This window comes from Brachypodium distachyon, chromosome 3 (assembly GCF_000005505.3).
Source record: "Brachypodium distachyon strain Bd21 chromosome 3, Brachypodium_distachyon_v3.0, whole genome shotgun sequence".
Taxonomy (NCBI): domain Eukaryota; kingdom Viridiplantae; phylum Streptophyta; class Magnoliopsida; order Poales; family Poaceae; genus Brachypodium; species Brachypodium distachyon.
Genome location: NC_016133.3, coordinates 46,904,024 through 46,974,414, shown reverse-complemented (window position 1 = coordinate 46,974,414; position 70,391 = coordinate 46,904,024). Strand labels below are relative to the sequence as shown.

Below are 70,391 nucleotides of genomic sequence, written 5' to 3'. Positions count from 1 at the left end.
CTGAACAAGCCTTGTCTGGTAATTGGACTTCGTGTGAAAAAAAGATGTTTACTGTCAAAAAATGACACCATACAAGCGACAACCATTCCGTTTGTGAATGCACGACCTCCTTGAAAGTGTGGGGTAAAAAATATCAAAATTTAAGAAAACATATGCAAAAATGTATACTAGCATAGAATTTTTATGAAAAATACCTTTGTGATTACGATACCCTTAACGGACCGATAAGCTCGTTAGCTAGCCCTAGATATGGTGGTGTTTGCATCGTTTTCTTCATGGAGGCATGACCTTGAAGTCCGGGTTTTAATTGATGGAACGAAGGACGGCGAGGATTTGTGCTGTTGCGAGCAGTAGCAAACCTACACTACACAGTAGCTATGATGCCAAGCGACAACACATGACTTGGCAAAGTAAAGGGCCTAGCTAGCTATGTATTCCCCCCGTTTTCTAAAATAAGAATTCATATCTTTGTCCTAAATCTAACTTCTTCAAGTCTGGTAAAGTTTATAGAAAAACTTGCTAAGACCTACAATATATCAAAATGAGTATACTATAAAGATATATATTATGATAGATTTAATAAAACTAATTTGGAGTTCTAAATGTTAGTAGATTTTTTATGTACTTTTCTTAAGGAAAGCTTTAGATCGTAAGACCAATAGCATCTTTATTAATGGTTATAAAAGTATTTTTTTAAAAATGATTTTTTAATAAATTTGGTCGAATTTGACAAAGTTTGACTTATGACAAAACCAAAGTTCTCACAGGGAGTACTATTTAAAAACAGAATGAATACATAATAGGTTTGCATGCTTTGACCTCACAACGAGAACGTGGCTTCAGAATGTGATGTCGGGATGGTATTATGGAGCGGAATCATTGTGCGTTGGAGGTAGCGAGTTCGTCAGCCGGTCCACGCAACATGTTTTGATTGGCTTTCGACCTATTTTCCTTATAAATCAGATCTTTTGATTAATGAAATTTTTTTCACGACAAATAAAAACAATGGCGCCTAGTTTCTAGTGCATCGATCGAGGATGTACATATAGTTTCTACTTCCAGCTGTATGATTCGAGACTTTTACTTTGAATATTTTTTAATAATATATGATGACTTTCGGTCGATGAGGCCTGAGGGCTGTGACTCCTTTTTGAAAAAGAAAGAAATATATGTTTCTGGGGATTTTCTCTTTTTCAAAAAAGAAAACATATATGCTCTATTCCTGTTTGACACATCCAGCTGATATTTTGTTGTTCGGTGGGAGAGTGTGTGTGTTTGTGTTGCTTTTTGACTTTGAACGAGACATGTGTTGCCACACCTTGTTTCAGTTCGCTTCGACGTGTTAATTCAGTCGGTTTCCTTCATCCCACCATTCGGCACCATCATTTGTCTAAAATGAAACAAAAACGGCACCGGATGTCAAGACCTGGGATTAAATTAAACATTTAAACCTGGGTTTCCGGCGTGCCCACGCGAAGCCTTCACCAAATTAACCGACAAGAACGAACGGGTGGTTCCCATTATCGTCAATCTTAGCTCTATGTTTCTAGGCTTTTAGCAATGTTATTGACTTTTGTAGTACCGAACTAATTGGCAAATGCTGCTTTTGCAACCAACAATCGATTCGACATTTGTTCTTTACACTAGTAGCAGGTCATTTCGTGGTTTCCGTGGCACACAGGTTACATGAGGTTACATGTGAGCACAGAGGGGACCGGAAGACTTCAAAAGAGCAAGCTGCTCCACGTAAGCATTTCAACAAACACTTGTGTGCATAAAGTAAATCTGAACCGATATATCCAATCTGCAAGCACCGAGTTCTCAAACCTGCACACAAGATTAACAGCTGCAAGGATAGCTTACCGGAACATTAATACCCTAATAGAATCATCCATATATTAAAGTACACAAGTATGTCTTGCCTCAAGTGTCAACTCAACCAAATAGCAACAAACTTGAGCAATAGATGTCAATAGCAAGTAGAGATGATAAACAACAACACATAATAGTAAGAGTAAGTTTCACAAAACCACTACTCGAGGGGCTAGGGTTTCACGGAGCCATCACTTCAGAGGCTTGCATCACTTTGCCACTACTCTAGAGGCAATTATTATCAGTTTGCCCAAATCTCGCAGGTTAGTACATTTGATAGTAGAACTGACTGGATGGGGCCACCTGTAAGGTGCCAGGTCAGCTTCTACCGGGTTTCCGCCCGACCCGACCTGTTAAGGACCCCATTTAGTCTTTTTTTTCTTATCTTCCCCAGTTCGCCATCATTTCCCCTGTCCCTGGAACCCTAACTCCCGAGCAAATCGGCGGCGGCTCCGGTGGCGCGGCTGAGGATGATGAGGGCGAGTTCCAGCGAGGTGCAGGATTCCCGCCTGCTTGGCGAAGGGCCGGTAAGTCGCTGTCTTGTTCTCCATCGTGGAAGTTTCGGGGATTTGGTGGATTTGGTGGATTTGGGGGATTTCGATGCAGTGGACTAAGAAGCCGTGTTGTGGTCGATTGGGACAAGGTGGGCGCAGGATAGGAACCAAGCTGCCACTCTACACCGATGATTTGCCAACTGTCCAAGCAGATGGTAACTTGGGAATACGTTGCAGGCACGGGCTTCTTCCTATGAGCCGTGTGTCTTTGGAAGGGAAATCAACCGGCTGACGCTTTTTTGGGTATCCATTTGAGGTTAGATTATTGCATATGTGGGAATTGTTGGTGTCGATTTGCCTAAATTCATCATGTAGTGTTAATCTGTTGTTTTGTTGAGTTTGGTGCAGGAAATGGATGATTGTGGCTTTGTTTACTGGATTGATCCGAAGTGGCCTGCATACATGGAGAATGCTTTGTCAGAGTTATGGGGCAGAGTTGAATCCACTCCTTATTTTAGCGCGCAGGATGTGATGTTCATGGTCCAAGATCTAAAGGAACTGAGAGCCGAGAAGAGTAAAGATATCGATGAGAAGATGAAGGTGGAGCTCAAGATTTTGTAGACATGGTGCATGAGATGGAACAGGTTGCAAAGCAGAAAAGGAGGTCATTTCATTGCCGGCTGCAGGAATATGAGAATTGGTTCATGATAGCAGTGACAGTTGCAGTTACCTTAGCTAGTGTTCTAGTTGTAACTCTTGCTGTGAAGTAATGAATTTGCATGTATGTATGTGTACTGAATATTTGTTCTAGCACCTGTTGTAGCACCATTGAAGTAATGATTTGCATATGTACTGAATCCTGGTGTGTCCAATGAATTTGTACTCTTAACTGTGTGCATGGAATCCTTGTGTGTGCATGTATGTATGTGTGCAAGTACTTAAAGAATTGTACATTTGAGAACAAGATTATAACTTGTACATTCCAGATTCCAGCATTCAAAATGAGGTATACCTGGGCATGGGTGGCCCAGCCCGAAGCCCGACGTCCCGGGCCGAGCTTGGGCCTCAGTTTTCAGTCCCAAGCCCGGCCCGAAAGCCCGAAAAAAGCCCGAAATGAACAAAAACGGGTATATTTTAGAAAAAATCGGTATAAATAATCATTTATTTATTCCGAACATAATTATTTTAATGCTTAAATGGCCTGTTTTCGGGGTTTCGGGCCGGGCTCGGGCTTCAGATTTGACCGTCGGGCTTTTATGAAGCTCGGCCCGGCCCGAGGTTTGCCCAGGTATAAAATGAGGTGAGGTAACCTCCCAAATTCCAGATTCCAGTAGAACATACAAAATGACAGAACAACAGTGCAATAACAGAAGTACATTACACAGCACATACAAAACTAACAGTTGCTGTTCCACAAAATAACAGGTAGCTTAAGGATTACATCATAACAGTTTAGGGTTAGGGTTCCATCATAACAGCAGTACATCATAACAGTTTTATAGTTCCATCATTGGAGCTCCATCATAGGAGTTTAAGGATTACAGTTCCACAAAATACAAGTTCCATCATAGGACTTACATCAAAGTTTCAAATAGTACATGCATAAAAAGATCCTCCACCTCTGTATCTCCTTCACAGTGATCACCTTCCTCTTTTGTGGGCACTCTTCTTCTTCACTGTCATCTGATTCATCTGCTTCTACTTCACAACAGCTTTCCCTTTCCCCTTATCTGGTTCTGGCTGCATTGTTGCTTTCCCTTTCCCCCTTTTCTGGTTGTGGCTTCTTTGCTGCTTTCCGTATTGTCTTCTGCCTCTTGGGAGGTAACTCATTGTAGAACTCAGCAAACGTCTTAGAAGGAGAATAAGTCACATCTGCAATGCGTTTACACAGCACATACAAAACTAACACCCTGTCCTGGCTAAACTTGTTCAATATATCACCCATCTGCTCTTGGCTACTAAGCATACACCTACCTGTAATTCCAACCCCTGGTTCCTTCGCATAGTACAGGTAATCATCAAAAGCAAACCCAGTTGCAACCATGAGATCAACCAAATTCTGATATGTCAAATAAGATCTCCCAACTGTCCGCTGTACCCTCTGTTTCCCTTCTGAATGCAGGCTAACCACCCAAAGCTGGTCCTCCAAACTAAAAGTGCATTGCAATTAAATCAGCACCCTTCGAAATGCCAAAATGTTCTACATTTTACCACATCCCATAGTCGACGCAAAAAAACCCAAATTTCGCGAACCCTAGTCTATTCGGTAGAAATCTGACAGCTCGAGTACAAAATAACACTACTTCTTCGCGACCTTACCCAAAATCCGACCAAAATCCATCAAGAAACTACGTCGATCATCACAAATTTCAAAGGGGCAAAAACCTAGGGTTCCAGGACGGGGGGAAGTGAGCGGGGAAAAAGCTAGGGTTTTTACAAAATATTTGAGGAGCAGATGGTCGCGGAGACTTACTCGAGTCCGGCCAACGAGTCTGTCCAATCCATCCTCGGCGAGATCAGAGCGCTGTCGCCGGAATCGCCTCCGCCTCGCCCCTTCTCCTCCCCATCCATCGAACTAGCTAGAAAAATGCTGACTCTTGCCCCATTCAGACAAGACCCGGGACTAAAGGGGGTCCTTAGCGGGTTGGGTCGGGCGGAAACCCGGTAAAAACTGACATGGCACCTTACAGGTGGCCCCATCCAGTCAGTTCTACTGTCAAATGCACTAACCCACGAGATTTGTGCAGACTGATAGTAATTGCTCCTAGAGTAGTGGCAAAGTGATGCAAGCCTCTGAAGTGGTGGCTCCGTGAAACCCTAGCCCCTGGAGTAGTGGTTTTGTGAAATTTACTCTAATAGTAAGGAAAACACCAAATCAAAAGGCGACACACGTATTTACGTGGAAACCCCTTGCGGGGAAAAACCACGGACGGCTAGCACGGAGCTTCACTATGGAGATGAAGAGTACAAGATGGAAGCCAACAAGAATGGGGAGGCTCCAAATATCCTCAACTATCTCTGATAAATTTAGGTGGATTTGGTAGATCAAGTGCCTCTCTTCTCACCCTAACCCTAGAGCTCTCAAGAACAACAACTCACTGTCTATTTTCAAGCAAGGGGATGCGGCTATAAGTGAAGCTTTGCATTCAGCCACCTCATCTTCCTAACATGTGCAAACAACTCCTACTTCAGCCTACCACATGTATAAGCATCGTTTTACATGATTAACAAGCCAAAATGGCTCTCAAATGGTGAAATAAGGAACTGCACGTCACATTACACTTTTCCTCGCAAGAAGTATTTCTAATATGCTTAAGAAACAACTTTGGAAAACCTAGCTAAATCTCCGGTCTTTTTCTTTTCAGCTTCCAGGACAGGTTTCTGCGAGTGTTGTCTCAGCTTTCTGGAGAATCCATCCTAAATTTTTTGCTAGGCAGGTTTCACATGTGGCTTCTCCAGAAAGCTGTGGAGAGCAGTTTCTCAAACAAACCGGTCCTAAAAGCCGGAAAGATGGGGTCATATGTATGCCACGCTAATCAATATCAATTGCCATTTTCATAAAAAATTGTTGTAGAAGCTTATTTTTCCTTGAAAATTAAGATCTCTGTATATGATATTTCTGTCTTGGGGTTATCCTCACTAAGGATAACCTATCCAGACTTAAGTGAAAGAGAAGTAAATTGTGTTGCTTTGGTAATCGGCACAAATATATTTGGAAAGTGGCTTAGGGCTTGTTTTTTTCAGCTTCAGCTTCTCAACAAACTGCTTAACCTTGTCGATGCACATAAACCGTGACGGGGGGATTCCTGAGAAACTACACCCACTCGTTCTTTTCGTTTTTCGTCATTTAAGCTTATTGTGTCTAGGTTTTCTTATGAAAAGTCTATACTGTCCCTAGAATGAAACATGTATCCTAACTTCTTTATTCGAGCTAAGTATTGTTCATTTTAATGTGGGCTTGTGCTATTTGCCGGTCTATTCGAAACCATCGAAATGATCTTGTCTTTTATAAGAAAAAAAAGCTTCCGACTTTTTGCATGTCATCCTTTTGGCGTCGCACGGAATTCAGACTTGGTCGGTCCTTACCGCGAGGCATTGAGACATAAACTTCTATGGAATTTGAGCGCAAAGACGGTCACATGATATTTCTTCAGCCAATTTCATTGGCATGCTAGTCGTATACTCGAGGAGGCTCAGTTTGGCCCTATCGCGGCTTGTAAATTGTGTCTTTGCTGAGTGATTGCTTTTGTTACTTAAGTAGTACTCAGTAATAATTTAATGGTTGTATGCATCCATGAACAGAGGCCGGATCCCTACTTTTAAAAAAGAAGAAGATATAACTAGCTTTTGGGAGTAGACATGAGAGGGTGTATTTTATGTCAGTCCATATGAAATTGCCATAATAATTTGTTCTAAACAAAAAGGCAGTTATTTAAAAAAAATTACAGCCTTACATGTCATTTATATCAGGATAAACCGGATTCGTATTTGATGCTTACTAGGATGTCGAGGCTTAGGATACTATGATTTCTGGCTGCTATCACTTGGAGTTGGAGACGTTTGATAAGGTTTGTTTTCAATATTTTTTTATCTTTCATTAGAAAAAACATAAGGAAGTATAAACGTACACTTCCTAGACCCAATGCAACTCTCCCCGAGCCGATTAAATTGCCCCTTGGTACCAAACTTTAATCGTTACTGTACACTAGCTAAATGTACGTGCTTTACCACGAGATTAAAAATCTGTGACTATTAATTTTTTTCTGATAAACAAGAATTATCTCAAAATACTGATTTTTTTTATTTTAAAAGTCATCAAAACCAATCAAGAATAGTCAAAAGATCATGATACATATAAAATAAGTGTCAATTAGATGAGTCCATATCCATTAAGGGGTAGTCTTGTTGAAGTAAACTCACGATCACCAACTCGGATCTTTATAAGTGTAAAGATAATAGTGACGGGCCAAGCTTTTCTTTTTTTGAGAAAACACCCTACTCTTATGAGTACCTCTGAGAGACTGGTCCGGCACATTATCTTGAGATTGACGAAGTCACCACCGGTGCCTCGTTGTTGACGGGTACGTCACTCCCACTAAAAGCACAACGCCGGTTAGTTCCTGAAATAAATCCAATGAAATGCGATCACCCACGTCAAGTCGAGACTTGAACCTGGGTGGGCTGATTCTACCACAAGGAACCAACCACCCGAGCTAGGCCAAACTTTTCAACATTGCTTGAACCAAACATTGTAACTATTATTTTAATATTGGGTGGGGCAGATATCTGCGATTCTATTTTTCCTAAAAAAAATTCTATTTCTACTAATAAAAGAGAAAGTTTAAAATTATTGGTGGGCACGCCCCACAGAATCACCAGTTGGGTCCACCCCTGGTAAATAATAGTGCCACTTTGTATCAAAATACAATGACGAGTTCTGGAATGCAGATAACTAAATGAATTGTAAAACCTGATCGTGTTAAGAACTTGCATTTTTTTAAAGGATGTAAATGACTTGCTAACCAGCATATTGAACTTTATCAACGACCTCACATGCTAAGTACTCCGTACTTGATTGCTTCTCTGCATCAACTAACTCAAATACGTAGAATTTTAAACAAGAAACTCTACCAGTAACCTAGTTTACTTCCTTTGTCTTGACATTCCAGCATCGATAATATTCTATCCCTTTCCCGGCAAATCATGTCTCTAAAATCTCGACACCGTCAGAACAACAAAGAGTAGACTATAGCCACAAGTTCTTCTGATGTACCTGAGGCTTGCTTCTCTTTAGACACAGAACGAAAAAGGGAGGATGCAGCGACAGACAAAAGACAAAGATGCCGTGTTTCTTTAAACTCGTGCCACTTCCGTTTGTCACTCCGCTTCGGACTAGGGTTTAGGCGTGTCCCCTCAAACTACAGACATCGTTTTCTAGTTGACGCTTTCGATCCTTTAGGCTCGGGGAGACAAACTAATGGATAAGTTTGGCGGGATGTTGGATGTTTTGTAAACAAACCAACGAGAGTTTCCGCAAACGGAGTTTAAAATTACTCTCTCCGATCCATTGTAAATGTCAGGCATTTAGTACAATGTTAGTACAACTTTGTACTAAATCTTCGATACTTAATTATTATGAAACGGAGGGAGTATTATTTTACACTTCGCCGATGCGTCAGAGCCCCGAACGTGAGGTGCTAGATTGTCTGCCACAGGAAATACAGGACTACTGATAGGTTGCAACGGCGAGGCCTAGACCATTCAGAACAATGCCGTCTTTGTGATGAAGTTCCGGAAAACATCTCTATTTTATTCTTGAGCTGTGTGGTGGCAACGGAGGTGATCTGGTTTTAGGTGCTATGTCATTGGAACAAGCTGAGCTGGATGCCTGAGCTTGAGGCCAACCATGCGGATTTGTGGTCCTCGGTACCGGTCATCCACAAGGAGAGAAGACAATTTTTCAACCTCTACATTGATCTTTTGGACAATTTGGAGTCGGTAGTTGCTAGAGACATCCTGCAGGCTATTGGTTGTGAGACCAATATTTGGGACCAAGCAGAATTGTTGAGTGGGATGGGTTTTAGGAGTTTACCGGGCCGTGGAGAGACACTGGCTAAGTTGCAACTTTAACACCTTGAAAGCTTGTTTTTTTATATAAAATATGATACACTTGTTTGAGTGTATTCTAGAATTTTTTTTCTGCTAACCTAATTGAGCTACGACACTTGAGACGTGTAAATCCACAAGGATAACATTCTTCAACAAGTCCAGCCAAAAATAATCTAAGGGTAAATTTTAACCAAATGCGATTCATTTGGTCGACATGCTTTATGGTGCTGGACACAACTAGGTTAGTTAACTACATGTTGCTTGGTTTGAAAAAATGTTAGCAATTTCACAAGAAATCGGCATTTTTCATACAAGTACTTCAATATGCTGTATCTTAGTTGTCTAATGAAAAAAAGAGAGAGATTACATGTTTACTCTCTCATCTCACCTTATCTCACCTTGTTGTTTGTGCAACATTGCTGTCTCTCTCTCTATTTAATACTGCCACATCATAAAAAATACTACATGCCAAGTTTGTTAACAACTGTATTTTAGAACTATTGGAGACGTCATAAGGCATCTCCCAACGCTTCGTCTTGCGCTGTCTTTTAGTCATCACAGAGGTAAAAATCCAACATGACACGTAACTTAAAAAATCAAGAGACTATCGTTATATCTCTTGTCATCAGGCCTAGGTAAAATATGATCGATGCGACACCAGTGAAGCATTAAAATAATACTACAAGTCATTCCTATAAAATATATCAATTAAATGAGAATAATTAAGTTTAAGTTATACTATCGCTTAAGATATCATGCGGTGTGAAGATTATATGTTAACATTTATGGTACACTAATAGACAACAAAGAGATAATAATACAAGATATAATAACGCATCTAGGAGAGACCTAATATCTGGTCAGATGTTACGTGTGGAATATCTCCTATTGTGGCCGGATGTACTACGTCAAAAGGGAGAATAGCATTGACCCGAGGCAGGCCGAGACAGAGAGTGATGCAATACATATACGGAGTACCAGGGAGAACAGTAATGCACGAGGCAAATAGATCCAAAACGTCCATCTGTCAGCAGCGGTAAACACCTCGACGAAACCAGCGGCGGGGTCAGCAGTTGCCCACGGAACACAAATAAAACCAGCTTCGGTGAGTGAGCCGGGGAGAAGAGGAGATCAGCCTACCCCATCACTCGTCAGAAGAAGGGGGAGAGAGAGAGAGAGAGTGTGGCTGGCGAGAGTGTTGGAGTTCACCGTGGAAGAAGCCATCGTGGGTTTGTGGTAGCCAAAATACCCGGCAACTGCCCACTTAGGTAGCAGCGCCAAGAAAACGAAGCAGAATCCTTGAGCTGCGGTTGGTTTCTTGGCCTCCGAACTTTGCCTCCCTCCCACCGACTCTGGCTGGGTCGGGTACCGGGACGGCTGCGCGGGTACAGACCAACGAGTAAGTTCTGCGGAGGGATGTCGATTTTGGGCTGCGTTTCTTGTTGTTTTTGGATATGTTTGCTTGCCTTGATTCATAGAGAGTGCGTAGCGAATGATTGATTTGCCTTTCCTTCGTTCGGGGACGTTTAATTCGTGTCTGCGCATCGATTTGAATGGAACAGTAGCACGAGCAGTCTTCGGTGATTTTAATTCCAGTTTGCCCTTCCCGTGGCTAATTAGGCATCGAATTAAGTTTTATTTTTACTTTCATCGACCCTGCTACTATTGATCCCCCCTGATCAAATCCAATATGGATCGATTAGTTGATCGGAAATTATTACAGTATCAATGCTTTTGCACTGCATTTTTTGACTTCTGCTGACCCCGTCGGCCTCAACCCTCGTTGGTCAACCAGTAACGTTAACATGCATGAACACTGAACTACAAATTCTGCTTTCTTTGGTGGAGTGGAACGACATGCTAGGCTCATAAAAACAAAGCTTAATTTTTTGGGTTTTCCTCCTATCTGTGGTTCCATTTCGTAGGTTTTTTTTTTTTACAAATAGAGGGCATTCACTTCGGTTTCATTAAAAAAAACCATGTGACTGTTAATACAACTTAAATAATTTGCATCAAAATGAATACCCCAGCCTCATTCACTCTCTAAACCTAAGGTGGCAGCAACAGCTACCGGCCACCTCTCTACTACACACACTCACACCTGGCAACATCTTGATAGTGAACGTCGAGGATCAGAAGCTTTTCACACGGTGCCCCTCAGCACAGCCTGAAACAGCAAGTCAGCCGGAGAGTAACTGGCGTCCACACTTGTGCACGATTAAAGGCTTCAACCGAGAACTTGCCACAACCGGTGCGAGCAGCTGCGAAGCAATTCCTGTAGAAAACATTTCTATAAGCCAGCCCAAGAATCAACAGTCGAGCAAATAGTAAACATAACCGAGGATCGATCGTTTGGCCAAACACTATGAAAACAAGCATTGTTTTGAGTTTTCCAAATAATCCACAAAATTGCAACTGCTCCAACTAACACTAGCTTGCCAAAACCACTTCATTCTTACTAAAGTGCAGCAGCCAAGTATCAAATAGCTAATGTACATATAACAGGAAGTAATCTGAAACCAAAGCTGCATTTGCACGACACACCAAACAAATCTAGCAGAGCTGTAGGAGAAGAGCGGATCGATGAATCAAACTTCCCTCACTTGCGCAGAAAGACAGTGTCCATCGCCCTCCCACATCCAACAAAACATCCCTAGTTAAAAAACTACTCTACTTACTAACCGTAAAAAGATCTTCGTCTTCAAAGGCACTTTTAATTCACCATATGAAATTACGAGGATATGGAACTTTGAGTTCCATTCCGTACGTACCAACAGAAATACGGAGTATTATTCTTTTTTTATCCATATTGCACGGATCGCAACCGTACCAATGCCAACCGGCCTGAAGAGATGATTTTAATGGCACCTCTACCAACCCACCAGCGCCAGCCGACGGGATCAAGCCAATAGCCTCCGGCGCGCGAACAGCGCACGCGCTAGGAGGAGTAGCACACGCACGCACGCCGCGGCCGCGCTGCCCACGCTCTACCGCTGTCACCTCGCTGTCCGTCCGTCCGTCCGCCGTCCGTCCGTCCGTCCGGGACGTCCTTGCCCCGCACGGATTCCAGTGGCCTCTTTCTTGTCCCTTCTTCAAGCCCTCTTCCGCCGGCCGCCGGCTGCTGTTGCAACAGAACAGAGCAGAGTAGGTGCTGCTCTGCCGTCCCGCGCGCTGTCTTTTCTCGGGATCCGCTCGATCGGCCCCATGGCCACGCCGTGCGTGTGGGTGGGATTGCCGAGGTGTGGCCTCTTGGGGTGGCAGCCTGACAGGATTGGGGAAAAGAAAGTTTTCCCCGATTACTATATGTTGAGAAGCGCGTAATCGCGGGCTTTTAGTGGTGGCGGAACCAGATGCTAACCAGAGGTCAAGCAAATCTATACTCCCTTTGCCGAGCTGTAGAGAACAGAGAGCGCCGTCTCGTTGAAATTCTTCGGCGGCGTCGCTTCCTCTTTCGGCAGTATCTTCTGTTGCTCCCATGGTTTCTTGCCGGAGATGGTAACCTGCATTTTACTTACTGCTATACCAGTCCTTTTTGTGTCTAGACTGAATTGGCTATGCAGTACGTACTGTGCTTTGTAATTTTTGGTCATGTGGTGTGTGTCTTTGGACTTACGGTGCACAGTAGTGTGTGTTATATATGTTCTCTGCCTCCTTGTGATGCATTACTTAGCACTTAGGAATTGAACTCATCCTACCTATCTGCCCTTCATGAGCTCTATGGGATTTGCTGTCTATGCTGTTTTGTTGAAACGTTAGTACTCCACTAGTTCTTCAACGGAACTGAACTGAACTAATCCTATCTGATCTTCATGAACTGTATGCTATTCTGAACTTTCTGAATAGTTAGTTCTTTAGAGGAATCTTTAATTTTTGTTCTCTTCTCGGCTTCATCAGAATAGTTAAGTTAGTAGTTTTATTCACCCATCGTACCATACTGTAGATGATCTGTGCCGTTATTACAATAGCATTGCCACAACCATTGGAGGAACTATAAGCTTGATAAATGATAAATGTTGTCCAAGTAATTTTTTTCATGATAATTGATTAAATCCGCTTGCTCTAACACTTTTTCTTTCATGTTAATGATACAGTCTTGCTGTCTTGAGATCTTAATAGGACTCCATGAGAACCATACCAGTATTGCCAGTATGCTGATATTTGGACAATGGAGACCATGCAGAGACATGCTAGCTCCTGCTAAGGGGCCAGACCACATGCTTTTTGATTTCATTTGTTGAGAGCAACTGGTGAACATGCCAAGATCTGCTTCTGTTGGCGAAAGTGATGTTTTCTTCGACGCGTGTAGCTCAACCAAGGGTTCGTCATCAATTGTTGTCAGCGCAACTGATGAAGTATCAGCTTCATGGAGACCTGACTATGAGCTGTGGACAAGTGAACCGATGAGCGTCCAAGAAAGGCGGCATAGATTCCTGAAGGGAATGATGGGCTTTGTTGAACCTATTCCTACTGGAATAGATTTTCCTCACTGGCAGGTAGAAACCACAGCTGATTGCTCATGTCATGACCTGAAGGAAAGAATTAGTAGCATCTGTTCTTCCTTTCGTTCAGCCTTCTCTGAGGATGTTTCGGTACCAGATAGTGCTTGTTTAATAAGGGTTCTGGATACCACGAACAGATTTGCAGTTCATGAGGAGGTTGAATCGGATAAAATGCGGACTTCGAATGAGTTGGGAAGTTTGTTTGGGTTCTCTCAGCTTGTTCAGAACACAAGAAAGGGTTTCAAGAGCTTGTGGGGAAGTTTCACAAGAAAGAAAAAGTGCCCGGCTAGAACTTGCAAGCATGATGTTCATGTGAAAAACATGAAGACCAGTACCTTATTATCCAGGATCAAAGTTCATCATCAGAATAAGAAGTGGTTGGACTTCTCTGCTGTCTACATGTGTCAAGAAATCCAAGCCCACGACGGTTTAATTAAGGTCATGAAGTTCAGTCCATCAGGGTGGTACTTAGCTAGCGGCGGCAGTGACTCTGTTGTGCGCATTTGGATGGTAAGAGAAGTAGATTCTTCTCCTGATATGCGTGGAAGAGACACGCCTCTTGGATACATGAACAGGAGTATTGGCCTAAGAAGGAAGCCAAGAAAAGGTCGGAGCCGTGCGATTGCCATACTACCCAAGAAAGTTTTTAACATTACAGAGACACCACTGCATGAATTTCATGGGCATGCAAGTGATATCCTGGACATGACATGGTCAATGTCAGAGGTAAGTTCTCTCTTGTTACTCTCTACAGTTTTCATAGTCTGAAACTTTATATGAGAAACTGCATGCATGCGCCGTTTTCTTAAAAATTTCACCGTGATATTAGTGCAATCATTGAGGAAAGAATGATGTCTTCTTCAGGTGTAAACTTTAGTACGAATATGTAAACTGATTTATCGTTGCTGCAGTTTCTCTTGACATCATCGAAAGACAAGATGGTGCGGATGTGGAAAGTTGGCTGTGATGGTTGTCTAGCAGTATTCAAACACAGAGATTATGGTACGCGCAAACACCAACCGAAAAACTTTACATGCTTTGAGATATCCTATAGATTTGATTATAATCGTCATGCATTGGATTACCTAAGAAATTGTTAATTGGTACTCCATACAAGATTAAATCTGGTGATATGAAATGATTTCTTATGCTTCTCATGGTCTCAAATCTAAAACTTCATGATTAGACCTGATACTCTTTTCTTTCTGTACTTTGACATATGAACAGTGACATGTGTTGAGTTCAATCCGGTTGATGAAAGGTATTTCGTCAGCGGCTCAATAGATGGTAAAGTCCGTGTTTGGGATGTTTCAGATAATCGAGTAATCGACTGGGCTGATGCACATGGTATCATAACTGCTATTAGCTACCAAGCAGATGGAAAGGTTCTATTTTCATGACTTGAAAATGACACTGAAAATTACTCCCTAGTTGGGTGTTGACGTTCATGTTTTTTTACTGATGTCAGGGCTTCATTGTCGGTACCGTTGCTGGGACATGCCGCTTCTATGATCAGTCCGGTATTAGAGCATTTTATCGCATTTCGTTATTATTTTTTGCATTTTGCAAGGCTGTTGCCCCTTTTAACTAAGCATGGTAATCTCTTTCTGTTTAGATCAAAATATGCAACTTAATAGGCTGATGCAAGTGAAGCCAAAAAAGAAGTCTGCCGCCAACCGGATCACCAGTCTGCAGGTCAGTTTCTTTGGTTCATTCATGTATTTCGCCAGCCTCTCACTATTTTGACAGAAAAAATAATAATACTCCTCTCCGTTGCTAATGGATGAGCAAATTGATTACCTCTCTGCTCTCTGTAGTTATCTAGAGGCGATTCTTCTCAGTTGATAATCACATCAACAGATTCTAAAATCAGATTTTCTGAAGGTGTTGACATCATCCAAAAATTTCAAGGCAGACTTGTCACTTGTACCACAAGTCTCTGATCCGTCCTGTATTTAATATAGTACCACTTACTCGTATCATGTTTCTGATCCCCCGCGCAGGACCCCGAAACTCCAAAGTTCTGCTGCCACCATCGTTGACATCAGACGGCAGGTATCTCATCACAGCAGGCATGGATTCCAATGTCCATATATGGAACTCCGATACGTTAGGCAACAACAGCAAGAGCACCAAACGACCAAAACCGACCATCCGCTCACGCGAAACCTTCTTCTCCGAAGGCGTGGCATCGGTAGCACATTGGCCAGGGCTGCGTCAGGAAGGCAGCAATTTCTGCCCATCCTCCTGCGGTGAAACCCACGGCCTGGGCTGCTGTTCGTCGGGCACATGGTTCTTCGCCGACGGCATGAGGGACGCGTCGGCGACATGGCCGGAGGAGAGTTTGCTCCCGTCCCTGAACCTGAAGAACATCAACTGCTGCAGCGTACCAGATGACTGCCGATCCAAGGCGTCTGCTGCTTGGAATTTGGTCATAGTGACAGGGAGTCGCGACGGGGTGATCCGATCCTTCCACAACTATGGCTTGCCAGTAAGGTTATGAATTTCCAAAACCAAGCTATATATACTATATAGACTCTGTAATATGCTAGAAACATGAAAGAATTGTGGGTTTGACGGCTGCCTGACTATTAGTTGAAGGTTTGTCCAAGGTGTTGCGCCGAGGAATATTCTGTACTGCACTGTGTAAGTTTGAGTTTCTGATTATGGTAAAGAAAAGAAAAATGATCGGTCAAGAATTGGGTTTGCCGTTTGTTCGATTCCTTCCGTCTTTCCATCTGTATAGCGGGATGATGGTGAATGCTTTTTTTTACTAGAACCGCTAGCAAGTAGCCACGTTCAATGTATCAAGGGTAAAAACTAAAAAGAGCCAGTGCATGCCACAGAGGCGAGGTAAGCCCTCCAATCACCGTTCACCACCAGCACAGTTCAGTTCATCACGGAAATCACCGTCCGATTACGTTTTCGTCCTTCTGTTTCATACATTCCTCCAATACTCCAATGTTTATTTATCCTAGGCACGTCATTTTATCGTCAAGATTAACGCACGAACTTTGCACGGTGCTAGTGTGAGTGTATGGTAGCTAGATCGACTCAATGAGATGCCACGGAGGCGAGGTACAGGTAAGCCGCCGGCAGGGTCCATCTCGTACCCCACCAAGTGCTTCCACCGGTCAGGGTCTAGGCCGCCAAGCAGCTCGTGGACCTCACGTGACTCGATGTCGAACGTGACGACTGCTGCCTTCCCCAAGCGTGAACAAGACGGCACCACTCCTGTCGTAGAATCATCGCAGGTTGATTTGCTATGAAACGTCTTGTCTTGATATCCTCCTGTGTGGCGGCATCCAGAGGCTTGGTGGGAGGTCTTCCTCCGCCGGCACCGGATCAAATAAATGAAGATCCATTTCCCCGCAAAAAAAAACAAAAAACAAATGAAGATCCATGCAAAGTTTCCGTCCGGAAGTTATTGCTTCGGCGCAGCACAGCCTCCCGCCGGGGCTCACGCCCAGCAGCCGGCCTGCGCCCTGTTCCATGTACCCCGGGAGTCCGGCCCGTGGCATGCGCACCTCGCTGGGCTCCGGCGTATCGATCCGCACCGCCAGCGCCGTGAAAATCAGCGGCCAGTAGGCCACGCCACGGAGCACCACGCCCTGGCCGAGCTCCCGAACGTGCTTGTCCGTGATCTTGGGGCCGGACGACCTCCGGGCTTGGGCGCTCCAGCGGCCGGTGTCGGACGAGTAGGAGCGGAGTGCCGTGAAGCTTCGGCGGTTGTAGACGATGAGCAGGCGGAAGAAAGGTTGGCGGGAGCGGGACGTCGAGGTCGTCGTCGCCGGCGAGCAGCGCGCAGGCGTAGGACGCCGGCATGTCGGTACCGGACAGAGGCGGAAGCAGGGCCCGTCATGGGGTTGCAGACGCAGAGCTCGAGCCCGTGGGCGCGGCCTTCGTGCCGGAGCTCGAGGACGAGGCGGCCGTTGCGGGCCGAGACCACGCGTGAGTGCTGGAAGAAACCCGGGTCGACAACGCCATGGAAGGCGTCCCGCAGCGAGGGGCTGCGGGAGCCGAGGAACTGGGCGCCGGAAGGGACCGGGACGAAGCAAGGTTGTTCGGAGACGGCGGCGTAGTGTAGACTACGTTGGCTCTCACTTCTCTCAAATTCTCTCCCGTGAATTCAGAAATCGAACGAACACACAGAGAGGCTCTGGAGGTTTTTTTTGCAGCGAACTAACTTGCTGCGTTTTCTCCTTTCTCCTTTTATTCACTGAGATCCATGAGAAACGCTCCCTTACCGGTCGTGCCATCCGACGACGGGAATGATGTCCGGCTTCGTCCCGTGCCAGGCTTCATAGCGCGTGTGGCCGTCGACCCTCCGAGTGAAGGATCGATTCAGCAGGTACACAGCGGTAGCCACGGCCTCCCTCCAGAACATGCTGGGCATGCCCTTCGCTTTCAGCATGCTCCTCGCCATGCCCACGACGGTCTGGTTCCGGCGTTCGACCACGCCATTTTGTTGGGGCGAGTACGGCGCGGTCAGATGCCGCTGCACGCCGTGATCGGCGAAGTAGTCCGCCAGCTCATGGGAGGTGAACTCCCCACCGCGGTTAGTCCGGAACGTGCGCAACGTCCGGCGTGATTCGACCTCGGCGCGCGCCTTGAAGTGCTTGATCGCCGTGGACGCGCCGTTCTTCGCCGTGAGTAGCACGGCCAACATGTACCGGCTCATGTCATCGACGATTAACATGAAGTACTTTTTACCACCTGAGGTTTCTGGTGAGATGGGGCCGCACAGATCCGCGTGTACAAGCTCGAGCTGCTCGGTGGCGCGGTACAGCACCTTCTGCGGGAACGAGGCACGACGCTGTTTTCCAGCGAGGCAGGCATCGCAAAGCTGCTCGACGTGGTCCAGCAGAGGAAGGCCGACGACGAGTTGATCACGCCCCATCATCTGGAGCGCCTGAAAGTTCTGGTGGCCCAGGCGCGCGTGCCAACGCCAGGCCGCGTCCTCGTGTTGGGCCGCCAGCGACACCGGCCTCGCGATCTCCAGGCGCACCACATACAGCCTGCTGGCATTGCGCGGCACCTGGGCGAGCATCTTGCTGTTGCGGTCGAAGAGCATCATCTTGCCGTGGTGGATGCGCGTGTCGCAGTTGTTCTCGTCGAGTTGCCCAAGGCTGATGATCGACGTCTTCAGGCGCGGGATGTAGTACACCTCCGTGAGCACGCGGTGGTCGCCGGATCGGATTGAGAACAGCACCGATCCGCGCTTGCATATGTCGACGAGGGAGCCGTCGCCGAACTTGACCTTGCCGGAGATGTTGCGGTCGAGATCGGCGAAAGCAGTGATGTCACCCGTCATGTGGTTCGACGCGCCGGAGTCCAGGAACCACCGGCCATCGCACGCCTCGGTACCCTTGCGGAGATGAGCCTCCACCCTGCGCTCGTTGAGGTAGACCTGTCCGTCCGGGAGCTCCGCGGCAGCCGTCTCCTCCGACACGACGGCCATGAGGAGTGTCGGGTCGTTGTCGTTGTCGCCGTCATCACCGGCTTTCTGGACGAGGTGAGCCTCATCCTTTTTCTTCTTATGGCAGTCCCTAGCCCAGTGGCCGAACTTCCCGCAATACCTGCACTGGTCGCGCGCAGGGTCGTCCTTGCCGGCGTTGGGCGCCGCATTGGGCGCGGCCTGCTGCTTGTCTTTGCCGCGGGTCTTGTCGCGGCGGCGGTTCTTGTTGCCTGAGCCGCCACTGCTGCCCGAGCCATCACCGTCGCGCCATTTGCTGCGAGCGCGCCACTGCTCCTCCGTAAGCAGTAGCTTGTTGCCGCCGTCATCGGCCTCGCCGTCCTGCGCGAGCCGGTCCTCGGCTGCCTTGAGTACTTATTTGCTAACACGTAGCGCGTGCGCTTGCGCGCGTTGGCGGCGCGGTCCTCGCTGTGGAAGAAGCCAAGGAGGAGGCGGGAGTGAGGCGACGGCAGGGGACGGCTGCGGCAGAGCGCGGCGGCGTCGTGGGCGACCGAACTATACGCGGGCCCAGCGGCGGCATGTGCTCGCGCACCAAGCGAAGACGACCGAGAGCGCGTCGTCGGGGAGGCCCGTCCCGTTGCTGTTGTCGTCGGCCGCGTCTCTCCGGCGCCGGCGCCGCGAGAGCTAGCCTTTGCTGTAGGGCGGAAGGCGGTGGACACCAGGGACTCCGCGCCGCTGCGGAGGCATGGAGAACTTCGTGGATGAGGTACTCCAACGACCTCTGGTAGTTCCCCTCCCTCCTCTGATAGTTTCAGGTCAAACCGCGTCTCGTTACCGCCGTGCGGGGAGAGAGCGCGCGAGTAGGAATCGTACTGCGTTCTTTCGTGCTCTCTTTTCTAATCCATGTAAAGCATTTGCATTCGCCGTACCTACGAACAGCACGCGACATCAAATAAATACTCGATCGCAACGCTCTTTCATTCGTTTCGTCGCCTCGATCAAACGGAAACTACCGTGGTGGTGGTGACAGAGGCAAACACGTTCCTCTTCTCCAGCGCGCTGTGGCCTCCGTCTTGCAGCACTTGCCCGGGGGGCTCACCACCGGCACCGGCATCGGCACGCGCGCCCGGAGGCCCATCATTCTGCCGTAGCCCGTCGTGGTCCGCCTCCACCCTGTGCACGACGATGACGGAGTTTACCACCACGTCGTCGTCCACCCTGTTGCTTGTCGTCAGCGCGGACTAGCTTCTTGGTCACCCATGACGTAGTTGCTGTACTAATGGGAAGCGGTGGAGGTGGTCCAGCGGGTTGTCGAAGCCGGCCAGCAGGTCGGCGTAGTGCGCCTCCAGCTTGCCCTCGGCGGCTGAGCGGCGGCGGATCAGCGCCTCGCGCAACTCCTGCGCCTCGGGGCTCAGCTCCCTCACGCAGTCACACGTCCACGGGGCTCGGCGGGACGCACGCCGTCACCAACTCGGTAAGAACGCGTCTACCTCCGGGGACGGGCTCAGCGACGGGAGCTCGGCCATGGTGGGCTGAAGGCTGAAGCCCCGTGATCTTCGCTACCAAAGGTTTTGGGCCTCCATGTTAGCGAAGGAGTATGTACCAAAGGTGGAGTTGGGCATTTTTGCATGTGCAACTGAGATTGAGTTTTTTTTTGTTTGTTTTTTGTGTGAAGGATTGAGTTGAGATTGAGTCGAGCATGCCACAGCAGGTCCCTGACGTGAGGTCCTACATAAGCACATGAACCTGATCTCGAGGTTCAGATCGCCTACGCTGTCCGTTTAAGTTCACTCTTGTTCTGAGAGTTACTAGTTAAAGGCCTTGTTAGTTACACAGAAAACAATGTTCCAACAGATTTGACTAAGCAATTACTAAATCTAGTTTCTGCTCACACAAGCTAATAAACCCATGGTGGATTGGTAAACCTAGTAGTACTATGTCTTAACTACTACAGGCGTCTCATCCTGATGCAATTGCAAAGAATGGTGTAATACCGATTTACTTCATGGAGAGGCTTATTCACGAGCTACGCTACAATATCCTGACCTCCCAACTGCTACGGAACTGTGTTTCATTTGGTTGCCATTTCCCCTTCGCATGACAGAAAACTATCCATAGCGGAGAAATACGGCCATGTCTTCATGCCTTCTCCATCCTTCTTGCTCTCCTGCCAAACAAAACAAATTTTTAGATACTCTTTTCAGTGCAGCGCTGCATGCTTTCAAGTAGCAATAGTAATGCACAAATGCTTGCCACATGCTATGTGTTTGCTTCTATGATGCAGGTATAACCAAATAGATAAGCCTTTGAATTCGATTGGCAAGATTATGTTATGATCAGTAAAAAAGAAATGAGACCTGCCCGCCAAAAAAAAGGTAAAAATGAAATGAGAGACTTCAGTTTATTTTCCAAATCTCCAAGGTTTGATCTACCCACCTCATATTTTTGAACCAATGATGTCCAGAGAGATTTGCACTGCGCCGGTGTACGAGTTATCCCCTGGTTCAACATGCTGGCAGATATCTCTTCCCACAGAACCATCCTTCCTTTCACTGTTTGGAATTTCTCATTCATTTCACCACGCAGCTGTATTAAGCTCTTAATTTCCTCAGGCTTCCACTTGTTTTTTCTCGGAGATTTAGCTGGAGCAGGAACCGACATGCTGGAGTCCTTATCAATTATGCTGATCTTGCCGAGCTTTGGTTTGTTCCCTTGAGCTGAGGCATTGACAATTCTTGCGATTTTTACTGCAGTAGGGGATTTGAATGACTCCCAAAAATGATCCAGTGCTTTAGGCTGATGCAAATCTGAAGAGAAGAATGATTCACCATTGGTGCTAGTGGTTACATCGTCAGATGTTGTTCTCATGACCTCAGGAGTGCTATCTGAATAACAAAGTAATGACAGCATCGGCACATCAAAATGCATGTGATCGATACACATACTAAATACTAAACTACTGCAAATTGAACTAAAAAACCAGTGTCTAAAAGGTAATATATAAGATACTTATGGATATCCGTACCTGCAGCTTCCCCCTCCGGGTTATCTAGCCGTGTTTTATCACTATCTTCAAGACTCCTATCTGGACTCCTGCTAAGATGCCTAGTAGCTGAGAAAGGCCCAAACTTCCCGGGTGATTTATTTGTTACCTCTTCTGTGAAACCTATCGTGGTGTTCTCGGAAGCAACCACAATGACGTCAGGCCTCTTCCCACTGTACTTCCTTACCATTTTCCTTAAGATTTCAGATACCATCCTCTCCATGTGACTAAGTGGGCAATTCAAAGGACAACTTGATAGTGCAGCATGTGCAGCCTTGTAAAGTGCATCGAGTAGTCTTCCATTATCAAGCCATAGACACCGTGTTGTTATTTTAAATTTCCCTTTCAAGCCTGACTGTGGTGAAGCAAGTTCCTTCTGAGGTCGGAAGATCTCCATGCTGCAAGGAACAAGTAATATGTCTACCACGTTACCAAAAGAACCTAAATACTGTGATACCATCCACAATGGCAACATTTCAACAGAAAAAGTTCTCTGTTTAACCAAAAAGAAAACTTGAGTTGAAGATAAACACCAAAATCGTGAGCTTACCTGACGAAAATAATGCCATCAGATGCAATTCTTAATCTCTCATCAATGCAGAGATCAGTGGACGTTCCAAAAGCCTTATCGCCATCACTATACATTAGCTGTAATATCATGTGCATCATGTTAGAATTCAAAGATTTCAGAGACAAGGAAACAGATTGTAAGTAGATAAATGATTCACCTTAAATTCTTGCTTTCCTAATGCAACAAACCCATTGGACAAAACCTTTCTGTTTCTTAGATGAGACACACCGAGCATCTCCCCATTTTTAATTACCTGCAATTATAGTAAGCAATCTAAGAAATCCTACCAAATGCTAGCAAATGTGGGTTACATAAGGAGTAAAGACCATATCTATATGATACTGTTACTAACAATAATAAGCATCCTGACCAGAGAATGATAATATTTATGATTCTAACGAAGCAAGCACTACAAGTTCCTTTGTGGATATTTTTGGCGCCTAGCAGAAAGAGCACTCCACATTTCTAAGCCAAAATACCAAGAACAAGAGAGCTCTGATTAGTTTATGTTTTAATGAATGATAACTAGACTTTTTTTTTTTGCTTTGTACAGGTGATGTCTCATTATTACGAGGCTCTTCAAAAGAGCAAGACTACAAAATACTGCACACTTGGGAAGTGAGTCTGGTTAGTGGATGTACAATCCAAGCTCCTGGGTTTTGTTGAAGTGTATAAGTGGATTGCCTAGCCCTTTCTATCAGATCGGTTTTTTGGTTGCGTTGGCTAGTGCATGAAGCTTGACATGGTATCAGAGCCAGAGGTCTCGAGTTCGAGTCCTGGCTTACGCAATATTTCTTAAAAAATTGCTGGTGTCCCCTCCGTCCACATATTGGCCTCTTGAGCCACCTCTGAGTTTACACGTGTTGACTTGTCTTCCCCGTCACACGTGAGGGAGGGTGTTGAAGTGTATAAGTGGGCTGCCTAGCCCTTTCGATTAGATCGGTCTTTTGGTTGCGTTGGCTAGAGCACGAAGCTTGACAGGTTCAAGTCCTCGAGGATGCAAATTTAGGTTGCTATACTGTAGGGGTCTCCCTTAACAGTTTTCTTTCAAAACAAAAATACTGCAGAATTAAAAAATAAATAGCATACCACTAAGATACCTAAAGATGTAAATCATGGAAAATATATTACTCACAGTAGTATGTCGTATGCCAGTTGATCTTCCAAGCAATTCATGTTCTTTGAGAAACAGGAGTTCCCCATGAACAGGCAAGAAATGCTGCGGTTTAACGATTTGTAGAACTTCTTCCTGAAAATTATGATTACAGCAAAGTTTTACTGGGAGACCAGGCCACCAGGGACACTAATGCTGTTGCAACATAACTGAAATAAGCTGGACACTGAATCATATCAAAGAGCAAAAACCAACACATGAGACGAGAATTTACCAGCTCATCATGATAGGCATGCCCAGAGGTATGGAGGCCAGAGTCTTTACCCATAATAATTTTTGGGCCAAGATCAGTCAGGCGATTTAACATTTTCATTACCCGAGACTCATTTCCAGGAATAACCTGAAAAATAAAAGTAGATGGTGAGATTTCGCAATGCTAATGCTCAAAATGAGAAGCCAATCGACTTGCTATCATAAATACTACTCAGAAAGTAGGTTATTTTCAAAAAATAAAATCACCAATGCGTTTAGCTATGTAATGTCATTCCACGTATCTTTGTTAAACCAAAGATGATATAATTCATAAGTGTCCAAACATAGTAGAAAGTACCGATTTTTCTTCAGAACATAAAGAAACGACTGCCAAAGCTGACAGCATCAAGAATGTACACCAATGTAACCTTGATTAAACAAGCGTGGATAGCTAACAAATATGACTGTCCCATGTGACTAATCTCTAAGGTTCTTGAAACCACCCAATGAGAATAACTAAAGTGATACCTTAGCTGAATACAAAAGGACGTCCTCTTTGGATAGTTTAAGAGCATGACTTCCCCCATAAGAAGCAAGATTCAGAGCTGCACGTGGCTCTGCCTGGAAAAAATTGAGAAAGAGATCCAAGAATTATAAGAAGGTGAATGAGCAGCTGAAACCGAGGATTTCTTGCCCTGTAAGTCTTACTTGTGAACCTGTAGTAACGACTAAAAGACTTTTAGGGTCATATGCATCCATGTCCTCTGCCTTAACCTGCAGACAATACTGCAGTTAGGCAGACTATCACGTGACATCAGCATGCATGGTATCAACAGGTTGCAACAATAGAGATGCATCTTGCAGTAAATCGACACATTTTTTGATAAAGGGAAACCGTCGTTACAAAGGAAAAAATACCCCAAACCAAGCTAGTACATTACTCATAATCATTACACCCAAGCAACATTATGAGCACCTACTGGGATTATAGTAGTTTACTTATTGTATATCTGTGTGCCTAGCAGGCGGCGTTCCTGCTGGTTCTTTCTGTTTTTTGTTTTTGTTTGTTTTTAGAGTAGCCTTGTTTCCTTTTCTTTTTCTGTTTTTGTCTGTTTTGTTTCTTTGCCCTCTTTTGCTGGGCATAGGTTTGGCTGTACTTGCATTATCTTAGTGCCTTCGGCTTAATGAAAATGACACGCTGCTTAGCGTGTTCGAGAAAAAAAATACTGCATATTCGTGTGCCCATAAACTCAAGTCCCACCGGCAGGAGTTTACTGCATATTCATGTGTCCATAAACTCAAGTCCCGCCAGCAGGAAGCCAGAGGCTCTTTTTCGGGCAGTCACCCATAGGCTCTTTTAAGCGGGTGTTTTCTAAGTAGATACTGCTTGCTAGTTTACCAGGTCTCCGGAAAAAAAAATTGACCGTATAGCTATGGCAGCAGAGGACAGCCGTGCAGGTTTTAGTGGGAAACAGAGTAATCTTCACCTGGACAAAACACAATTTACCATCAAGCTACTGTAGGAGTTGCCAGAACTGTTGCAACTAGCACTCAAGCCCCTTAACCTAAGGTATGAAAACATTGAAGGTAAAGATGATAGCTACAAACAGACTATTCTGATAACAAGAACATCAATTGCACAGAGCACCACGAGGTAAAAAAAGATCGCTCCAAAAATTGCACCATTGAGAACAGTCATTATAGCAATTCAACACAGACAATAATATGTAACTAATCTAATAAGTTGCTGCATACCAAGGTTGATGGATCTAGCGGTGCCTTTCCATCCCTGAAAGCAGCCTCAAGGTATGTCCTGAGTGACATTCCAACAAATGCCTGTTCCAGTTTATCAAACAGAAGGCTTAAACAGAAACATCCAAATTGAACAATGTAGAGGGGCATTGTCTGCTAAAATAAGGTTCAAGGATTACCAGTCTTCGACCAGTTAAGTCTGCAGCAGCTTTGATGCTCCCAATACGATGTATATTTGAAGCAAATTGTGTTGTAATTACTCTTCCTTTTGCTTCTGAAATATGACGCAACAACGAACTAGCAACAACAGATTCGCTGGTGGATCTTCCAGGGGATAGGATATTCGTTGAGTCGCTCATCATCTTGCATGTAAGAGAAAGAAATGGAAAAACATGCTGTTAGGATCATATTGCCGGAAAGCTTGTCATCCAGTATAGTCGTATAGGTGACCTAGGTCAAAACTTCTTCAATTTTTTAAATATTTGCAGACATTTTAAGGAAGACAGTAAATGGGTAGCTGCAACTGCTTCTATGTATATATGTGTCACATTGTATAAGTGAAATCTACATCAAAGACCTAAAGCATTGAAATATTCTGGACCAGATGCATAGTTCATATGGATCAACTTACCAGAGTAACGCCTTCTTTGGAGAGCTCCTCCAATGCTTCTCGATCAAATATTTTTCCATCTACTGGTGATTCATCGATCTTCCATTGAAAAAAAAAGTTACCAAAAGCAGTCCATACCAAAGAACATCAAGTGTACAGTCATTGCTGATATAACTTACTTTCCAGTCACCGGTATGGAAAATTGTACCATCACCACAGCGAAGCACTAGGCCACAGCAGTCCGGAATTGAATGAGTTACACGGATAGGTTCCACTTCAAATGGTCCAGCCTGAAATCTATTTCTAACTCTAAAACTCTTAAGCCTGGATGAGAGGAAAATCCCAAACTCCTTCAAGCGCTTCTTTATGAGCTGCCCAAATATGAATGAATGCATCTCCTTTCTTTTATACAATTAAAATAACAGCACACTCAAAATCGTGAAATATGCAAGTAATCATAAAACAATTGTGTGTTACCTCCATAGTAAAAGACGATGCAAAAATCGGTGTGTTCGAATCAAGTGCTGGGATAACCTATGATCAACAAGACGAGGGGAAAGGTGAGCATAAGGTAATTCAAAAGATAAACTGCAATTGGAAGCAGAGAAAGTTCGGATATATAATATTCACATACCAAATTAAGCAGTGTGGATGAAAATCAAGGTATGAATTGTACAAACAAAAAAGTACAGATGAATAGCTAACTACTCCCTCCGTCCCAAATAAGTGACGTGGATTTGTATAAAAATCTATACAAATCAACGTCACTTATTTTGGGACGGAGGGAGTAGAAGACAAGCACTCGCGCAGCCCTGTATAATTTGGGTATGTTCCATTTGGACAGACCATGCACAAAGCGATTCAAAGTACAACTAAACATCATACGAAAATTAAGGAATCCACTACAGAAGGTATGACTTCAAGTCAAGTCATACATTGCAAGCTGTGATAATTCAAAATTGAGCTACCCTTTTAATGCCAACATTATTATTGACAAAATATTTTTATGATTTATCCCTACCTGAATATTGGTTCTAGAAGAAATGATCAAGACTGTCTTCTCCAAATTAGAAGGTCTCGCTTACCAATAGTGGTGCCACATGATTTCCGCATAAGAACAAATCTATTACAAATGAATCAACTAAGAACTAGTAGCCTATTGATCTGATGAGTGATGATTGATGTGTAAATAGGGAGAGGATGTCGGTGTTGTACAACTATTTTTCAAGTTCCAACATTACTTAGTAAATAAAACTAAGGAGAGTAAAAAGGCACATTCTATGCACTCAAACAACCAGCCCGTACACAAAGACTCTAACTTGTCGACAGGGTATCTGAGTTCCTTCGCACTATCTAAAATGATTTGTGACTTAAAAAGTGATACCGGATTGTTAGTTTGCATATGACTAGGTGAGCAGTGGGTTACAGCAAGACGAGCATGATGAATGGTAGATTAGAGTAACAGAAGAATTATTTACCCAAGGCAACGCACCAATGTGATCTTCATGGCCATGTGTTATAATAACTGCTTCAATTTTGTGGCTCCATTTCTTGATAAATGTTGTGTCTGGGATAATCTTTTGCACCCCAAATTCATCATAGCTGTCACAAGTTCAAAGACCCACTTCAGTAAAAAAAAAATCAGCATATCTGTTAACATCACTTTTACACCGGAACTTTATAAAGGGTACAAGGAGATTGCGCACAAAATGATAAGGCCATACGCAACAGTGTGAATGTGTAATGGATCACAAGAGAAACAGCTCACTTTAGCATATGTTTTTCTACAAATGTGTTACTAAGAAAATGCATAAAAGAAAGCCATAGGCAAGAAAAAAACAGAAGGAACGAAATTCGACGCAAGGATTAGCAAGCTACATGAATGGAACACATACTCTGGAAACATAACCCCTGCATCAATCAGAATATAGCGGTCATAGTTCCCCACGAGCATGCAGTTCATGCCGATTTCCCCAAGACCACCTATCGGGAGGACTCGGAGGGGCGGACCATCCAACCCTTCGTAAAACTGCTCCAACTTTCGCTTGACTGAATCTTCCATGCTCTTAGTGGCACCCTCGGTTCTCCTAAACCTTCTACGGGGTATTCTAGATTCGTGAGACCCTGCACACATGCGGAGGACAGGCACATTGGTTGGGGTGGGAGGAAGAACCAGTTCGTCGACATGGGGTTGGGGGTTCGGAAATTTGAGGCAGTTTACCTTTGCCGGAGGGAGGAGTTGCGACCGCGCAGCATGAGATGGAGGTAGAGGTGGAGGCGGAGGCGGAGGCGGAACGTCGGCGAGCGAGGCCGCAGGGGCATAGAGACGAGAGGGAGGCGAGCGCGACCATGGCGGCGGCGGGGAGACGAGAGAGCTAGTGAGCCTTGCGAGCGAGCGGGGGGAGGGAAGCCAAGGGGATAACGGAGGGTTCGCCAGTGAGCTTTGTATTTTCTGACGACGAAGAGGATTTTTATTTTAGTTTCGTAATGGAGTGGCAAACTGGGAACAAAATATCTGTTCCCCTTTTCGTACTGCAAGATTTTTGTCCTTTCTTGTTTTTTTCCTTTTTTGATAGCTCCTCCGGTTTTTTCGACATCAACATTCAATTACACCTCCTTTTAGCTCAAACATACGGATTGAAGATATACTCCCTCCGTCCCATATTAAATAATTCAAATTTGTCTAAATATGAATGCATCTATATCAAAAAACGTTTAAATACATGTAATATTTCGTCACTTAATATGGGACGGAGAGAGTAGAAGTATTTGGCTGCCACAGGGATTGAAATGATTAATTCCATATTGTAAAAAAACTATCAAAAAATGATCAAACAGAATTTGGTGGTCTTGCAACGTCGTGGTACCTTCGTGGAATTACTAATAGCATGGGCTTACCAAAATGCACAGAATTGCTACTACGAAAACAAGTTTCTACTCACATCATAGAAAGTTTATAGTGTAATTGTAAGGATGAAGTTCCAAATGTTAAATTTGCACGAAGTCTCCAAAGTCCTGTGAGGTCCAAGTTCTTGACGTAATTTTCAGATAATTTGCGAAACTGAAATTTAGCAGCCATCCGTTTGTGGATATACTATGCGTCTTAACCGAACAAAATTTCCGAACCAAAAGAACCAAGACTGAACCCGATTGGACTGAAACCGGTAAATTTAATACTCTCTCCGGTCGGAATTACTTTTCGAAATATTACATGTATCTACACATTTTTTGCACATAGATACATCCGTATTTGGGCAAATTTGAGACAAGTAATACCGGTCGGAAGAAGTATCTAATTCGATCATGAACTTTGGAAAACCAAATTTGATTCAGGCAATTGGTTTTGACCCTACCCTAACTAATACTCTCTCCGATTCTAAATTGTTGTCAAAATATTACATGTATCTAGACGCTTTTTAAGAATAGATACATCTATATTTGGACAAATTTGAGTCAAGAATTTAGGATCAGAGGGAGCAGGAGAATTGAACAAAACTAGAGAAAAGGCTGCAACCATATGCCCCCACACGGCCCAATAGCCGATCCCACAGAACTAAACACCCTCACTCTCACGACCCTTACAGCTTGTTCGGCAAGGCTCAGCGAAGAGGAATGGGAGTTTAATCTCTCTACCCTTCCCCTCTAAACTCTCGGTACTCCCAACCAAACAATAAATTTAAAGTCTTATCTCCTTCAGTTGTCTTTAATTACCCCCAACTAAACGAGCTCTTAAGGCTCCCGATCCATATCCCATCCCCCGATCCCTATCGTCTCACCTTCTCTCTGATTCCCCATTCTCTCTCGATAACCTTAGCTACTAGCCATGTCGGTGCACCACGTCGACTCCGACAACCACCAGTCGACTAGTGGGCTTGCACGCATGTCGGCCATCCCCCTTCCCATTTTGACACCTCCCTTCTCTGCTGACTTGGTGACTCCCAATTGCTTACTAGCCACCATGCACCGCCACCACGGACTCTAGGAATCGCCGGCCAGAAGACCGCTTCTCCCCTCGACTGGCTCGACCACCATTTTTTTGACCTAAATTCCTTAGAAAACCAAAGAACCAAACTGGTTGGTTCAGTCTAACCGAACACCTAGGTCTATCCGCGGGAGCCACATTCACATTTTGGTTTCCCGCTGTGCACAAAGTTGCTCCTGTGCATGTGTATTGTACTTCCCAAATTTAGTTGATTTTGAAACAATTTTATAGGTTGCACGCAAGACTAAAAGTTCTATATATCAAACCTATATGAAATGAAAAACTTGAGTTCACCATGACACTTAACCACAAAATTTGAATCCTCTAGGTGCGAAATAAAATTTACACAAGATGTACCTCCATGTCGTAGAACTTCAAATCTAAATGCGATTCAAGAAAAGAAAAAAATGACAAATTGTGATCAGAATCTGAAAAGCTACTACTTACTGAAGATTAGAATCTGAATTAGCTACTGCTTATAGAAGTTTTTTCTTCCTGTTTTTCGACGAGTAGAACAAATGTAGATGATAAGGGGTGGCCCGATCTTCTCAGAGAGCAACGTGGATAACTTATATGATTCTACAAATCTTCCAGTTGTTCACCCGTTGCCGCACGACGAACTTGCAACCCAATGGAAATTTGCAACACCACACACTTGCGCAGTAGTCCGCCGACCACAAGCGGTTTCGCAATCTTCCAATTCCCAGCGGAACGACAGATTACGATCGAATTTTCAGTAGATAAACACCCCATCGAAACGAATATGGTGTAGGTAAAATTCCTGATCGAAACAAAGAGGAATTATATATTTTCAAATGAATGCTTGGAGCAATTCAACAAAAGGTTCTGAATAAGCTAAAACGTGGTCTCTCCTAAACCTAGACGTACCCCTTGTTTATATAGACAGGAGTAGCCCAAACTCAATACAGACTCCGACTCAAACTCAAACTAGAATTCGACTCAAACTAGAATTCGACTCAGACCCAAACATGGACTCACAGATCTGGGCGCTCCTTAGACGTGTCGGACTCGTCGTAGGCTGTCCTAGTGCGCCGCATATTCGTACACGACTTGTGGTGCATCCTGAACATATCATCCTTGTCGTTGGCTGCCCCTTGAACACAAGACATTCTTCTAACTTGTATCATCCATCTTCACTTTTGGTGAGCCTGCCTCCCTCTCCTCCCTCGCGCATATCTTGATGTTGGATATCAACACTTGAGGATCCGTACCCTTGTCAGTAGACTTTATCTTGCTAAATTTGGTCACATTTTTTTTAGATATTTCATGATTTTTCTTTTCTAAAATATGTTAGATGCAAAAAAAAATGGCCGGGGTGGAATAACTAGACGTGGATGAATTGCAACCCATCAGGTACACAGCCTCTAGGCTAATTTGCATTGTGCATGCTGCTTCTCTCTTTTTTGCATGCTTCTCTCTTTTTTGCTACTCCCTCTGATTCAAATTAATCATCGTAGGTTTAGGTTTAGGCAAAACCCATGACAATTAATTTAGATCCAATGGATTATCTAAGATGGACTGTGGTAATCCCATCTCTCATGTTCGCTTGTCCTTTGGTGTTTGTGGAGCTGCATTTCGCAACAATGTTCTATCGGAGATGCTGTGCTCTAAATAGAAGAAGATGTACGTCAGGAAGGTAGAGATCCATGCAAGAAGAATTCATATTGATATAAGCATACTGCATACCCTGAATAACCTTAGTTGTTAACTAATCTAGTTTGCCAAACAGGGCGGTTATTAAATGATAATAATTTGCCAAATGGAGGATAATTTTTAATATTCACTACTTATTCATAGTAACAGAGCATAACAACCGTAAAACTAGCCTAAGTTTGTCTTAACCAAGCAGCACCCATCAGTATCTAGAAAACCCCACCATATTGACATATACAAATCGACATTAATTATTTCCGGGCGAAGTGAGTATAAAAATTGTAAACAACTCTGTTATGCGGACACTCCAAAACATACTTAATTATAGCCCGGATCATCTCAGGCTTCTGAAGATACAAATTCGATTGATCGAGATGAGCCCAAAGTGGGAGATTGATACACAACAAGACCAAGTCCAAAGATCCAGGATAAAGAATAAATAAATGAACTAGTTATTGCACATGCAACAATACAAGCATCACAATCAGAGTTAACGAAAGAAAAACCAAGCATGGTTAGCTACCTAGAGAAGATAAGAGAGGAGATTAATCAGCACGGCCTCTACCTACTCACAGTTGACAATGGCAGTTCACAAAGAGGAAGAAAACTTTGAGGAGTTGTAAGGAAATTTCCTAACTCCATTAATTCCAACTGCTCCTACCTACACAATAAAATACGAATTTGTTCACCAAAAATAATTCTATCTCATGGACGTCACTCTTTGATACACCGCACCTGCACACAGCACACTCCGCGTCTCCGGTTAGCCGCCACGCTCACCACCCGAAATTACCGCGACGGCGCGGCAACAATTTTTTTAACCCCGAACACGGAAGCTTTCTTGTACCGGACGCCAAAACCGAATAAACAAATCGAATCAACCGGAGTATAGGGTTAATTTACAGGTCCGGGAGGAACTCGCTGAAGAACTTCATCATCGCCGGCGACGGCATGGTGGGCGTGGCCAGCAGCAGGCTGCCCGGGCTCGAGGCGAACAGCGGCTCGCGGTCGCGGGCGCCGGCGGAAGCGAGGAACGGGCTCAGGTCGTTGAGCCAGGAGAGGGAGCTGGCGTCGAACGGCAGCGGCGAGAAGAGCCCGGCCGAAGCCGCCGGCGGGAGCATGGACGGCACGGGCGAGAGGATCCCGGGCCGTCCGGGGCCGAGGACTTCCGCGAGGCCGTCAAGGTCCATCCAGGAGCCGGCGTAGGGAGCCGGCCCTGGCGGCAGCGGCCGTACGGACCTCTCGATGGCGGCGTACCTCGCCGCAGGCGACAGCCCGGCGGTCGGGGAGAGCATGAATTCCTGAGGCTGGAACTGCGGCGGCACGGCGGACGGCTCCTCCGCCTGGATCGAGTGATGGGCGGCCGGTAGGCCCGGGCCCGTGAGGCGCTGGACGAGCGCCATGAACTCACTGGGCTGCGTGTGGATTACCTTGGGCGAGGCGTCGTAGATGATGACCGGCTGCCGCTGCTGCTGCTGCTGCGGATGATGCGCCAGCGGGTGCCGGCTCCGAGCCGCCTGCTGGGCCCCGTGCGGCAGCGGCACCATGGGCGGCTTCTTGATCTTGTGGGAGTCCTTGCTGACGGACAGCCGCGGCGGGCGCGGGCCCTGCAGCTGCAGCTGCCTGCTGCGCGGCGACTGCCGGTCCGACGACGACGCGTCCATGGATCGCTCGCGGCGCGAGGGAGGGAGAGAGGGGGAGGAAGATGAAGGCTAGGCTATCAGAAAAGGGGGGGAAGAAGACAAGTATGCTTTGTACCAGTTGTGGAGGCAGCTGCGAAGAAATCAACGGGTGCAGGAGGAAGGAGGGCGCGAGGGCGAGTTGTGTGCTGTTGACGAGGGAAGAAAAAGTCGTGGTATGTCTTGGTACTACTGGTAGCAGTAGTACTACTACTTTTGTATTTTAAATATTTTTTCGTTTGATCCAAATCCAAACGGGTGTGATTTCTCGACGACTTTTCCTGCTAATTTCTGCTGCCAAAACCTGGCTTTGTATCGGTGCGCAGGGGCGCGTCTTTCTTCCTCCCTTCCTTTTTTTTTGTCCTGTGTCAACGACTTGAAGAAAAAAAGCTCCGTGAAAGCGTGAAGGAGAAATGGAGAATGACCAGGGAGGAGCCGGTTCTCGTCGCGAACCATATTGGCCGAAAGTGGGGTAAGAACTGTCGCTTCCAACCGAGTTGATGCACGTTGGTGTTTGTTTGACATCTACAAATGTGAAATATTTCACTTTTTAGTAGTTTGTCTCACATGTCATACATTTTTATTGAGTTTTTGCCAAAATGTGCTTAACTTGTGACAAGCAAATTTTTCACCACATGTTTTTTTTGGCTTGCCACAACTTAGTAGGAAAAGGCGTCAAGTTAGGCGAGCATGTTTGGTTCTACTAGGACATCCGATTGTATGTAGTGACCATCAAGTGTAATTCGTCTATTGTATGTAGTGACCATCAAGTGTAATTCGTCTTGTTTGGTTGACTGCTAGGCCAACGCGAACTTTAAAATGTCTAGCTTGAGTATTTCTTAGTGCCTTGAGGGTACTTTAAGGCTCGTATTTTAAAGTTAACACATGTTTGCAACGAGGTTGTTCTCACTTCTCACCTCTCGAGCTCCTCCCTCTCTTCTCAACGGTAAGACTTCCAAACTTTCATTTGCCTCAATTGATCGCCATCGAGCCTTTCTTCATTTAGAGCAACAAACTAGGTCGGCCAGGGTCGATCTCTAGAGCTCAGATCAAGGCCACTATGTGCCTTTGAACTGAAACTCGTGTCTGAAACTGCTATCATGCTTGGCTGGTGGCAAATTTGGTTTGCGCGAAATCAAAAGGTCTTTCATTCCAAACAAAACTCGGTAATCAGACTCTGTGACATCTCCACGACGAGCTCCTCTCTTGGAAGACCGCCGGCTGTGCGACAACTACTACGTTTTAGATGATCGAGCAATGCAGTCGTGGTGTCTGATCTTGTAATTGCCTAGCTGTAACTGTTTGCAACTTGGTTGCTATGTAATTAACTCTTCCCTTCTTAAGTAATGAAAAGCAGTGCTGCTGCATTTTCGTCAAAAAAAGGACGGAGCCAAGATTCAGTTATAAGAGGGCGAACAAAGAACATTTTGGAGATTGGAGTCATCAATTGAGTATAGAATTTAGAAATTTTGCATTTTTTATTCTCAAGTACCACTAAGCTTCCCTTGCAACAAAATTGTTGTATGTGGGCAAAGCCATCATCATCGAGCATCATAAGCTCCCCTAAAAACTTTATGAGGATTTGTGCAATTGATTGAGCATGACAAGGAGAGACAACAATGCACGCGCTCACTCACTCGACATGTCGCGCCACGTGCATTGCATGAATCGAGTTTGAAGTTGGGCTCAATACCTTACACAATAGAGTATTTGTTGGCTATGATAATTGGAGTCCGTAATGAATGTGTTATTGATCAGATTATTCTGGGAATCAGTTTCCGACTCTTCCACGACCTGACCAAGTGAATATGTAACGAGGTGAACGGCGACCCAAGGTTGCAATCCGGTGTATGTCTCGTATTCCACGCTCTAGTCATCACCACCTTTTTAATATGGGTTGTTTTTCCTATTGACGACTCGCGCACAGTTTTGGAAGAGTAGGATATGTTTGGATTGAGCCCAACCTAGCCCCACAAATTTTTTGGCCAGCCAGATAATTGGTTATGTTTTTACTATCCCATGAGTTGACAAACTTTGGGCAAAAAATTGTACTAGAGTCGGTCATGAGACTTTGACTTGTTAAATAGTTGGCTACCATCCAAACAACTATAAAATTTTGATCAATGACCAAAAAATTTGTATGGTGCATTTTGGAAACAAACCAAACACACCCTAGACCTCCGAAACAACGTCCTTCGAGATCTTGTATAAAGAGAGGGCCAATAAAGTTTTTAGGGTAGGCTCCTCCACCGTTTGCTTCTTCAAGCATCCCATACGTATCACTCATCATTTTGTCTGGTTTGAATATCTGTTGTATTGATCATGCAATAGAGATATATGTGCTAATTAGTAGTGTGCATCATGTTTAGTTTGCAAGTTCTGATTTGTTTTTAGTTTAGATACCATAAATTTTTGGATTAAATAAATACGAAAATTGTCTATATCAAAATAATGCTGGCAACTAAACAGCCGTTTTGTGTGTCGCCGTCCATCATAAATTCGTAAGACTAGTCATAGTGCAACTAACTTGAGTAGTAACATAGATGTCAAATAGACATTTTGATGACATGACATGGCAATAAATGAAAAAAGAGATGAATGTGGTAACTGGATATGTTACCACATCACACAAATCAAAATAAGATAAGTCTACAACACAATTAATGACACAATGCATAACACTACACATAAGTAACTTAGACCGTTACTGCTTACTCTCCACTAGACCAGCCTAATGAGACGGTGCGGGCCAGACCTTTCCAACCACCACGTGCACCGATCAAGAACTCACAAAAAACTGCAAATGAAACACCGGCTCCTCCGTTCCATCACGGCATCACAAGAATGTCAGCTGCAGTAATGTCAGGTAGGGTCTGAAAATCTAAAACTGCAAATGAAACAACTACCGTAAAGCGCGCAAATTAAGCTATGGACGAACTTCTGCGCCCTTGGCATAATTGCGCTGTCCAGAACTTCATTTCCTCCTCAACCACCAATGCAAATTAAGCAGAGTTCCATAAATGGATGATTGGAGTTGTTGGACAGGGTGCTGGCGACGACTATGCAGACCAGTTGGGCATAGAACGTTGGCCGACCTCCCTTGGTCCCATACTGTTGCAAATAGCATCACTCCGCAGCCAAATCCATTTGCAGAGAGAATGGATTAATTGCACGAGCTTTGGCCTTTGGGTTGGCGACTGGCGACGTACATTAACGAAAAGGTTGCAAGAGACTCAGGGGAGAGAGAATTCTCGTGGAGAATCAATTTTATAGAGATCTCTTTTATATAGCGGACGACGTTGCAACGGCTGCAGACGTACGACTTGGAATTCCAGCCCCAGGTCCGGTCAAGACACTTGACACGTTAAGTTACATACCCTGTACATGTCAGCATTTAGATAGTGGCCGGAGCTCGCAGTATCGATGTTTTGTGGTCAGAAAAGGAAGCCTCGCCTCGTACAAAACTCTTCGAGTCTTTGTCTTGCCATGCACCTGATCTTAGTCCACTTTTGTCTTTTAGGACTCAAAATGGATTATTAGCACATTTGGTGCTCCAGTTGTTCAGAACATCTCCAATAGCATACCCATATTTTGGATACCCAAAACCATTATGGATAGAGAGAGAGAAAATATGAGTACCCAAAACTTGCCAACTTTTCTAGCACACCTAAATTTGGAGACCCATATCCCTCGTTTCACACCGGCTCATCCTGTCATTGGGCCAACCTCTCTTCTTTCCTCTGGGCATCTCTTCTCTCCCGATTTCGTCTCTCCCCTGCTGCCTCCCGATCCACATCGGAGCAGGCCACGACCGTGGCAGAGCAGGGCAGCAAAGCCAACGAGCAGTAGAGCGGGCGACGCTCGGCCGCGACCGCAGAGCGGGCGGCACAGGCAGGAAGGGGGCTGGAAAGCACCGCGGGCAACGGGGAAGTGTCATGGGCGGTGCTCAGTGGTTGGGGAAGGTGACGGAGTGGCCGGATTCAGCGGAGAGGGGCGTCGCGGGGCTGAATCTGGGGATTTGGTCGGGCTCAGCAATGGCCGGTGAGCATCTAGGGGGCGTGTGCGGGGGTGGCAGACAACGGCGGTGAGTGGTGCGGGAGCGGGACGGAGCAGCCCGCGGCAAGGGAGGCGGCAACGGCAAGGTCCGGCCGCCAGAATCGGCGCCGGCACTGACGGGTCGAGATGGTGGCTGAAACTTCCGTTTCGTGGCAGTTGGGTTCCTGCGTGGATATTCTAACTAGGAATACCCATATTTGGGTATTTTTTTGGGTATCCAACAAATATGGGTTTGCTCTTGAAGCTCGTTTTTGGGCCGAAATATCCATATTGACGATCTTTAAATATTTTACCTACATATGGGTATGTTGTTGGAGATGCTTTGACACGTCTCGGGAATATTACAACCGAAATTCTCGCTCATCTCTCGACAGAAGACGAGGGATCCCCCAGACCCCCGTGTCCGGCCCAGCTTGCGTCCAGAGCAGCCAGCCCACGAACAAACCTCGCCCTCGACAAGCCTCGGTAAAAAGCCTGAACTGCTGCCCGTGCCCTGCTGCCCGTGCTCCCTGTGCGCCGTTCCCCCTCCCTTGCCATCTGCTCTCGCCGCCTGCCCTCCCTGGCGAAGGCGATCGTGCGCGTCCGTTACCGCACGTCGGCCCATCTCCTGCCCCCCTGCGCGCTACTCCGCTGCCCTGCATTCGACTGGCCGCCTGCCCTCCCAAGCAACTGTGCACGGACGTTTCTCGCCCGTTTGCTCCCCATCTCCTGTTCGTCCGTACCAGCTGCTCCGGCGCCGCGGCCAATCCTCTCCCGACCACCGATGCAGCCACTAATGCTCTAGAAAGCGCCCCACGTATCCAAGCATTCATCAACCACGATTGCTCTGCAAATACAACACCTTCTTCATCCTTTAAATCCCTGCCCATGCGACCTGCTCGAATCGCCTCTCTGGCACCGACGCTCGCTCAGGTAGGTGACCTCTTTTGCTCTTTGTTCCCTCAGCTAATATTTCTCAGTGTCATGTTTCTCAATCTCTGAAGTTGACTACTGCCCACAACCTGTTTGATGTTTTGCCGGCCCAGTGCTTGCTTCGGTTCTCAGTGCTGCTCAATTTGTTAGGCCCAGAAGTAGTTGACTGATTGCTAATTTTTAAAGTTGCGAAGCTCATAATTGTTGGGATCAATTTCTTCCTCGATCGAGATCTCTCTATGCGGCTTGGGTCAGGTATGTACTTACGTTAGTTTCCTAAAACTATACAGTTTGGTAGGACTAGCATTTCCTTTTATAGTTTGTACAGCAGTAGACTGACTGCTAATTGTTAAAGTTGGAAACTCTTTTTTTCAACAATTTGCTCCGTGTTAGGACCTTGATGAGGCAGCTGAGGATGTGAAGGAAAAGAGAAGAACTGCAAATGAAGCTACTGTGGATCCAAAGATTCTGTGGAAATATTCAAAAAGAGAAGAGCTGTAGATGAAGGTACTGTGGATCCGAAGATTTTGCGGAAATATGCAATTGACAATGACGACTTTCAGGTTGAGAAGACCCTGCAGAATGGCGAGTTGTCTGCACGCTGAGTTATTAGTGTAAAATCCAGCAAGACAAATGCTGACAAGAAAGAGAAGCGTAAGGAAATGGGAAAATCGAAAGAAAAAAACAATTTGTTCCATGTCTAAAACAAGTACGTCACCCCTTTTCTCTTCTTGCTTAATTAGTTTGAGTTTTGCATGCTTGAATGAGTTGAACAATAGGTGTCTCTAGCTATGTGAGCATACAACAGTTCCTCTCTCTCTCTCTCTCTATCTGATACTTCAGTTGCAAATATAATCATTTTCAGCAAGAAAATTCGTCCCTAGAGGAAAGGCCTCCGATGAGCCTTCTTTCAGGTCCTCTGAGTTTGCTACAAATGTCTTGGTTTGTGATATTACTGTGTTCTGCTAATTCAAGCTATGGAATTCGAACCATGAAGAAAAACAGTCTGGTAATTATCCAATCAGAGACTCATATGCTTGATCTTCTAATAATTTTTTCCACTTGCATTAAGTTATAGATATTTTTTGTTCTGCAAAGATGTTGTTCCATCCAGACCATCTAAAATCTAAAGCCTATAACAGCACATCAATTTTTTTTGTTGCTAAGCCTCCTGGTAATTAATCTTTTGACAAATTATATGGTGCTCAACGATTTCCTGCGTACCAATGAGAGATGTGCAATTTAATCGCCCAGGAGAACAGCATATAGCAATGTAATGTTCTTTCCGATGATTCAGATTAAGTGTTTTATATTGTATCTCCTCTTTCTGGCCCCTACTGTATGCTAAGGGTGGGGTTGATGTTTTCTTATTTTCAGCTATTGTGAAAGAGCAGCAGGCCAAGCAACAGAAAGAGGGAAGCCTGCTATTTGAGCTCCCCTTTTGTTTATCCTTGATTACATGCATGATCTATTTTCTGTCTATTTCTCATAATATTCCCAACAGCTTTAATGGCCTATTAATTAATAAAGGTTCTTCTGAAATAGTCTGCAATGGTTGCATACTTTATTATATGTATGCCATTCCAAGTTAACTTTATATTTTAAATAATTATGCAATATTTTTGGCTCTTTTTTTACATCCTTGATTAATGCACATGAAGATTTACACGTGCACATCAGATTTAACATATAGTACCTCCGTTTCTAAATTTCTAACATTGTACCAAGTCAAACATTTTCAAGTCTGACCAAGTTTATAGAAAAATATAACCACATGTGGAACTCCAAATTAGCTTTATTAAATCTACCACTTTATTTTTCATAGTATAACAACATTGTCGATCTTCGTACATTTTTCTATAAAGTTAGTCAAACTTAAACAAGCCTGGCTTGCTAAGTTTTATATTTATGAATTTACGAAATACTAATTAATTCCGCTTTTGGTTTGGTCTACACAACCAAGAATTCGCAATTCTCCGCCGAGGGAATTTTGAAAAATTCTTTGTTGAGGTTGTCTTTGTGCGGATTGATAAAACTTTGCTAAATTATTTGGTTGAAAGAGTGCAAAGTAATTCTCCCAAATTTGTATAACTAGCAAAAGAACCCGTGCGATTCTACGGAACAACGGAAAGTGTATCAAGCACGAGCCGGTGGAGGCGAAGTCTGGACATTGATTTTTCGATTGGATTGATTTCCATACTGAGATTGATACCGAGATTTTTTGTTTGGGTTCGGATTGATTTCCATACTGAGATGGATACGAAGAATTTTGGATTTCATGCTAAGGAGATTGATTTATTTTAGGACTGTTCGTATTATGTTGTGACAAATTTGGACCGTACGATAACTTTCGGTAAATCTAAACCGTAGAATTTCTGCTACTGAAATCGTGAATAAGGCGGGAGGGAAAGAAAATAAGGGGCAGGGGCATATTGATTGTAATTTTAACGAAGTTGACCGACCAACACCGACCAACGGCGTCCACCCATCACCACCGATTCCAATTTAATATATTGTAATAGATAATTTAATGAGTGCATTTAATTCGTATTATGACATAAATTGGATAGGTTGGTGGACATCCCTAGATTAATCCCATAGAATTGTATGTATTCATTTGGTGAGTCTACCTTGGCCATGCATATTCTCGCTTATTATGTTCACCTTGGCCGAATGGTTGAGATTTTTTTTTTGCGATGCTTTTTTGGTTTATCTTTGTGGACTTTCAAATTTCATTGTCTACAACAATTGTTTCTATGAATTTCCGAGTGGACTTTCAAATTTCATTGTCAACAACAATTGTTTCTATGAATTTCGCACGGAAACCATCTAGTTCCACTTAAGACTTAAGTCCCATGGTTCTTCCATGGCTTTTGAAAACAATCCGAGCAAGGAAAACATGTTAAGTCCACCATGCGCTAGGATTGTTCGGTTTTATTCTGAGTTCAGTATGGCTTCCATGGCTCTAGGCCTAAGGTTTAATATGCAGCCTTTTTCTAGTTAACGATGCGCAATCTACAAAGCGTGACACATGACACTGTCTACACCCCTTCGAGTATCTGTATGAGTCAAATTATACATTGTTTTTTACAATATTAATAGTTTTTTTTAGCTGAACGTTAACAAAGTTGACCACTTAAAAATAATATACTACGAATGACTTCTCGCAAAATAAAAGTATCTATACCAATATATTAAATTGGAGTTAGTGGTGATGGTATGGTCGCAGCGGTAACGTTACTTCACTGAAATTACGCTCCATATGCCACTAGAAAAAATCGTAAAAAAACGAAACGTTTTTTCCGGCCGTCCCATGCACCCTAACAAGAAAAAGAAAACAGAATGTCTGCCTTGCGCCGTCGGTCGTACGTCAACATCGTGTGCGCCCGTCCCGCCCCGATTTTCTTTCCCTCCTCCGCGTCCGAGGCCACCGTGCCCTAGCTCGTTTCCCACACCAACATCGTGTGCGCTCGTCCTGCCCCGATTCTCTTTCCCTCCTCTGCGCCCGAGGCCACCGTGCCCTAGCTCGTTTCCCGTGCGGCCGCGGAACAGGTTGGGATCCATCCCCGTTGCGACTTGCGAGGGAATCCTCCAGACGGCCACGTCACGGTGGCATCTCCAGGCGGCCAGCGGTGAACATTCCTGATACGATCCATCCATCCATCCTCTCCCTGCCAGAAGTTCTGATCCGTGCCCTCCCGTGTGCCGTGTACACGTCCTTCGCCACCAAGCGTGTTGTGCCATCACAAGATCGTGCAGTGCGCCACTACCAGATCAGGGACGAGGGGGCTTCGTCGTCCAGATCAATGGGATTGGGGAATTGGGGAGATCTAGCTCCTGCCTACTCGCGGTCCTGAATGTAGATAGGGAGAAGGGAATAACAGGCTCTGGGCCGCCAGATCAGGAGTAGTTGGGGAGAGGGCAGGCCCGCAACGAATGAGGGAAGTGGCAGAGTGGGCCGCCAGATCAAGAATGACATGGTTTGCCTGTGTAACGGATTAAAAAAAGTTAAATGGGTCGTGCCGCACCGGCATGTAGGCTTGAGATCCAGGCTTGCGGGCCAGCACAACCTGTTTAGTTCCGTGCTTTTTGGCCCCGCGGGTTCACGCGCTTTTTGGCCCGATCAATTGGCCACCTATAGTCATGGGGTAGCGCAACGTCTTCTATTTTTTTTAATTGATGATCAAGTTTTTGCGAGCACATGTAGTCAAAGTGAAAGAGACATCGTGTACATAATAACAAAATTATCTTGTTTGTGTGAGATATATTCTCCGTAGTGACACAAATTCTATTAACTTCGCGCATTCATGTCGATTTCTACATAGTTTCGTCATTGTACATTTGCAGGAGAGAATGTGGTGGCCCGTTGCAAGGCACGGGTATTTTACTAGTATTAATTACAAAAGACAGTACTCGCTCCGTCCCATATTAAATGAATGTATATAGACGCTTTTTAATCATAGATATATCAATATTTGGACAAATTTGAGTCACTTAATATGAACAGAGGGAGTACTATATTTGAGACGGTATAACATATAGCCAGTTAATCACAACAAAATTCTTATTTTTCTTCTAAAACCTCCAAGGACAAGCTGTGTCTCAAAATACTTATCGCAGCGTTTTGCGTGAATTAACTCCGGAACTGGCAGTAGGGTCCACATATCAGGCCTAGCTTGGCGGCAATGATGCCATGGTGGCTAACGGTATGATGCCCCAACCCTGGTGCCCCGACAAAATTTGTGTTGGTGGTGGATTACGGCACGCAACGGTGGCACTAGGTGGTTCATGTTCATGTACATCACCATGGAACCATCTTTACTCTTTCTTCGCAGGCCGAGGGCGAGTCGACACAGCCCTGTCCCAGACGAGCAAGCGACCCGACGCGCCGCCAAGGAGGAGAATTACCGTGGTAAGGTGTCAAGTATTGACTCCATGTCACCTTGGACAAGTACCGTTTACAGGACGCCTCCTCCATCGACCTCAACCATGCCGTTGCTGCCGGGCTCGAGCTCACCTTTCGCCTCTGCCATCAACCTCTTTGTGACCGCCTCCTCTTTCTCCGCCGTGACAGTAGCTCTTATATTGCTTATGAAACCACTGCTCTGCTATTTTCAGATTCAATTTGTACACCACATATTATGATCAAATCATTTTATTAACAAAATCTAAAGAGCCTCGATCATCAGCTAGCTACAACATTTGGCCATTACTCACTCTTATATTGCTTAGACTGAAGTTCTATTTTTCTTTTCTGGTTCAAACCATTAACTTGAGGTCTGATGATACTATAATGCCATTTAAATCACGTATACATAGGATAGAAAGACACGTACAATTACATGTAGATCTCGAGAATAGAGATGTTGTACCTGAACAGGAAGGACACTAAGTGGTACGTCGAAATATGCAGCTTAGGAATAATGATCGCTAGCCAAGGCATTAGTTGCTCAATAGCTCCATTCAAAAGAAGCATGATTCTACTTGGAAATTGAACTACATCACTATCTAAATCACGTATGAGCTCTTTTACAGGCATGGGCGTGCAGGATTAATCTGATTGATATCAATATTTAGCAAGAAAGAAAGTCTAAACTGCCCTTGTCAACGAACGGTTGGATTTAAGTGGTACTCACACCTGTACTGGAGGAGTACTAGGTACTGTAAAAAAGCTTTGAGAATCACTGACTTTGTGGAGTAGTCTGCAATGCCTAATCTTCGAGGCAATTAACGATTTCTCCATCTCCAAGATGTCCACAACAAACACATGAAACCAAAAAAACAGGAAGTAGAAGACGCCAGATCGGCCGGTAAAACGAGAAGAACCATTGTAGAAGCTTTCCAGGTTTTTCGTGACGGTCTCTCAATTTTGCCGATTTGGTTGTTGTACAACACTAGTTTTAATTAAGAGACCAACAGGACAAATGATACTCCCTCTGTCTTATATTAAGTGACTATTTTATCCAAACATGAATGTATCTATGTCAAAAATGTTTAGATATATATAATATTTCATCATTTAATGTGAGACGGAGAAAGTACAGAAAATCATTAAATCTCATCACTTAATGTGAGACGGAAAAAATACTGTAAATCATTAAATCTCATCACGGGCCCAGCCACCCAGGCGGACCAGGCGACGCCATTTTCTTTGCGTCAGGAGGAAGTTGGGCTGTCGAAGTTGTAAGCCTTCCGGATGATAATTCTATGTGGCCTGTGGACCGTACCCTGCCAACCATGCATACACAAGCTTGCATCGTTTGTTTTCCATTTGTTCTTCTGATAACTCCATGTGGCATGCGGCTCGTTTGTTTTCGGGGGTAAATAATCATTTCTTATCCTTGTAAAAAATCATTTCTGATCCCAACTCGATTTCGCAAAGCTAGTTATTTCGTCAAAAACGCTAGACTCAATAAAAGTCCCCAATCGCTGGGAATCAGAGATGATGCTATCACTTTTTATGAACGTTTTTTTTTTCTTATTTATCATCAAGGACTTGTTGGCAATTTTTGGTGCTCGCTGTTTCTAGTTGGATCGGCCGTGTCAAATCCTAGCTTTTTATTTTATTTTTGCGGTAAAAATCCTACTCACTCCAATGTATAATAACAGCTCGTTTGGCACCTATCATTTGGGATTATAATTGTGGAATTCATTTTGAATTCTATAAACTAACTTGTTTGGTTGGCACGGAATTGACTACATGAATTCAATTTGCAATTTCATGAAATCACAATACAACTAACCTCAATTTCTCTCTACAAACCGTCATTTCTCTGGAATTGTCTCTAACTCTACAAATCCATGTGGTAGACAAACATGATTTTTGAATCCGGTATTCAAATTCAACCAAATGGAATCCTACCAAAAATTATATTTCATTTTCATTTGGACCAAATGAAATGAAATGAGGGGTGCCAAACGAGCTGTAAGTGATCCAGATTTTGGACTAACTTAGTACAAAATTGTACTAAATCTGAAACACTTATTATGATCAGAGCGGTAGCATTTTTAGAAGTTCTTATTCTACGATAAATACACCTACACGTTGACGAAATTAGTGCTAGCACATAGTATCATTTAATAAATTAGAACATCCTCCTTTTCAAATGGTTCTGGCACAAAATGACCCATCTGATTTCGCTGATGTATGTCATGCATGGCAACAGCGGCCAGCCGGAAAGGGGTGGCCGAAGGGCGCCCGTTATTGCTGACTAGCGCTGATGTTGGACTGCCACCGAGAACGTACTATTCTCCCCTTATCCCCTATGGCAGTACTTTCGTTGTTCCATTTCCGTCTGCACGTTCCCTTTCGATCCCAGCCTTGGTCAGTTGATTGGCCTCAACTCGATCTCCAGGCATCGAGAAAAGAGAAGAGGTCGCGATCGACTAGGCCGACAAGGAAAACCAAAAGGCGGCTGCGTGCACCTACACACACACATCCACTACTAAAGTAAGTCGCACTCTTTTCACGTGCTTAATTGCTTCGTCCAGATTCGATCCCCCCTGCCGTACGTGGTCGATTCTTTTTGAGATCGCTCATGCAGTAACACATGGCTAATCTAGTAACCGCCCGTTGCAACACTCGTCTTAGGCTGGGTTCGTCCTTGCTAAATTGTGCTGTGCTAAAAAAAATTGGTTAGTCAAACATGAAAATAGTGATTGAAACGCGGATGAAATAAACGGGACATAGGACCATTGTTTTTACTATGTTGACTAAGTATGAAATGTCATTATAGCGGCAAATATGACGTGTCTACGACTATGTGATCAAAACCTTACACAGGGTTTTTATCCATGGGTACTTGTCTACCCTGACGTACGGGTCATAGGTATGCAACAAATTGTACCCGGTGGTGGGTATGGGCATGGATAACAGGTCAACTCTTCAACAACGGGTACAGGTATGGGGAGCCACAACCCGTGCCCAAACCCGTACGGGCACGACGGCATCTTGAGTAACAATCATTAGAGAGCTAATTGCGTTAGCAGCTTTTCATGGTTTACATGTCCACATTATGGATGTGAAAACGACTTTCCTAAATGGAGAGTAGTGACGAGATCGGTTCTCGGCAATGCCCATTATGATGGAGTTTGTATTGAGGGAGAGCGATGCGCGTGTTGGTGATCCCGTCCGCTGACAAGGAGAGGCAAGGTTTACCTAGGTTCGGGACCCTCGTGGAGATAATACCCCTACTCCTACTCGTCGGTGGTGGTATTGATGATGGGATTACAATGATGCCACGGAGGCTCTAGTGCGCAAATGAGATCTGACAAGTGTGTATGAGATTGCTTAGCATTCCCGGGTTCCCCCCTCCGAGTCCTTTATATAGGAGCCTAGGTCTCGGGTGTGGAATCTGGGTCGGTTACAACAGAAAGAAAATCCTAGATTATCTTCCTTGTATTGAGCCGCAATTCCGGTACTTGAGCTTCATGGACCGTAGTATGCTTCCGAGTGGGCTTCCCGTTGGGCCGTAGCAGGTATGCTCAAGGCGAGGACCCAGTCAGGTATAACCATGTCAAGTAGAGGAAGAAATCGACATGAAATAACTTAATGTTTTATGTAATCTTGGCAGGAAAATAAAGTGTGTAGATGATTGAAGTACCTAAAAGGGCTAAAACAACAGCCCAAAAACTTTTTAATAACAAGACTTTTGTCGGTTTCTCCATAACTGAAGAAAATAAATATATGTATTACTGGCATAGTTGTGTTTATATGTCCATGACATACTAATATTATTTGAAATGAAGAAGACAAATTCTGTGACTGTGATATATTGTGTTTTCTTCCCGTACAGTACTACCAAAACGTTTATCAGTAACACTCGAAAATGGCGATCAGTAACGGGCAGACCGTCCGCCACTAACTTCTTGCAGTGATGTGGGGTCCATTAGTGGCAGGCGGTTGGCCCGTTGGTGATGATATGCACATCAGTGACGGGCACTATGTAGGGACCGACACTGATATGATTTTTTGACATTTAAAAAAAAAAGGGCCACAGCCCGCATGCGATGAATCGACAAATCACAAATCACAAACCAATTGATGAACTAATCCATGAACCACATACAACAAATCCAGAATTTGGAACAATCATCACATCCACATATTTGAACAATTTCATCTACAGTTTGGAAGGGATTAAAAGAACCCGAAATAAAAAAAGAATTCAACAAATTTTGTTGGATCCCTAGTCCAGAAATTGAAACAAAGATCGGAATCGAATCACTATCAGAAATTGAAAAAAACCCTGGATCTGGCCATCACAAACCCCGACTGTCGCTTCCTCTTAGTCGCCGGCAGAACTCAACCTGTGGCTAGGGCTGGACAAAAACCTCGAAGCCCTGTAATCTTAACGAACGCTCGCTAGATCGGTTCGGTAAGCACTCGGTCCGTTAATTTTCGAACTGAACCGGGCAGCCATCTCAGATCGTTAGTGTTAACGATCTTACAGAGCAGTCTGCCGAGTACTCGATAGGCTCGTTACGAGCTCGCGTCGCCAGCCCGTGTGCACAGCCCATTAAGCTATCTGCGGCAGGCGGAGGCGGCCCATCTTCCAATCCCATCGAGGAAACTGATCCACCTAGAGCGACTCGAATCGATGCCTCTCCCTGCCTGCAGCTGCCGGACTGCCTCCATCCCCAGGCGTGGGTCAGTGACGGCGGCAATCCCAAAAGCAGATCGGCACGGAGACCACCCGGCACCAGTCACAACCCCAGCCAGCAACGTTCCGCCGGCCGCCGCGCTCGGCCGCAGTCATTACTCCATTGCTGCCTATCCATCCCCCGTCCCCGCGCATGGAAAAGCAGCCACGGCGCCCAAACCTACCGGCATGGAGGCAGAGTCGATTAAGAAGGTTTCCGAGTCGTGAATGAGGCTGCAGCTGCTGTGCATAGCATATGTGGCTTGAATTGAAACCTACCAGGATGTGTGGCTTCAGTGCGTTGTGAGTGGCTTGTGATGTACTGATACAGAGATACGTGGATTAATTTTACATGTGATGTATTAATGTTGCTTGCTTTTTATTTGTGGTCAAATTATAGCTGAAGAAAATAGATTATGCCTAACAAAATTAGTTGAGGAAATGGATTAAAAATTGGCTATTTATGTTAACGAGTTTCTAACGAACTTAACGAGCGCTCGCGAGCATTTAACGAACCGAGCCGAACTATGGTTGGAGATCGTTACCGTTAACGATCTTAACGAACCGCGCATGCTCGCCAGCCCTAAGCTGTGGCCACCAGGTGCCGCCTCCTCCTTTCTGCGGCCGAGAACGTGCCGATCACAAGGCGCCGCTCGACCCCGCCCAATCTCCCCTCCTCCGGCGGCGTGGACTGCAAGAGAGAGAAAGAGAGTGAGAGAGATTGAGAAGGAACCGGGGGCATATATACCTACTGCAAACGGCAGTGGATGGCCAGATCCGGTGGTGGACAAACCGAGGGCGGCCAGATCCGGTGGTCGGTCGAAGGGCGGCCGGCGTCGGGGTCCGGGCCGGCGTCAGCGTCGGGGGAGCCGGATCCTGCGGGCTCCTTGGCGGCGCGCACGGCGGGGAGAGGGAGGAGATCCGAAAGGGGAGAGAGGAGAAGGGAGATCGAGAGAGGGAGGAGAAGGGAGATCGAGAGGAGCCAGGGAGGGGAGATCGAGAGAGAGGGAGGAGATGGGAGATCGAGAGGAACCAGGGAGGCGAGGGGAGGAGATGGGAGATCGAGGGGATGGGGAGAGAAAATATCGGGAGAAAGAGGTGGGCCAATGGATCCATGCCTCCCTTGCTCGGCCAATAGGGTGAGGCCGTGAGAGTAGACGGTTGTGTGCTTCTTAGACTCTTAGTAATACAGGTAAAGACCGGTCGCTGATGTCCCAAATATGAATAATAACATACTTCCTCTATCCAATAAAGGATGTTTTAAATTTGACTAGATTTGAATGCATTTATACACTAAGTCATGTCTAGATACATCCAAATTTTGACAAATTTGAGACATTTTTTGTCGGACGGAGGGAGTAGAAAAAATGGAGAAATGGACAATAATATTTTTGAACTAAACATTTGTAAATTTCTTTGACAATATTGTTTGACAGATGACCACATGTTGTTGTGTTAATCTTTGTTCTTGCAAGTAAAGGGCACTAGGCGGACTAATATATAAACTTTGGGAAATAACAAGTTTGTATTACATATGTCATTTTTCAAATTTTACCATCTGATATTATTGTTCCATCATGTTAAGCAAGAAAAAAATAAGACTTTAGCAAAACAATCACATTTTTCTGATTTTTTTTATGAATTAATGAGGATTATTTCAATTTTCAAACGTCTCAATGAGTCATCAGTGACGGGCCTAAATGAAACGACCGTCACTAATGTGTATTTTTGTGAATTTTGCTATTTTTCACATTGAACCATTAGTGACGGGCCTCCCGCACCCGCGATTGATGAGTGATCATGAGTGACGGGCCCTGCACGCCCGTTAGTGATGAGCAGTCATCAGCGACGAGTGTGGTACGCGCATCACTAACGGGCATGTCGTGTCCGGGCGAGCACGCGACCGTCATTGATGACCACTCATCAGCGACGTGTGTGGTAGCCCCGTCAATGATGGCTCGTCACATTTGCACTCTTTTGTAGTAGTGTTTAACATATATTTGTTTTTTTTTATAGTAACGTTATTAACTAGTAGTGAAATGTTAGAACTTGGGTCATTTGGACGAGCCAACACGTAATGCCAGAGGTATGTAGACGACTACAGCTATCCAGTATGCATTTATCTTGAGAAGATGTGATCTGAGTGGTTCCAGCAGGCCACGTGAGATGCGATCTGGGTTTGGTCGGGGCCGGCCCACAGGCTGTTAAATACAACAAGCGCGCAGATACCGTCGAAAAGAGAAAAACGCAACAGAATTTGTAGTTCTAGGCCAGGTTTAGAAGTACAAGATTCCGTCCTAGCTGGCCAAGTCACGCCGTCACGCCGACCCTTGTTAGAAAGCAGAAAACTACGAAAAATTAACCTCTACAAAGCCTTCGTCGCCTGTGGTATGAATAATTGAGTAGGCTAGCTGCGACCGCTTGCCTATATTTCGTGATAGAGCAGGTGGACGTACGTAGGGAGGTCATGTTTTAACTAACGCAGGGTTCTACAAAACCGGCCGGATGGTCACATATACCAGTAGTACTATATGTTTCGCGTATGCAGTTTCGTGAATTGATCGAGACCAAATACTGCTCCTAGTTGGAGCAGGAAGAGTTGCCATGACCTTTGAATAGCACGGAATATTGTAGATTAACATTCTTTGAGAGGGGGATTTAGTAGTAGTATAAGGAAGGAGTAAGTAAACGGTCGTAGATGGCACGTGACGAATTAATACAAGAATGCTACTAAAGCAAGCTTATTATATGCGCGCGTGCGTGGAAGGATCGGGGAATATTGGGACGACGGTCAAACCGGGCCGACATGCGGGCCCCGATCATGCATGGGAGCTGCGCGGCTGGATCGTCAGCTGTGCGCGCAGTGGTCTACGCGCGTCGCTAGCTAGCTCGTGTTCAGCTGGATCGAGCTCATGCATGCATGTACGCTGCTTCCTGCTTGCCATTACGCAGCTTCGGCTTGAATGCTGTGATTCCGATTGGGTTGATGGCTTTCATTTATGTTTTCATTATTCATTTGTTTATTTAAAGGCCATAAACAATACACGTATATCGGCATCAGGGCAGTACTTTATTGTTAAGCTGCCGTAGGAACCGTGACACCTCGTCAGCCTCGTCGCCCGCTGATTTTTTTGTTATATATAAACATCTGGTGATCCATAAGTATCTAGCAGAGGATCGACATGTTATTACCCCATCTTCGTTTTGCAACTTTAGATTTGCAAATTTTACAAGAAATCAAAACCGGAGTAAAATACAATGCCTAAGTCGTACCTAAGAAAAGTCAAGCAGTCACGTCGAGTGAGATTAAATGAATATCAGGCGGGAGTAATAGTACGTAACTTTCATGATTTTTACCAGCAAATTGAACTCGTTAATCGTCGTGCAAAGTCAAAATATACCTTGCGCATGGAGTGAGCATTATTCCCCAGCCGCAAAACTTACGCAGTGTGGAAACTTCAACGGGCATGTATTGCCCACAGAAACGGAATCTTTCAACCGCAATGAGTTGAAGAAAATAAAGAGACCAAGCAAAGGGATGAGAACAGCGGTACAGAAGGGATCCATTCGAAAGTCAAACCGGGAGAGCCGCTCGCTTCTCCTGGTCAGCGGGGGTCCCAGCTCAACACCGACGCCCAGAAGACCGATCGAAGAGACCCAACCCAACCCCAACCCGTTTTTACTCTATCCTTTCCGGTCATTCCACATAATCTAATCCCTTTGCTATGCACTGACCGAGCCAAACCCACCCACTAGTAACCCACGCGACGGGCCGTAATTACGCCGCGCACCCGAAATTTCACGGCGCTCAGTTTTTTAGTATCCAATTAACACGCGTGGACTTCTTCGTTTGGTATTATCCTCGCCTCGTCCCAGCTCCCTATAAAACGCGCCTCCGCTTCCTCTACCATCTGTTCAACGCACACAACAACCTTCTTCGCCTTCTTCTCTAGCTGCCTTCGCTCGCAATCGCTTGCTAGATCCCTCAGCTAGCTCCTAAAAGTAAAGCAATGGAGGATTCGTCGGTGCAGGTGGATGTGCCGCCCTACTTCCTGTGCCCGATCTCGCTGGAGATCATGCGTGACCCCGTGACGCTGGCCACGGGCATCACCTACGACCGCGGCAGCATCGAGCGCTGGCTCTTCGACAAGGCCGCCGGGGGTCAAGGCCACGCCACGTGCCCGGTCACGCGGCAGAAGCTGGCCACGGCGGACGAGCTCGTAGAGGCCACGCCCAACCACACGCTCCGCCGCCTCATCCAGGCCTGGTGCGCCATGCACGCCGTGGAGCGCTTCCCCACCCCGCGCCCGCCCGTCGACGCCTGCCGCGTGGCCGCGCTCGTCGACGAGGGCCGGCACCAGGAGCTCGCGGCGCTCCGCGAGCTCAAGGCCATCGCCGCCGAGAGCGACCGCAACAGGCGCCTCGTCGAGTCCACCCCCGGCGCCCTCGACTTCCTCGTCTCCGTCGTCAAGAACCATGTCGGCGCCACCGCGTTGACGTCCAATAAGTCAGCCCAGGATTTATTAGAACTGGATTCCCCAAGGAGTTCGCCGGCGGAGGACGCGCTGGGCGTGATCTACTCGCTGAAGCCGTCCAAGAAGAGCCTGGCGAGGATCATCGAGAGTAACAGCGATTTCCTGGACACGACCCTGGTGTCCGTGCTGCGGCGCCCGAGCTACCAGTCCCGCACGTACGGCATCCTGCTGCTGAAGTCGCTGGTGTCGGCAATGGAGCCCGCGCAGCTGATGGCGCTGAGGTCCGAGGCGTTGCTGGTGGAAGCCGTGCGCGTGGTGTCGGACCGGGTGTCCACCAAGGCCGTGAAGGCGGCGCTGCAGGTTCTGTGCCGCGTCTGCCCGTGGGGCCGGAACCGCGTCAAGGCCGTGGAAGCCGGGGCCGTGACGGCGCTGGTCGAGCTGCTTCTGGACGAGGGCTCGCGGCACCCGACAGAGCTGGCCGTGGCGGCCATCGACCACCTCTGCGGGTGCGCGGAGGGGCGGTCGGAGCTGGTGGCGCACCCGGCGGGGCTGGCCGTCGTGGCCAAGAAGGCGATGCGGGTGTCGCTGGCCGCAACGGAGAGCGCGGTGCGGGCGATCCACGCCGTGGCCAGGCACTCGCCCACGGCGGCCGTGCTGCAGGAGATGCTGGCAGTCGGGGTCGTCGCGAAGCTGCTGCTGGTGCTGCAGGTGGACGCCGGGGAACGGGCCAGGGCCAAGGCCAAGGAGCTGCTCAGGGCGCACGCTAGGGTTTGGAAGGACTCGCCGTGCTTGCAGGCGCACCTCAAGGCGTATTACCCTTCCTGATGATTTGATCAAGCCGTTCATCGTGTCTGCTCAAAGGAGGAGAGCACATTGCTCTACTTGCCCCTTTAATTAACTTCTCATTTTAATTAAGTAGATTAGTGTTTGGTCACCACGCATTCACAATCGATGATTGCTTGTAATTTGAACATACAAATTTATGTTGTTCTATCCTCCTTCATTAGGGAGTACTTATATCTGTCTTTTCTGGAACTTATTATGTTCTCTCCGGCTGATTGACCGAAAGAGACCAAAATCAAGCAAGCATATTTCTTAAAGCAGCCTTCGTTCTACTATCTCGCTATTTCTGTTCTTTCAGTACACAAGGTGATATTTGTGCTAACCGTAAACCATAAAACTAGACAGGAATTACAGTACAAAAACCGAAAGAAACCATGCATACAAACTGAAATTTACTATTAGGAGTGTACATAATGAGGTCAACAACAGCATCTGGTTCTAATTAACTCCAGAAATAATACTCCAGAAATTAGCTTCAGAGTGCAGCTCTAACCGATAAAGAGGACATCATCTAATGGAAATTCAACAATTCTGGCACCTACACTGTCGCTAGCACTTGCCACCAACAATTCTGGCGCCTACACTGCCGCTAGCGCCTGCATAATGAAGATTTCATTGATGTGGAGGACAGAAATCCCCCCAAGGTGAAGTTCCTCGCCTGGTTTGCCTTCATCAGAAGGTGCCTCAGCCTCACTGCTGATCGTCTTGGGGTGCGTAACATCCGTCACAGCCCTAGCTGCCAATTATGCCACTCTCAGCCGGAAACTGCGCTGCCACCTGTTCTCGACGTGCGTCTTCTCGACTCATGTGTGGACTATCCTTGGGAATCGGCTGAGATTTGTGTCATGAACGCGACGACCAAGAACAAGAACAAAGAACGAAGAAGAAATCACAGCGCAAGGACACACGGATTTAACGTGAAAACTCCTCTCAAACAACGCGAGGGAAAAACCACGGGCGCCAGCCAGCGAAATTTCACTATATGGGAGTGTTTACAACGCCAGAGAGATTTCACACACTGAACTCATCCCAAAACGGCGGCTTACAAGTGGTATATATATAGCAGGAGCATTAGGGTAAGTCAGATCCGTAACGGACACACCGGAAGTTCCGGTTGGAGGCCGAGAGTTCCGCATATTCTTGAATATCCGAAAGTTCCGCAGCAAGTTCCGCAATTTCCTAAACGTAACAGAGAGCAACTGGAGGTTCGGCTGGAAGTTCCGGTGCCTGGAACGGACGGAAGTTGGGCCGGAACTTCCGGCCATTGGGATTTGAATGACAAGCCAACAAACTCCACCTTGAGACAAATTCTTTCTTATAGCAAATTCCTCCTTGTAGCATGAACAGCAACACCTCCTGAAACAACAAAGAAAACACTTCAGCACCAACAGCCACTAGAGGCTAAATAGTTATACCAACTAAACTTGAGCATAGCCCAAACTTAACAATAGGAAACATGCTTTGTCATCATATCAGCAGGATTATCATGAGTGCTGATCTTGCATACTTTCAATTTACCTTCTACAACAACATCGCGAACAAAATAATACTTGACATCAACGTGCTTGGTTCTCTCATGGAGCATCTGATCCTTAGTAAGGTAAATGACACTTTGACTGTCACAAAACAGGTTAATGCAAGAAATATCTTGACAAAACTCAGCATATAAACCATTCAACCAAAAAGATTTTTTGCAAACTTCAGCAATAGCCATATATTCTGCTTCGGTTGTAGATTGAACAACAACTGGTTGCAGTGTTACCTTCCAACTCACAGCACATCCACCTACCGTGAACACATAACCTGTGAGGGATCTCCTCTTATCCAAATGGGCAGCAAAATATAAATCCAGATAGTTAGCGAGTCCCTCATCAGTCTTGCCAAACTTCAAGCAAGCATTAGATGTGCCACAGAGGTACTTGAAAATCCACTGAACAACTTTTCAATGTTCTTTACCGTGATTAGCCATATAACGACTAACCAAATTCATAACATATGATAAATCAGGACGTGAACAAACCATGTCATACATCAATGAACCAACAACACTACAATAGGAAACTCGTGACATGTACTCAATATCCTCATCAGAAATAGGACATTACAACGCTGACAACTTGAAATGAGAAACAATAGGAGTACTAACACACTTTGCATCATGCATATTAAAACAGTGAAGTATTTTCTCAATGTAACTTTGCTGACTAAGAAATGGCAACCTAAATTTTCTGTCCCTTTTAATTTCCATACCTAGAATTTTCTTAGCAGCACCAAGATCCTTCATCTCAAATTCACTACTTAGTTGTGCCTTCAAAGTAACGATTACTTTCATGCTCTTGGCAGCAATTAACATATCATCAACATATAACAGCAAGTATATATGTGATCCATCAACAAATTTAATGTAGACACAACCGTCATACTGAGATCTACCAAAGCCACGTGAGATCATAAATGAATCAAACCTTTTATACCACTGTCTAGGAGATTGCTTCAAACCATAATGGGACTTCTTCAACTTACACACAAACTCCTCTTTACCAGGAACTATGAACCCTTCAGGTTGGTCCATGTATATTTCCTCCTCAAGCTCTACATGCAAAAATGCAGTCTTCACATCTAACTGCTCAAGCTCAAGATCATGCATAGCAACAATACCAAATTTACGCGTCGGAGATCGGTAGGCTGAAGTCCGATCTGCAGGCCCAGGAGGCTCGTGTTGCGTGCACCGAGATGCGGGCCCGCAGGACAGGGGAGGTGGCCACGCTGAAGAAACTGGCGGACTCGGTGGTGGAGGCGTTGCAGGGGTTCGACATCCCTGTGGCTTCCTTCGATGGGGAAGACATGGGGAGTTTTACTTCGTTCTTCGCAGACTTCATCGGCCGGCTGAGCGGCCTGCAGAGCTGTGTCACGGCCTTCGGGGACCGGCAAGTCGGCCTTGCAGCCGAGCAGGTCGCCGGGCAAATTCTCAGCCGGGTCCACTCTGCCCATCCCGACTTCCTGTTCGAGTCGGTCTTCGACGCCTGGTCGGATGAAGAAGAAGCCAAGACCCACCGGGTAGCGGTGCAAGGTGTCGTGGACGAGATGGTGGCGCGGATGCAGAGCAACGACGACGAAGACGAAGCCACTGCTGAGGAGGTTGCCGGAGAAGCCTCCCATGCCGAGGATGCACCTGACACCGACGCAGCCGCCACAAGAGCACCTCCCGCGTAGTTTCCTGTTGTTTTTTATTTTCCTGCAAGTGCCTTAGAACTTTTTTATGTTAGCTTTCCCTTATCGTTACCAGTGTTACTCGTTAACTCGTTTTGTTCAAGATTCAATATATATCCAATGCTACTTTTATTTGCTTCTTTGCCTAAGACTAGCTTGCGGGGGAGGGGCCCTGTCCTTCTTGTGGTTTAGTCTTGCGTATCCGGGGACTCGCCAACTACATGCTTGGCCAGACTAGGGACCCGGGACGGACCCGCGGTGCCGACCTAGGACCAAACAGTAGCGGCTGGTCACTCTGCCTACGGTTTAACTACCCCAGTGCGCATGCCTCCAGGATGGACCCGCGAGCCACGTGTGTGGGGCGTCCTCACCCCGCAAGCGTCCTTCCTACGCTCCGGCAACACAAGGACCGAGGTTACCCCAGCAAACCAGTGTTACTGAAGGAGAAACCAAGGACCCAAAATGAGATACTTAGCTTCCCGTTCTTTTTGGACTTGTTGCACCTTGTTGAGAGCCGTGGCAAAGACATTGTGGCAGTGCACCCTCCAGCGGCATGCGTGGAGGCATGCACCACCACAGCGTCTTCGCGACGCCCCTCGCCCACTGCACCGCCATTTCTGGCGTCGCTCCAAAAGAGATGTGGCAGGACCGCGATGGTGGGAACACCCTCAGCGACAAGGATGCTCCACCATCGCCTCTCTGCGACATCTCTTGTTTTCTTGCCCGTTGCTGGTGTTGCACTTGCCTTGGTCTTCTTAAATAGCCAAAGCGTTGCTCTTGCCTCCACACGCCCAGGACCAGTAGTCGCCGCGTGGAGCACTAGCCCTGTCTCAGTTTCCTGCAGTGCCCAAGGTGCATAGCCAATTTTTTTGAAATGCACGAAAAACAGTATAAACTGGATAACCTCCTGCCTCCCAGCCCCCGGGCACGGAAGAGTCGACCTCAAACCTGGTTGTGAGCATCTTTACATTTCCAAGGTGCCTCGCTGGCACGTAGCACGTTGCGGACGGGTCCGGCAACTGCTAGGCCTCGTTCCGGGGCGTCCCGGCAACGAGCTTGGTTTTCGGGGTTCCGACAGCCCCCTGCTCGTAGCCAAGGACGAGGAGACAATTCTCTGCACCTAGACCAGGAGACAGAAGCATTAACAAATAGAAAAGCATAACATTCATTGAAGCAACACTTATCTTTATTCAACTTTGTGCTAGCGGATTACAATCGGGCCTTACCCGGCTACACTAGCTTAAAGAGGCATGCTGCCGCAACGTCAGCTGTGGGTAAGACGCCACCGTTTCACGGGTATAACTTGCGTAGGTACTCAATGTTCCAACTATTGGGCACCGGCAAGCCTTCTTCGGTTTCCAGCCGGACAGCCCCAAGTTTGGTCACCTGCACTACCCGGAAAGGGCCTTCCCAAATTGGAGTCAACTTGTTCCCGGGCTTCGTTCCTTGTATCCGGCGCAGAACGAGGTCTCCAACCTCGAGCCCCCGGGGACGGACTCTACTGTCGTGATAAGGACGAAGTCCCTGCTGGCAGCTTGCAGCTCGCACAGCAGCCCGGCATCAAATGTCCTCGATGAAGGTAAGGTCATCAATCCACTGCATGTGTTGGCTCTTGTCGCCGTACGCGCGTACCCCCGAGGTGACCCATACTTGAGCTCGAGGGGCAGCACAACTTCTGCCCTGTAGACGAGGGTAAACGGAGTTTGACCCGTCGCCCGACTCGGTGTGGTCCGCAGTGACCACAGCACGGGCTGGAGTTCTTCAACCCAGTGTTTCCCGTGGCCTTTGAGCTTGTCAAAGGTTCTCATCTTGAGCCCCGCAGCACTTCCGCGTTGGCTCGCTCCACTTGCCCGTTCCTCCTCGGATGAGCGACAGAGGCAAAGTGAATCTTAGTGCCCATGTCCCCGCAGTAAGCTTGGAACACCGCACTAGTGAATTGCGTGCTGTTGTCGGTGATGATGCCGTTAGGCACACCAAACCGGCACACAATGCCCTTGAAGAACTTGATGACCGCCTGCGCCGTGACGGCTCGGACAGGCTCCGCCTCGATCCACTTCGAGAACTTGTCGATGGCTACGAGCAGGTACTCGTAGCCGCTAACTGCTCTCGGCAGCTTGCCGACGATGTCCAGCCCCCAGACCATGAATGGCCACGAGGACGGGATGACTTGCAGGGCTTGCGCAGGTTGGTTGCTCTTCTTAGCATGGAACTGGCATGCTTTACAGGTCTTGACTAATTGTTCGGCATCGGCTAGTGCTGTCGGCCAGTAGAAACCGTGCCGAAACGTTTTCCCAGCTAGTGCCCTGGAGGACCCATGGTGCAAGCATGTACCTCGATGTATATCCTCCAGCAACGTGCGCCCTTCCTCCTGGGACACGCAGAGGAGCATGACTCCATTAGGACGCCTCCGGTAGAGTTCTCCGTCCACCAGGGCGTACATCTTAGCTTGCCGGGCTACTCGCTCCGCGACAACGTCTTCCTCCGGGAGGGTCCTGTCCCTGAGGTAGTGAATAATATCCGTCCCCCAAGGTGGTGGCTCCTGGCTAGTGTATGCCGTCAACTTAGCGGCATAGTCCCCTGCAGCTGCAGGGTCAGCTTGAGTTGTCGGAGGGGCTTCCCCGGCAACTGTCTTGGGGTCAAAAGAGGGCTTTGACTACCTCTGCACGAACACCCCAGGAGGCACCTTGCTGCGTTCCGCTGTCCACTTGGACAGTTCATCCATAACAAAGTTGTCCTGGCACTTCATGTGTTCAAATCGAAGTCCTTTGAACTTGGACTCCAATTTTCGCACTTCCTGCACGTACGCTGCCATCCGAGGGCAGTCGTAGTCCTTATTTACCTAGTTGATCACGAGTTGGGAGTCCCCGCGAACAACCAGGCGCTTGATGTCGAGGGCGACCGCCGCGCGCAGGCCGGCAAGCAGTTCCTCGTACTCTGTTGTGTTGTTGGTGGAGTTGGCGAAGTCAAGCTGTATTACGAACTTGAGTTGGTCTCCAGCGGGTGACTCGATCACCACTCCGGCACCGGCGCCCTGCAAGCAGAAGGCGCCGTCGAAGTACATGACCCAGTACCCTTCGTCCAATGTGCCGATAAGACTCGCTTCTGGCTCTTCTTCCTCTATGCCTGTCGATGTCCACTCCACGACGAAGTCAGCGAGAGCGGTGCTCTTGATGCTCTTGTTCTTTGCGAAACGCAGCCCGAACTCCACCAGCTTCATTCTCCACTCGGCCACCCTCCCGGTGTCTTCACGGTTGGTGAGGGCCCGCTCTAGGCAGAACCCCGACACCACCGTGATGCTGTGCGCCTGAAAGTAATGGCGCAGCTTCCTTGAAACGAGCAGGATCCCAAGCAGAAACTTCTGGACCTGCAGGTACCGTACCCGGGCATCAGCAGCACCGTGCTAACGAAGTACATGGAATGCTGCACTAGCCGCTTGCGGGGGGCAGCCTGAGTGGGCTGTCCCTCGGATCCAGGGGCAGAGCGGGTAGCCGGGGGTTCCTTCGGCTCGCCGGGAGCCCCCGGCCCTTTCGTCCTAGCCCCCGGGACTTGCTCTTCTCTCTCGGCAATGAGCACGGAGCTCACTACCTGATCCGTTGCTCCTAGGTACAGCAGCAACGGCTCGCCCGGTTTGGGGGCGACGAGGACCGGCGGTGACTTCAGGTACCTCTTCAAGTCCTGGAACGCCGCTTCCGCATTGAGACTCCAATTGATTGGACCCTTCTTCTTCATCACCTTGAAGAAAGGCATGTCTCGCTCGCCCAGCCTTTAGATGAAACGCCCGAGCACCGCAACGCACCCGTTGAGCCGCTGGACGTCTCTAACTTTGCGGGGTGCCTCCATCTTTTCAATCGCTTCGATCTTCTGTGGGTTGGCTTCGATTCCCCGATGAGAGACCAAGAAGCCCAGCAAGTATCCCGAGTCCACACCGAACGTGCACTTCTCGGGGTTAAGCTTGAGTTTGATCCGGTGGAGATTGTCGAACGTCTCCTGTAGGTCGCCGACGAGCGAGTCCCTATGCCGTGACTTGATGTTCCGGCCTAGCTGGGGCCCCAGACACTCGCGCAGGGCGCACTGAAATGCCGAGCCCGCGTTCTTCAACCCAAAAGACATGCACGTGTAACAGTAGCAGCCAACCTGGGTGATAAACGTTGTTTTCTCGTCGTCTTCGACTGCCATCTTGATCTGATGGTAGCCAGAGAAGGCATCCAAAAAGCACAAAGACTCACAATCCGCTGTAGAATCTACTGTTTGATCGATACGGGATGCAGGGAAGGGGTCCTTTGGACGTACACGGTAAAGATCAGTAAAATCTACACACATGCACAATTTATTTCCAGATTTAGGGATTACAATAGGGTTTGCTAACCAAGTGGGGTACAACACTTCCCTGATCGCCCCGGCGTTCTTGAGCTTCTCCACTTCCTCCTGGATGAAGTCATTGCGTTCTTGTGCTTGCCGGCGAACCTTCTGCTTGACGGGCCGCGCGTTCGGCTGCACTGCCAGCTGATGCTCGATCACCTCCCTAGGGACTCCGGGAAGATCTGACGGCTCCCAAGCGAACACGTCAGAGTTCTCCCGGAGGAAGGCTACGAGGGCGCTTTCCTATTTGTCGCCGAGGCTCGCACCGATGGAGACGGTGCGTACCTCGTTGCCGGCATGCAGGGGCACCTTCTTGACCTTGGTTCCCTCCTCCTTCAGCTTCGTGCCCTTGCTTACGCGCGGGCTGGAGCTGGAGCTGCCCCCAGCATCCTGCCCGGTAGCGGCTCGCGCCTTTTTCTGTGCGGGTTGTTCACCCGCAAGTGGATCCTCGTTCCTGGCAACACCGTAGTCGCCGGGATCCGCCACTGCGGAGGTCTTCACGATCTCGCGCACACACCAAGCAGCGTCCTTCAGGTCGCACTTGATGGAGAGAACGTCGTATGTTGACGGCATCTTCATCACGCCGTAGGCGCAATGGGTTGCCGCCATGAACTTGATCAGTGCTGGCCAACCAATGATCACGTTGTATGGCAACGGGTGTGAGCCACATTGAAAATGATGTGCTCAGTCCGGAACGCTTCCCAGGAACCGAAGGTCACCGAGAGCGTGATTCGCCCCATGGGCTGCACCACTCTGGGGTTGATCCCCCGGAACGGGTCGGTGGGCTTCATCTCCTCCAGGGGCAGCTGAAGCTTTTCCACCAGCCTAGCGGACAGCAGGTTGAGGCTTGCCCCGCTGTCCACCAGTACCTTGGTCACCGTCACGTTGTTTATGATCGGCGACACTATGAGGGGGAGCACCCCTGAACCCAAGGGACGGATCGGGTGATCGTCCGAGTTGAAGGTGATCGGCACATGCGACCACCTCAACGGTTGCTACGCCTCCAAGCTGGGGAGGAGGGCACAGACCTCACGCGTGAGCCGCTTCACGGCAGCGTGAGACGTGAGAGCATACGCTCCGCCGTGGATGCAGGCGACGTTGCGAGGCTCCTGGAAGCCAGGCTCGTCAGCGTCGTCGTTGTTGTAGACATCCTCGTGCTGCTTAGCGTGAGGCATGTCGCGTCCCCGGGGAGACCGGTCCTTGCCGCCGCGGGCCTGTCCGCGACCCCCCATGGGTTCTCCTTTGTCATTGCTGGGAGCGCCCCGGCTTGCTCCGCCACGCGGGTTGTTCGGACAGTCCAGGCAGAGGTGCCCGATGTCCCCGCAGTTGAAGCAAGCCCCGGCAGCGCGGCGCTCCTCGTGGTGCTGCTCGCGCTTCTCCTTGATGGTCTGGAGAGTGCAGCAGTCCTGCGCGTCGTGGGGGGCGTTGGTGTGGATGGGGCAGCACGCGGCCGCTGCCGGCTTGCTGCCCGATGCTCCCGCCGACACCGCCTTCTTGGCGGGCCTTTGGGGATCCCTCGGCTCCGCGGCAAGCACTTGCTTCCCACCGCGTTTCTGGGAGCCCTTCTTCCCAGAGCCCTCTGGTGGGTTTGCCGCTGCTTTGGCGGCAAGCTCGGGCGCCAAGCGCCCTTCCTCGGCCATCACGCACTTGTGCGCGAGAGCGTAGAGATCCCTTGTGGTCCGGATCCGGTGCGTGTTGAGCTTCTCACGCATTTTTGGGTCTTGCACGTTGATGGCGTACGTATTGATGATGGCGGCCGCTTCCGCCTCGGGGATGGAGTAGGAGAGGTTGGAGAACCTGTTGGTGAAGTCCCGCAACGTCTCCCCTGGTTTCTGCACGACCGTGTGCAGCTCCGCCATGGTTCCCAGGCGCTTGTAGCCGCCCTGGAACCCGTTCACGAACTGCTCGCGCAGGTCAGCCCAGGAGGCTATGGACCCGGCGGGCAGGTTGAGCAACCAAGTCCTCGCTGATCCTTTGAGGACCATCGGGAACCAGTTGGCCCTGACCTTGTCGTCGGCGCCAATGGCGTGCATGCCCAACGTGTAGGTCAGGAGAAAATCCTTGGGATTCACGGTCCCGTCGTACGTTCCAAGCGCCGACGCTCGGAACTTGCGGGGCCATGTCACCCGGCGCAGCTCGCGAGTGAACGCGGCGCAGCCGTCCTCGGCGCCCATAGGAGCATCTTCCTGCTCCTCTGGGTACGGACACTCCAAGCGTGGGCGGACGTCTTCCTGCTGGCGGGCGTTCAGGACACCTCGCGCGTCACCCCGTGTAACGGTCGGTGACAAATCCGAGGACCCCATGGGATCCTCGCCTCCTTGCCCTCCCGGCGAGGGAGGGTGTTCTCCGAGTCCCGAGACGCGGGGCGCGTCTCCGCGTCCCGGGTTCTGCCCCCAGCCTGAACCAGCCGGGGCGCCCTCGCCTTGCGGCTGCTGGGCGGCGAGTGCGAGGAGCGCGTCTAGCTCCGCACTGCATGCTTCATGCGCCGGCGTGCCTTGCGGTGGCTCATAGCGCACCATGACACGCGCGGATTTAATGGCTTCCACCGGGGTCTGGGCGGGAGGCTGCCGATTCTCCGACCTGCTACCCTCCGCCCTGTCACCCGGTGCCCTCGGGTGAGTGGGGTGAGACTCCGTCGGCGTCGCTCGTGATGCGCTGTGCTTGTGGCGCACTTGTCGCTGCGCGTCTTCGGCCCGCGAGTGGACTCGCTGACCGGCGCGCGCGACTGGCTCTGGCACTGGGTGCCGCAGGCCCCCTCGGCCGGTTGTCTGCCGATAGTCGAGGAGGTGGAGGCGGCAGCTGCGACTGCGGCTGCTACCGCGGAGGACGCGCGCGCAGCATCATGGGACCGAGTGCGCATGGCGAGAGTGTCGTGCAAGTCGACCCAGGCTCGTCTGCCTTCTTGGGCGGCATGGCGAGTTAGTTGTTGCAGACGTCGTAGGCGAAGAAGCCGGAGTTGATGATGATGACGCCGGCGATCACCCGAAGCTCTCTGCACGCCCCCCTACCTGGCGCGCTAGATGTCGGAGCACGGTCTCCGGCACCGGGGATGCCGAGCACCCCCTTTTTGGTTCGGTGGAGGGCGAGGAGATCGCTCCGGCGATCGCCGGCTTGGCAATAGACACGAAGTGTAGACACAAGAGTTTTACTCAGGTTCGAGCTACCAGGAGGTGTAATACCCTACATCCTGCTTTGAGTTGTATTCACAAGTTTGAGTGCGTACAGATCACCCGGGGAGTTCCCAGGTTGGCTACTTGGGTGAACGCTGTGCTATCTTCTAATCACTCGGGTTGGAACCCTTTGACCCGTGGCATTGGTCCTCCTTTAATAAACAAGGGGATACCACAGGTGCCAATGCATGCAGCGTGACACGTTGCCTAGACGCGTGTCACAGCCACACGGAATACACTTTGGTTGATCCGCGCTGGACGCCATGCAGCGCCCTGTCTATTGTACACGGTAGAAAAACGGTTCGCAAGGTAGTCGCCCTAGCCTTGTTCAAGAAGATTAGGCCTGCCGATAGGACTCCTGTCGGTGCATTAAATGCACTGCGCCCGCCGTCTTGTCTTGTCTTCACTGTTCTGCGGGTCCCGCCTGCATGCCCGAGCGCGGGTTGTTGGGGTGCACCGACCCGGCTAGCGCACCTGCTAATTGCCGAGAGGCGTTCCTTCGGCTTCCCGGGACCGGGGTACCCGGGAGCATCTTGTACTCGGCCCTTAGCTTCACCTTCACTAAGGGTCGTCTCCTTGAGGCAGGCTTCCCGGACTCGTCGCTTCCCGGGAAGCCTTCCTGACGGGGCTTCGTCACTGGCGACCCACGCATCCCGTATCTGTGGGACCCCGTGGGCCACTGGTACGACACGGGTTTTTGGGTTTCGGGTCCCCATTGCCATCTTGACTCCTAAGTCCTAACCGCACAGCTGACCTAATCATCGAGGAGATCAGGCAGTGGCAAGATGCTATCATGCTGTCCGGCCCACCGAGTTGCTTTTGTTAACTTCTTAGCCTCTTAGCTTTTGAGGTTTCCTTTTCTCTTTTTTATTTTTGACGCAATTCGTGTTATGTAAATCGGATTTGCTAGGGCACAATCGCCTGAGAAATTATATTTCTCACTCGACGCGAAATCTAGCTACCATAAATAAGATAATAACTGAGCTTTAACACAAATAGTTAGTTGGTCTGATGGTTTGAGGTTAGAATCTTGGACCGACCATTTTTTTGTTTATTTTTTCTACTTTGAGTTTCCAATTATAACTTGTTTTGTTTTTTGTTTGTAATTTTCATTTCTCTTGATTGTTTTTGTTTTCAAGTTTATATATGTGCACTAACGTAAAAAATAGCAGTACATGATAATTTGTACATTTATTTTATTTCGAAATGTCCAATTGTATAATGCACCTTCAAACCGCTGAAATTGCACATGTTTTTTGTATAATTGGATATTGCACCTTCAGATGGCTAAAATTGCATGTGAAATTTTGTGTGCAAAATTGTATTTTGAAATGTACAGTTGGATATTGCACCATCGGATGGTTAAAATTGCACGTGAAATTTTGTGTGCAAATTTAGATTTCGAAATGTGCAATCGGATATTGCACCTTCAGATGGCTAAAATTGCACATATTTTTTTTGTGCAAATTTAGATTTTGAAATGTGCAATTGGATAATGCACCTTCGGATGGCTAAAATTCCACATGTTTTTTGTGTGACTGTTTGGATGTTGAAATGTGCAATTGGATATTGCACCTTCAGACGACTAAAATTGTACATATAAATTTTAGTTGCAATGTTTAAATTGCACATAAGCATTTAGTGCAATTTTTTGAACTTCACGTGCAATTTCTTAAGTTACACATAAAATTAGATTTTGATTTTTGAATTTTTTTGGAGATTCAAGTTAAGTATTACTACATGAAACTGATGATGATTTTTGCCTTTTATAGACAAAGGCCCAAATAATAGGTACAAATATTTTCGTAAGGCCCATAAACAAGTCAGCCTAGACAACAAAAAAGAAAAAGCCCATGAGCCTAATAAGCAGACGACGGTGCATGGATTGATCGAGGGATGGAGAGATCGATCAGCTTGCGTACCTCGACTGAGAAACACAATTTCTCAGCCGACTACTATGTAGCCACTCCCTATGTAAATCCCACTTCTTAATTATTAGAATTGGCAATGCCATTTTCGTCCAAACAAATATATTGGAGCTGTATTATACATGTACATGTGGTGCACCGTCTTAGAAAGTTACTTCACAATCCATATAAATACATCCATAAATTTGTGCACCATAAACATCAGGAATATTCTAACAGGAGCAACAACACATTAGTTAAGTGGACTAGAAAAGGAAAAATAATAAAAGGAGACATTTTTTTCTCAGTTGTTCCAGTCTTACCTCGATTCTGGTTAAGGTCGGAGCCTCAGTTCCTTTAATTTCTAGTTACGGCAATCATTGGTTCCCCGTATGAGAATATGACATATAAACACCATTCATCATTGGTTCTTCACCTCCCACGCCGTCAAGTGTGATACCTTGATATCCACCTCCCCATTGTTGAACGCATACATATGTGCGTTTTCCCCTATTGTTATGGATGGGTAAATTCTTGATAGGCTGCAGCCTGAAGCTCTCAACCACTGACTGGTAGATCTATAAAAAAAATTAATGTCTATAAACACAAACAAATATAGTATGAAATGTACTACTCCCACTACTCATAATGGTAGTAACGTACATATGTGGCAAGTGGTAATAAAGAATAGTCCCACACACAATGACTAGCCTAACCAAAAAATTGGCAAGTTTGGGGGCGGTGCCCCCCCCCCCCAACCAACCTCTACCTAGCTCCGGTAGTGAGTTGCAAGTCAAATACTAACTTTATTGATTTAAAATATCCAATTATTATATTATAAATTTGGTAATGTTATATGCATAAATAAATTCAACTAAACATTTTTGGAAGAAAAAAGATAAATGTTGTCCACAAAATCTAGCCAAAGTAACAACAAAAGTGACAAACTGGGGTCGGTGGCCCCCTAACTTCCACATAGCTCCGCCAGTGATTTGCCAGGCAAGTAACTTTATTATTTAAAAAATTGTAATGTTATATGTATAAGTAAATTCATATAAATATTTTTGAGAAAAAAAAGGAAAAAAAAGATACATAAATCTAGCCAAGCAAATGTGATGGTCACCTACTAGATTTTTGGGATATATTATGGTAGTTTATTCAATATATAGCTCAAGTTGATACGCATGGAGTTCCAATTTGATACGGCATGCGGTATGCCGATGTAGCTTCAGCATTGCCAGGTACTTTAGATCGTAGCTGGGAATAGAATGAACTCGATAGTGGCAACAAAGCATCGTCAATCAGAGTTAGGAAATAGTGTGGAGAATTTGTTATAAACTACTTAGCTTTTGCCTAGCTAGTACCTTTGTCGTGGCACTTGTGCCGTTGTTGGTCTATTTGGAATTGGCGCAATGATCTTGTTTTTCGTAACAACAAAGATTCCAATTTTTTGTAGGTCATGCTATTGTTGTCGCACTAAATTCAAGCTTGGTCCTCTCTGCAAAGCGTGGAGGCTCGGGTTTCATAGAGTTTGGGTGTATTTGTGTGGAGATGGTCACATGGGGTTTCTTCAACCAGTATGGGTGCCGTGCTAGTCATGGGTTTGGTTGAGCTTATGCATGTCATAACCTTTTCGATAGAGTTTGTGGCTTATACGTCTTTTTTATCACTTTGTTTTGCTACTTGAGACTTGAAAATGATATATTGGCTGGGTGCATGATATGATGCAGAGGCTAAGGTTTTTGTCCTTCTATTCGAAAAGAAAAAAAAAACTAGTTTTACCTGCTACCATATTAGCAAGTGTTGTCGTTTCTCTTGGGCATAAATAAATTAAATCTTGCACGAAACATCTTGGAGGAATTATTCCAAATTAGATAGTTTTTGCCTGCCACCATATTAGTGTTTTCTCTTGATCGAGTATAAATTAAAGCTTGCACCGGCGGATACATAGCAAACAGTGCAGCGCTTCCTTCGGTGGGCCTGTGGCGTTATCCTGAGCAACCACTCAGATGTGGAGGCAAGAAAAACTACAAAGGAGGCCAAAGAAGAAAAGACGAGTATTAGGGGGACAAAGCTACAAAAAATACTTCCTCCATTCCTAAATATTTGACATGGATTTAGCATAGATAAGTATTTAGGAGCGGAGCAAGTACACAGCTAACTTGTAGTATAAGAAAGCACGGCGCTGCGATACGTACGATAAAAACTTTACGATATCGTTACGATGTCAGTAAACACTTGATTTCCCACCGTCAAGCTCTAGTGTGCAACCAAGATGGGAAACATGCCCTCCTGTGTGCAATCAAGATCGATTGTACGTCAGATTACTTTCTTTGTGTCCGTAACTTGAATGCTCTTGTACTCCGTGTTACATACCGTATTAGTGCATGTGCAATGGTTGATAAGGCAGTCTTTTCTTATGTGTTCCACGTCGTTTAGAAAAAAAACAAGAAAGCATATTGTACAATATGTCATTTACAATGGTTGATAAGGAGTATTGTCTTATCTTCCAATTAATGGTTAGGTGAATAAAGTTAAATAAGTAAATATTAAGAAAAGATGAAATTAGTACGATGAGGAATTTGTCTTTTTTTGCGTTATCATTCTTGTGAAGAGATCGTATCTTAGCTAAGAGAAAGCTAATGTCTTTATGCATTCTTCTCTCTTCCACATTAGCAATTATCATACGTGGCATCGCTAAGAAAAGACTGACGTCACCCCGTTGTACACGCCCTTACTCTCTCCTTGTTTGTAGCTGAGACCGGGTTCTACTGTGGTTAGGGCGACTCCCGCTGACTGACCAAAACTGGACACATTTTGGTCCGTTTGGGTGGCGACCGGACACAAAGTATGTGTTCGTTTGGGTTGCATAGTGCGTCCAATGAGATGACCTATTTAAATTTTAAATTTACTAAATTTTATTCATAAATTTCTTGAACTAATAAATTTAAATTTGAAATAAAATACTACTACCTTCGATCCATAATAAGTGTCGCCCATTTTGTACTAAGTGGGCGACACTTTTTATGAATCGGAGGATGTAATAACAACTACCAGGAAGCAGAACAGTTTGACCTAGTCGGATGTTGGGCCGCTGACTGCTGAGGTCCCCATTTAATATGACCAAAGTAGGGGGTCGTTAGGCAGCTGACCGCTGGGGCCAGGAAGCAGAACGGTTTGAGACCTGGGCAGACGCGACATCTATCCGTTTCCTACTCGTGTGGACGTAAACTCGGCACATATTTGGGTTTGCAATGCGTCCAGAAGGATAGAAAAACAGATGGGAGGCGAGATGAGTTGTCGCGTTGGGCTAGCGTTTTGTCCGCGAGGACAGAAACAGACGTGTCCAGAAAAATGTGCCGGCCCTCTGGAGTTGCCCTTATTGGGATTTAGATCAGATCAGAGGAGAATTTGGAAAGTTTTTTTTAAGGAAAATTTGGAAAGTTTCAGGAAGCAGAAAGTTGGGAGTCAGGGAAGATGGATACTAGCTGATGCAGCAGAAGAGTATACGGACGGGGCATAAGATACGGGCGGCTTGGACAGAGGAGATAAATAGAGCGGGGAGAAAAACATTGTCGTAATGTTGTGGTACTAATTTCGTCGTACGCGGAGCGTTTCCGAAGAAAGCAAGAACCTAAGAGAAAATTTTGAATCTTACGAGGGCCAGGGCCTTGGTCCCCCCTCTGGCTCCACCAGTGGCAACCATGCCAGGTGTCTTTGGATGATGCCTCTGAAATTCAACTCAAGCCTTGGTCGGGGCTCTGCCTCCACCAGTTGTCTTTGGATGATGCCTCTGAAATTCAACTCAAGCACACTATGCCTACGGTACTCAATCGAGTCCAGCATAAAAATCACCTTGTTACATTTGTTGTTTAATCACCTAGCACTATTTTATAGTTTCCATTGTTGATTTATTTGTTTAAAGCTTAGTGTCATCTTTCCAAACACCTGTTGTTACATTTCTTATTGCAATTTAGTTGAGCAAATGTGCAACATGCTTACTAAAACATTTTTCCAATTTTTGTTTTCCATTTATAAAAGTGCATAACACCTTCGAGTATGTTGACTTTTAAAATCAGAATTCAAGTATTTTTTGTAGAAGAAAAATGAAATTCATGTTTTTTGGGAGCAAAAATGATTAGGGGAAAACAAAGAAATTCAAAAATAAATTGAGCGAAATAATAATAATCAAATATAGCAGTACAGATGAAGTTTCACTAGTGGGCTACAGGAATTTTCTTTGTTGTGAGT

The 70,391-nt window shown here is 46.5% G+C and overlaps 4 protein-coding genes and 2 long non-coding RNA genes across 11 annotated transcripts; 3 read left to right on the top strand and 3 right to left on the bottom strand.

Annotated features, from left to right (window-relative positions):
* The first annotated feature begins 10,073 nt into the window (after positions 1-10,073).
* On the top strand, positions 10,074-16,173 carry LOC100845914 (WD repeat-containing protein 44). 4 transcript variants are annotated; one of them, XM_014900123.2, is made up of 8 exons: positions 10,074-10,374; positions 13,067-14,200; positions 14,386-14,476; positions 14,702-14,859; positions 14,943-14,994; positions 15,090-15,169; positions 15,292-15,385; positions 15,478-16,173. In XM_014900123.2, the coding sequence occupies exons 2-8, from the start codon at positions 13,229-13,231 to the stop codon at positions 15,975-15,977; spliced, it is 1,947 nt and encodes a 648-aa protein (XP_014755609.1). In that variant the 5' UTR covers positions 10,074-10,374; positions 13,067-13,228; the 3' UTR covers positions 15,978-16,173. The 4 variants fall into 4 exon arrangements, with proteins under 4 accessions (XP_014755609.1, XP_003572593.1, XP_024318227.1 ...); XM_003572545.4 differs by lacking the exon at positions 10,074-10,374 and adding an exon at positions 11,854-12,470; XM_024462459.1 differs by lacking the exon at positions 10,074-10,374 and adding an exon at positions 11,855-12,470 and having other exon boundaries at positions 15,292-15,358.
* Positions 16,174-20,670: 4,497 nt separating this feature from the next.
* LOC100825739 (ribonuclease J) lies at positions 20,671-28,683 on the bottom strand. Of its 2 annotated transcripts, XM_010237204.3 has the most exons (17): positions 28,454-28,683; positions 28,128-28,356; positions 27,711-27,834; positions 26,710-26,766; positions 26,412-26,603; positions 26,254-26,331; positions 25,802-25,984; positions 25,626-25,706; positions 24,579-24,644; positions 24,399-24,491; positions 23,893-24,018; positions 23,640-23,753; positions 22,662-22,757; positions 22,484-22,581; positions 21,916-22,331; positions 21,327-21,775; positions 20,671-21,057 (listed from the first exon to the last, which is right to left on the bottom strand). In XM_010237204.3, the coding sequence occupies exons 1-17, from the start codon at positions 28,581-28,583 to the stop codon at positions 20,962-20,964; spliced, it is 2,628 nt and encodes an 875-aa protein (XP_010235506.1). In that variant the 5' UTR covers positions 28,584-28,683; the 3' UTR covers positions 20,671-20,961. The 2 variants fall into 2 exon arrangements, with proteins under 2 accessions (XP_010235506.1, XP_003575091.2); XM_003575043.4 differs by lacking the exon at positions 28,454-28,683 and having other exon boundaries at positions 27,725-27,834; positions 28,128-28,268.
* A 2,323-nt stretch (positions 28,684-31,006) lies between these two features.
* Positions 31,007-33,758, bottom strand: LOC100825432 (protein MKS1). The gene has a single exon (XM_003575042.4). It carries the CDS (start codon positions 33,550-33,552, stop codon positions 32,788-32,790), a length of 765 nt encoding a protein of 254 aa, XP_003575090.1. The 5' UTR covers positions 33,553-33,758; the 3' UTR covers positions 31,007-32,787.
* Positions 33,759-38,036: 4,278 nt separating this feature from the next.
* Positions 38,037-40,079, top strand: LOC104583777. 2 transcript variants are annotated; one of them, XR_002964408.1, is made up of 5 exons: positions 38,037-38,535; positions 38,686-38,790; positions 38,929-39,244; positions 39,401-39,808; positions 39,913-40,079. It is a non-coding gene; the product is annotated as an uncharacterized LOC104583777 (long non-coding RNA). The 2 variants fall into 2 exon arrangements; XR_002964407.1 differs by having other exon boundaries at positions 38,649-38,790.
* A 7,470-nt stretch (positions 40,080-47,549) lies between these two features.
* LOC104583776 lies at positions 47,550-49,311 on the bottom strand. Its single transcript, XR_731775.3, has 2 exons — positions 48,970-49,311; positions 47,550-48,867 (listed from the first exon to the last, which is right to left on the bottom strand). It is a non-coding gene; the product is annotated as an uncharacterized LOC104583776 (long non-coding RNA).
* A 2,792-nt stretch (positions 49,312-52,103) lies between these two features.
* Positions 52,104-53,751, top strand: LOC100825125 (E3 ubiquitin-protein ligase PUB23). The gene has a single exon (XM_003575041.4). It carries the CDS (start codon positions 52,187-52,189, stop codon positions 53,474-53,476), a length of 1,290 nt encoding a protein of 429 aa, XP_003575089.1. The 5' UTR covers positions 52,104-52,186; the 3' UTR covers positions 53,477-53,751.
* Positions 53,752-70,391: the final 16,640 nt, after the last annotated feature.

Coding starts and splice junctions, on each gene's coding strand:
- LOC100845914 (XM_014900123.2), top strand. CDS start 13,229: ATGCCAAGATCTGCTTCTGTTGGCGAAAGTGATGTTTTCTTCGACGCG. Junction 14,201..14,385: donor TGACATGGTCAATGTCAGAG/GTAAGTTCTCTC, acceptor TCGTTGCTGCAG/TTTCTCTTGACATCATCGAA. Junction 14,477..14,701: donor ATTCAAACACAGAGATTATG/GTACGCGCAAAC, acceptor ACATATGAACAG/TGACATGTGTTGAGTTCAAT.
- LOC100825739 (XM_010237204.3), bottom strand. CDS start 28,583: ATGGTCGCGCTCGCCTCCCTCTCGTCTCTATGCCCCTGCGGCCTCGCT. Junction 26,604..26,709: donor CATCGTCTTTTACTATGGAG/GTAACACACAAT, acceptor ATATTTGGGCAG/CTCATAAAGAAGCGCTTGAA. Junction 24,645..25,625: donor CGCTAGATCCATCAACCTTG/GTATGCAGCAAC, acceptor TATTGTCTGCAG/GTTAAGGCAGAGGACATGGA.
- LOC100825432 (XM_003575042.4), bottom strand. CDS start 33,552: ATGGACGCGTCGTCGTCGGACCGGCAGTCGCCGCGCAGCAGGCAGCTG.
- LOC100825125 (XM_003575041.4), top strand. CDS start 52,187: ATGGAGGATTCGTCGGTGCAGGTGGATGTGCCGCCCTACTTCCTGTGC.